This window comes from Schistocerca piceifrons, chromosome 5, assembly GCF_021461385.2.
Source record: "Schistocerca piceifrons isolate TAMUIC-IGC-003096 chromosome 5, iqSchPice1.1, whole genome shotgun sequence".
In the NCBI taxonomy this organism is placed as follows: Eukaryota; Metazoa; Arthropoda; class Insecta; order Orthoptera; family Acrididae; genus Schistocerca; species Schistocerca piceifrons.
Genome location: NC_060142.1, coordinates 92901462 through 92973550, shown reverse-complemented (window position 1 = coordinate 92973550; position 72089 = coordinate 92901462).

Genomic DNA, 72089 nt, shown 5'->3' with positions numbered 1-72089 from the left:
CAGCGCGCAGGCGAGCGTTACCGAACAGGGCTACGGAGTCAAGTACAAAAGGATCAACTTCGTCAAAACGTTCGACAATAGCAGCAGGAAACAGCTGTGGTTAGTAATGAGAAATGAATATCCTGACACGAAGACAAAAGCCATAGAAAGGAAGTGCAAAGACACAGAGATCAATATAAACTCAGGAAGACCAAAGACTGATTAAATTTTAATAAATAAAACTTTATGGTCATAATGCCCAATACCACTCACACTTAGGTTCTCAAGTTTCAGAGAAAAAGTTTTGAGTATGATGTCTTAATACTTGGTTTGTAGCGTGAAGTTTATTGTTTAATATCCACCTTCTTGGCGACACCCTACCACGTGTAACACTCGTGGCCACCTGGCGTCCAAAGTAGGTGATTGCAGGGATCTCACCCTCACGTATATTTTCTCGTTTATAGGACCAAATACACAAATCCGAGGAACCAAGTACACTCAGTAAGAGCTCATGCCGGTGCACGCTCATCGACTATTAATTAAATAAATTCTCTGCACGGCCTTCCAAAATATTCGTATCGACCGCTTAGAAAGATCTATCGGTCCAAAGATACATGGAGTAACTTCCATCGAACAAGCAACATTCAGACCTAACAGAAGCTGGACAGACTAAATGCTTAGCTTGATGACAAACATAGAAGCTGGGCTTCGACAATGTCTTAAAACGTCAGCAGCTTTGGTTGACCTTACAGCTGTCTACGACACTGTGTGAAAACAAGGGCTCCATTAAAAACTCACAGGTGTTGTAGAGTGACAAACTGTAATTAGAAACATAAACAACAAGTTTTTTTATACATACTGCCAAGTAATCCTCAGGAATCGGTTAAGCAGACAGAAGTAACTTAATAACGGTCTTCCCCCAGGATTCAGTTTTGGCACCAGCTCTGCTCAAGTTGCATACATCTGATCCCCATGAAATCGACTCGAGGAAGTTCATTTACGCAGACGATCTGACTTTCGGCCACTCACCAGAGAAGTCTTGAGGATGATGAAGACAGACTCTATGGTTCAAATGGCTCTGAGCACTATGTGACTTAACACCAGTCCCCTAGAACTTAGAACTACTTAAACCTAAGTAACCTAAGGACATCACACACATCCATGTCCGAGGCAGGATTCGAACCTGCGACCGTAGCAGTCCCGCGGTTCCGGACTGCAGCGCCTAGAACCGCACGGCCACCAAGGCCGGCAAGACAGACACTCTGCAGATCTAAGTACAACACACGAATGCCACCAAATCCAACGAAGACCGACGTTAACTGCTCTTTTCTCATCAGTAGTATGTCCAGTGCAAAGGTTCATGTCACCTTACCTTTAACCGTCATTTCCTCCAGCACCAAGGTTTCCCAAAATATCTAGGAGTAACTCTTGAAAGAAACTAACCCTACAAGAAACAAATAGAGAGAACAGCGCAGCAAAGCTGAGATTGCGCGATAACATTGTGCAGAATCTGTGTAGTTTCTCAAGGGATGCAAGAGCTATAACACTACGATATTCTTCCTTAGGACACGTCTACTTTCCTGGCGAATATTGTGCTCCATTGTGGTTCAATAATTCACATGTGAGAAAAATCTGTGTTCAGCTAAATGCAGCAATGAGGTCAGTAACATGTTGCATCAGATATAACCCTCTTAAGTGGTTACCACCTCAGAGCTACACTGCCCCACCAGATCTTCGATGACTGAACGCCCTTTTCAAAGAATATGAAGAATTAATTGAAATTCCTCAGCTCCCAATCCATTTTGACTTGCCAGCATTAAAAATGGGGCGATTAAAATCCAGGCAGTCACTTATCATGTTGGCAAAATCGCTACAAGCTGTGGATTTATGCATCAGCAGATGGTGGGCGAAAAAGTGGAATAATATTACCCCTTAGGAATATCAGACCGTAAGACCTGGCAGAGACTAGCCGGCATGGAATTATCTCGACGTGCTTGGAAAACAATTAATAGCATTCTTACAGGCCATGGCTTCTGTGGAGAAAGGCTCCACGGATGGGGAAAGACTTCTCGTCTTGAATGTGACTGTGTCAACGAACATCGGACCACCAAACACACTGCAAAAAACTGTAGGAGGCGAGCTTATCCTGGAAATCTAGAACCTTTCATTGAAGTGACAGAGGCAACCCTTGAATGTATTGCAAGATAGCAGGCTCTCTGGCCTCATCATACACTTATTAAGGGCCAGCAAACCAGCCTATCTTGCACTTCTAAAAATCTGAATTTGCATACGTGCAAATAAATGCCGGTCTGTGTGGCCGAGAGGTTCTAGGCGCTTCAGTCTGGAACCGCGCGACCGCTACGGTCGCAGGTTCGAATCTTGCCTCGGGCATGGATGTGTGTGATGTCCTTAGGTTAGTTAGGTTTAAGTAGTTCTAAGTTCTAGGGGACTGATGACCTCAGATGTTAAGTCCCATAGTGCTCAGCTTTTTTTTGGAAATAAATGTCATTTTTCTACCGTATTACGGTGTCATACAAAGCAGGTAATCGGATGCTGTGTACCGGCGTCGGGAGTAAGACGCATGTTTATTGTAATTCCGTTCACTTCACATAGGAGACGAGTTGGAACTTTCGGGCTGTGAGGGAGCCAACCACTCACAATAGCAAGAGGTAGGTGGGATATCGGGTCACTAGGAATTGCGGATGGAGTCCCGACTCTTAGCTGGTGGCTTTCTCTTTTGATGCCGGATTTCAGGGGCCAGAGCGACGGTTGCTCGCTAGTTTTACAACGGCTGGGGGAAGTTTTCTCGCGAAAGTCTCATGTTTTGGGTAGGATGGTGCCTGCTTGTGCCACCGCTATGCTATTGTTTGGGACGTTTTGGAGAAATGGACACTGAGCTCCACGGGACAGCCGACAGAACGGCGCCACCCCGCCCCTCCCAACAATTCGGGAATTATTGTCCTGTACTCTTGGCGCCCGTCGTTAGAAAACGTCCCGTACAAAGTACTGATAGGCGCCTCGTCTGTTACTTCAGCACACCTTTGCAGTCACCGTCGAGAAGTGGTAGGATTGAATGGTATGGCCCAGGCTAACGGAGCACGGTAGTGGGAGTCTAGACGACTTTGTTTTAAGGTCACAGTTGGAGAAAGCTTTGTTTATCGGCGACGATAGGCCGCATTCTAGCACAAGTGGATCGATTGTTCTCTGGGCGCGGGGCGGATTTTGAGTGGGGTTGGTTCCTGGCTGCCGCAGGACTCTGTCGTGTTCTTTGCAGCCCTTCATTCACAGTTTCACTTGTCCAGACAGCCGGACGAACAGTGTTTTCACGCTCGAGCTTCAATCGGTCTCCAAGGCGGAGCCCATTTCCGTACAGCGGCTGACCATGAGTAGCAGCCGTCACCAGCATGCCGCCTTTCGCCGTACCGTCGGTAACATACGCAGCTTCGTCCTGTACAGCTTCAGTTGATTTTTCAGTTGTCCAAAATTCGAATTGAGGTTTGTCAGCAGTGGCATCTGCAGAACTACTTTGTCTCTTTAGGCGATATCGTGGTACTGCATCCGATTACCCACTTGTTTATCGATACTTTCCATTTCACCAGTTATCTTTGCTGCCCCTTCTCGCAGTAGAGAAGCACACTAGATTTCATTCTGTGTCGTTTGTGCCAGGTTCTTGCGAACAAGCCGGCCGGGGTGGCCGAGCGGTTCTAGGCGCTACAGTCTGGAATCTCGCGACCGCTACGGTCGCAGGTTCGAATCCTGCCTCGGGCATGGATGTGCATGATGTCCTTAGGTTAGTTAGGTTTGAGTAGTTCTAAGTTCTAGGGGACTGATGACCTCAGATGTTAAGTCCCATAGTGCTCAGAGCCCTTTGAACCATTTTTTCTTGCGAACATCTCTATCAGATGAGGATCATTTACATGTTTGGTTTACGTTAATATACGTGATTGTTCCTTGTACGGATTCATGATCAATTTTGCGTTCCATTTAAAGAAAATAAATTTAATTATAAATTTTTAGGACGGCATTTATATTTTAAACAGTCACACTTACCAGAACCCTTTCCCATTATTATTTTTGGAGGGGAACTTATATGAGAGACTAGCCACTCCACGTAGGATTTATATCAGGGCCATTATAAGATTGCGTTACACACATTGTGCAGGTTCAATATAAAACCACTTGCGTGTGATTTGCATAACATCGTGATTCTGTCCCATAACTTACATATCACGTAAGAGTCCCACGTTAGCAAACACGTACTATCGTGAAATCTGCCACAGATCGCGACTTCTTATGTTTTACAGAGCAGACAGGCCGCCAACCTCCACGTGCGTAAGATATTGAAAACACTAATCACTTGTGCGTGATTTCATCGTCGACCAGCCACTTTCCACAGCCGCTCACGAGAGCAGCCCGCGAACAGTCAACCAGCTTCGCCGTTTCTGCGATGCTCGTTCCCAGATGCAATGTTATAACAATCTGCACTTTTACAAATGAAAATGACACAATTTCAGAGACTTTACAGGTCTCATACATACGCGATTTTATTTATATAGACTGAAGCGCCAATGTGTTTATTTGTATGAAGGCTGGGAATCGATCCCCGGTTTCGTGCTTATTAGGCAGGGGCGTTTGCCACTAAGCCACCTTGGCGCGGCGGTTCACACAGCTGCTCGGAGTCGTTCAAGGGTAATCTGTGCAGTCGTGTGAATCACTGTGCCAAGGTGCCTTAGTGACCGACGCACCTGACGTGTAAGTAAGTAGTTAGAAGGCCCGGGTTCGATTTCCGACCTTGGTACAAATTCTCACTCGCCACTTCAGTGTGTATACATAAAATCATACGAGAATAGTAAAGTCTCTGAAATTGTGTCATTTCATTGGTATTAAGTACCTGTACCTGAGTTTCAGGCTGGGTCCCCCATTTATGTACGATGCTGAGGTGCTAGTCCAGTGTTGCTATTCAGGAAACTTTCAATGCTTAGGAAGTCAGATCGTAGGTGTCCAGTGGCGCTCCCAGGAATCACACTGTGTATTATGCCTGGGATGGTTATTTGTAAGGTCCTATGTGGCCACCCCCATGGGAAAAGATGATATGCGTGTTATTTGAAAACAAACGCGTCGCTGTAGTCTTTTGGTGTCCATTTTCCTCTCAGGCGTTTGTGGCGTGGAAATGGTGAGGCCAGCATGCTTGCCAACATCGTAATCTGTAAAAGACGAAGCTGGACTGCCGACGCAGGCAGATACGCGGCTCATCCAGTGCTCCAGTTGTGGTCAAACTGTGTTGTGCAGTATCCAACCTTCATTGCGAACTACCCTCGCTATCCACTAGTTTCTTACCATTTCCGTGTCATAGAAACATTTTCTCTAAGAATTGATGTGTCTTAGTACGAAAAACTTATTTCAAATAGACCAGTGCTTCCTGGTCTGAGGGTAATAAATCTCTTGAGGGTAAATAAAATTTACTGAGAGCTGAGAACAAAAAAGGGTCTGGTTTGGTCGTGTATCTAAATTATTTGAAAATACTAAACAAATAAATAAAATTATCTCCACTATCACGATTTTGTTAGGCTTAAATATTTATGGTCGCTTCATCGTTGTCATAATTATAATTACGCTCTTGATATCCAGCACTACATACACTGAAGAGCCAAAGAAACTGGTACACCTGCGTAATATCGTGTAGGGCCCCCGCGAGCACGCAGAAGTGCTGCAACACGACGTAACATGCACTCGACTAATGTCTGAAGTAGTGCTGGAGGGAACCGGCACCATGAATCCTGCAGGGCTGTCCATATATCCGAAAGAGTACGATGGGGTGGAGATCTCTCTGAACAGCACGTTTCAAGGCATCCCAGATATGCCGAATAATGCGCATGTCTGGGCAGTTTGGTGGCCAACGGAAGTTTTTAAATACAGAAGAGTGCTCCTGGAGCGACTTTGTAGCAATTCTGGACTTATGGGCGGTCGCACTGACCAGCTGGAATTGTCCAAGTTCGTCGGAATGCACAATGGACGTGAATGGACGCAGGTGATCAAGTGGCTCTGAGCACTATGGTGGGACTTAACATCTGAGGTCATCAGTCCCCTAGAATTTAGAACTAGTTAAACCTAACTAACCTAAGGACATCACACACATCCATGCCCGAGGCAGGATTCGGACCTACGACTGTAGCGGTCGCGTGGTTCCAGACTGAAGCGCCTAGAACCGCTCGGCCACACCGGCCGGCGGACGCAGGTGATCAGACAGGATGCTTACGTATGTGTCACCTGTGAAAGTCGTATCTACACCTATCAGAGGTCCCTTATCACTCCAACCGCACACGCCCCACACCATTACAGAGCCTCTACCAGCTTGAATACTCCCCTGCTGGAAGGGAATGCAAAAAATAGTTCAAGTGGCTCTAAGCACTATGGGACGTAACATCTGAGGTCATCAATCCCTAGACTAAGAACTACTTAAACCTAACTAACCTAAGAACATCACACGTATCCATGCCCGAGGCAGGATTCGAACCTGCGACCGTAGCAGCAGCGCGGTTCCGGACTGAAGCGCCTAGAACCGCTCGGCCACAGCGGCCGGCGCAAGGGGATGCAAGGTCCATGCATTCATGAGGTTGGTTCGATATCCGCACACTTCCATCTGCTCGATACAATCTGAAACGAGACTAGGCAACATGTTTCCCGTCATCAGCAGTCAAATGTCGGTGTTGACGGGTCCAGGCGAGGCGTAAAGCTTTGTGTCGTGCAGTCATCAACCGACTACGAAAGCCCATATCGATGATGTTTCGTTTAAAGGTTCGCATGCTGACACCAGTGGGTGGCCCAGCACTGAAATCTGCAGCAATTTGCGGAGGGGTTCAACTTGTGTCACGTTGAACCATTGTCTTCAGTCGTCGTTGGTCCCATTCTTGCAGGATCTTTTTCCGGCCGTAACGATGTCGGAGATTTGATGTTTTACGGGATTGCAGATATTCACTGTGCACACGTGAAATAGTTGTACGGGAAAATCCCCACTTCATGGCTACCTCGGAGATGCTGCGTCCCTTCACTCGTGCGCCGACTGTAACACCACGTTCAAACTCACTTAAAACTTGATAAGCTGCCGTTGTAGCAGCAGTAACCGATCTAACAACTGCGTCTGACACTTGTCTTATGTAGGCGTTGCCGACCGCAGCGCCGTCTTCAACCTGTTTACGTATCTCTGTATTTGAATAAGCATGCCTGTTCCAGTTTCTTTGGGGCTTCAGTGTAAATGTCTCTTTTTAACTTCTCCGTACACTGTAGTTTTCAGTCGTATCCACTCATGCTGTTCCTGCATGTTTTATGACATCAACCCACCTTCTATTAAGTCACTTCAGTCGTTTCTCTTCTCTAACCAAAGACATCCCTTCTCTAGCAAAGAAATCCATTGCTCCATCTGCTATCCATTCGTCTGGCCATCTTCATTTCATTTTCATTCCGACAGGAAGGATGTTGAAACGGCGTTCATCAACGCTCCTGACAACAAGTAAAAACAAAGTTAAAGAGAACCGGCAATCTTGTATCAGAAGCCCGAAAAAAAAAATCTCGCTCTCAACGAAGTCTTCAGATAAACATACCTAAGACACACCTGTCAATTTGACATTTAAACTGTTTCATTATCTTGGACAGTTTTTCTGCACCATTTGTCCAAAATCCCAGCATTCTTTTTTGAACATCCTGTGTATAAAGATATAATCACCAGCGCTATTAGTGAGCAGCTGTCATCATTGGCCCCAGCCTCAGGAATCTGGAGTTCAGAGTTTTTATTCACTATGTAATTCTTATCCATATCTACAAATGATTCCGCTAAATCTCCCATTTAGCCAATTGTGGCATTACGTGGCAGTAAGACAGTACTATGGCTTTAGAAATATGTGTATAATTCATGTCTGACCAAATTATTTATATAAAAAATAGCAATTTGAGAGTCTTGCCCACCCCCGCTTTCCGCTTCCGTTGTAGGTGCTGTGTAATCAATACTGCTACCGTTTACGCAACTCCTAAAATGTGCAGTCTCGTCACAATACCCATTTGTTGAGGTAAAACATTGCCAGTGGTAGTGTTTTCCCGTCAATTTATTGCTTGCAATGAGAATATGATGTCTGTATGCATGTTAACCAGAAATTTCTGCTTTGGCACTTCCGCTGTAAATGAAAAGAAAAAGAAAGTGAAAATGGGAAGCCGTAAACAGCAAACATCGAAACGGAGGCTGACAATCAAGGCTACATACTACGGTAATATTTTTGGGACGGCCAGTAACAGGGACTACAGCGTAAGGGAGCTAGGGGAGGTACTGTTTTGCCACTCCCCACCTCAGTACTGGCAGGGTTGGGTTGTCTGGAGGAAGAGACCAAACTGCGGGGTCATCGGTCTCATTGGATTAGGGAAGGACGGGGAAGGAAGTCGGCTGTGCCCTTTCAAAGGCCCTGGAGCGATTTAGGGAAATCACGGAAAACCTAAATCAGGATGGCCGGACGCGGGTTTGAACCGTCGTCCTCCCGAATGCGAGTCCAGTGGGCTAACCACTGCGCCACCTCGCTCGGTAGTACTGGCAGGCAATTCTTGTGAGTTGCCTTCTGTGGTTATCACTCTTACGACGTTTATGAAAGACGCTGAAAATTACCTCTGACATGAAGCGGCAGGTCCATTACACTTATTACACAGCAGAACGTCAGTGTTTTTCAGAAAATAAAAACTACCTGAAGGGTTTGGGGGTGTTGTAATATGTATTTCGACGTAAAACAAATCTAATGCCTTATAGTCAAATCTTACGAAAAATTTGTCGAGTATGACATGAAATTAGACTGTCTTAACGTTGGTTAATTGGTGAGGCTGTTCACCGTTCGTTATGACGAAGTTGTTGTCAAATGGAGCGCTCTAATTAATAAGCCAGTTGAACCGGCAGCACGTGGCGCCCACTTCCGCGCCCCGGCGTGCGTTTTGCCTGCGGCTTCCCCCGGCTCCCCCCACGGCGCCCGCCGCCCCTGGGATGTAACCGAGTCGTTCATTAACTGTAGCCGTGGGCGCGCGCTGACTCACACACACAATAGCCCGCCTGCCGCAGCTAGTCTCTGAATTGTCAGTGAATGAGCGAAATCCGAAAATGGAGGGGGAGCGGAGTTGTGCTCCGGGCTTCGAAGCCCTCGCGTCACTGTTTTCGTGCCGTCATTGTCGCTTGAGAGCAAGTGACTGGGTTGATGCCTCGGCTGACGCACCCTGCTGTGGTTCCTACAGATCGTTATAATGCGCTGTGCCGGGGCAGAGGCAGTGTGACTTCTCTCAGGCTCGGTTCAACCGCAGTGAATAAAATAGGGCTGCTGACAAAATATCGATATATCAACACGTTTCCCAGAAAATGTCGATATGTATCGGCGATATCGCAATATCGGGTCTTTTGAGGATAATGGAATTTAGTCGAATTAAATGGGGTGATGCTGGGAGAATTAGATTAGGAAATGAGACACTTAAAGTAGTAAAGGAGTTTTGCTATTTGGCGAGCAAAATAACTGATGGTGGTCGAAGTAGAGAGGATATAAAATGTAGACTATCAATGGCAAGGAAAGCGTTTCTGAAGAAGAGAAATTTGTTAACATCGAGTATAGATTTAACTGTCAGGAAGTCGTTTCTGTAAGTATTTGTATGGATTGTAGCCATGTTTGGAAGTGAAACATGGACGGTAAATAGTTTGGACAAGAAGAGAATAGAAGCTTTCGAAATGTGGTGCTACAGAAGAATGCTGAAAATTAGATGGGTATATCACATAACTAATGAAGAGTTATTGAATAGAATTGGGGAGAAGAGGAGTTTGTGACACAACTTGACTAGAAGAAGGGATTGGTTGGTAGGACATGTTCTGAGGCATCAAGGGATTGGTTGGTAGGACGTGTTCTGAGGCATCAAGGGATCACCAATTTGGTATTGGAGGGCAGCGTGGAGGGTAAAAATCGTAGAGGGAGACCTAGAGATCAATACACTAAGCAGATTCAGAAGGATGTAGGCTGCAGTACGTACTGGGCGATGGTGCAGCTTGCACAGGATAGAATAGCATGGAGAGCTGCATCAAACCAGTCTCAGGACTGAAGACCACAACAACAACAACATTTTTTATTTTTTTTATTTTTTGCAGTTTTCGGTAAATATTTGAAATTAATCTTTGAAATTGTAGCAGAACATAATTTTACTTTCATTGTGTGAAGGAATCTTACTGCTTTTTGAGCTTCCATTACGTCGAGTCTTTCTCTTTGACTGTGTGAAGCAAATACAGGTGTACAAAAGAAGCCCAGTTGCCCTGAAGGGAGGTTTGCAATGTGAATGGAATAACAAGATTTCCGATGTCAAGAAATAGCATACAAGTTGCGTTAAAAAACAATTTTTAACGCAGCTAGTGTGCTGTTTCTTCACATCGGCGCTCTTGAAAAACATTGCTGAAAATAATGAACAAAAATCTGAATGACAAGATTGGTCTTTGCAGTGGGCGGAGACGTGTGAGGGGAAATGCTGACGTAATCGACGCCGGCGCTATCAACAGGAACTGCAAAGTTTAACTTCACCATGGAATGAAAAACGGGGCAGTCGACATGAGGTGTTATGGTCAAATCCGATATGTGACGAAACCGAACGACTGACCCTCTGGACATCTTTTATTGTGCCACTTACATACAGTTACCATTGTTAGCAAAGTGGTTATCGCCAAGCGTGGAAGTGCATCGTTTTCCTTTCAATTCTTGCTCTAATGGGGATAAGGAGGCTGCTAGCTTATTGATGCACAGAATATCAAATAATAAATTATTACTTAAATAAATGATAATTTATTAAAACCTTCAGCTGCCGAGAGGTGTTGTTGACATACCTCCATTGGGACAGCTGAAAATGTGTGCCTCCACCCGGGACTCGAACCCGGGATCTCCTGCTTACATGGCAGACGCTCTATCCATTTTTTTAATCTCATTTTGTTCGCTTTTGTTCGGTGAATCCGCTCGGGGCGGACGTCGTAAGACACCCGTTTAAGTTCGTTGTTGATCGATGAACTCAGTTTTTTCCAAAGAGGGCAGCTAACCCTGTGACCGAACACGCTGAGCTACCGTGACGGCGTCCATCTGAGCCACCGAGGACACACATGAATAGCGCGACTGCAGGAACTTATCCCTTGCACGCTTCCCGTGAGACCCACATTCCCAACTGTCCACAATTCTACATATGTAATGTACCTAATAGATATTTGCCCATCCACTCATTACTCGCGCACACTTTGGCCATTCCCGTAAGAGTCGGCAGCTGAGGATTTCAATTAATTATTTATTGTAGAGAAAGCTGCACGGTCATCAATAGTATTTGTTCTTTCTAGAACATTTACTGTCATTACTTAAATATTTAGCTCTAAGACCGGCAGTACGTTTGCAACGTACAGCCGATATTTTTAGAGGCCGGTACGTCGATACTTTTACCGTTGATGTAATGATACTTTTTATCTATATATCGGAATCCCGATATTTTTATTATCAACAGCCCTAGTCCAAAGTGCACGAGACAGTACGATTATCGTGAGCAACTCATCTAAATTTCACACAGATTCTCCGTGAAATTCTGGTGGTATATGGACCAAATGCAGTGTCGCGTCCAGCCGTGGTGAAATGATATCAACAATCCGACCCTGGTCGCACCGGCATTGATGATGCTGATCGGGAAGGCAGGCCACCGACATCGAGAGCAGACAGTCATATGGGAAACTGATTCGCAGTAATCGCAGAGTAACTATCGAGAATGTTGCTCAGCAGAAGCTTATCACAATAGGTAGTGCTCATTCCATTGTACGAAATCATCTGTAGCATCGCTGATTGTGCTCAAGCTGTGTTATACAGTCACGGCCACCTGCACACAAAGGCGCGGGGTACATGGCGCCTCTGGAATCCCTCGAGCCTTATGCGGTGGGATGGAATGGTTTCCTAAGCCGCATAATTATTGGCTATGAGACACGAGTCTATCATTTTACACCTGCAACAAGACACGCGCCTCTTCATCTCCGCAGAAGGAATGCAAAGTTGCACCATCAGCAGGGAAGGTCAAGGCCACCGTTTCCTTCGACTGTGAAGGATTGGGTACAGACACTTTATGGCAATGAGCACCACCATTAGTGCCGGTTCGTGCAGCACCACACTGACGTCACTGCTTAACGCCATAAAGAAAAAAGGGCGCAGAAAATCAAGCAAAGTCATTTTTGCTGCACGACTGTGCAAACCCTACACGGCGCGCACAGCACAAGGTTCCTTCAGAGTTCTCGATGGGACTTTGGGAAGCATCCGCCGTAAGTCCAGATCTTGCACCATATGATTTCCAGACCTTGGCAGACTGAAAGAACACCTGGGGGGGGGGGGGAGGGGGGCGGTGGAGAGAGAGGATTTCCAGCGCTGAGGACGTTCGCACAACGTATTTCGAACGGCTGCACATGGCGAAGGACAGGATTTCTATCGTCAAGGAACTGAAAGATTTGTAGAACGTTCCGACCGTTGTTTAAAGAGGCTTGGTGACTATCTTGAGAAAAGCTCTCATGTATCTGTGTCACGCAGCATCCGGTAAAAGTTACTTCGCTGCATTATACGTTGAGGATACAAAAGTCATGGGCTAGAGATATACACATATGCAGATGGCGGTAGTATCGCGTACACATGCTATAAAAGCGGAGTTCATTGGCAGAGCTGTTACGTGCACTTAGGTGATTCTTGTGAAAAGGGTTCCATCGTGATCGTGCCCGCAAGACGGAAATTAACAGGCTTCGGACGCGCAATGGAAGTTGGAGCTAGACGTGTGGGACATTCCATTTCGAAAATCATTAGGGAGTAAAATATTCGAGGGATACAATGTCAAGAGAGCGCCGAGAACACCAAATGTCAGGTGTTACCTCGGCCTTCACGGAACGACCGAGAGCAGCGACGTTTGCGTAGAGTTGTTCGTGTTAACTGACAAGCAACACTGAGTGAAATAACCGCATAAACCAGTGTGGGATGTACGACGAACGAAATTTGGGTTACGGCAGGAGACGGCCGACGCGAGTGTCTGTGCTAACAGCAAGGCACCGCCAGCAGTGTCTTTCCTGCGGTTGTGACCATATCGGTTGGATCCTGGACTATTGGCAAACAGTGGACAGTCATACGAATCCCGGTTTCAGCTGGTAAGAGTTCGAGTGTGGCGCAGACCACCTGAAACCATGGATCCAAGTTGTCAACAACGAACTATGCGAGCTGGTAGTGGCTCCATAACTGTGTCGGCGTTACATGGAATGGACTGGGTCCTTTGGTCCAGCTGTAACCGTCTTTGAGTGGAAATGGTTGTGTTCGGCTACTTGGAGAACATTTTCAGCCATTCATGTACTTCGTGTTCCCAAACAACAATGGAACTTTTGTGGATGACAATGCGTCATGTCACCGGGCCATAATTGTTCGCGACTGGTTTGAGGAACATTCTGAACAATTTGACTGAATGATTTCGCCACCCATCGAACAGTTGCGGGAGATAATCGAGAGGTCAGATTGTGCACAAAATCCTGCACCGGCAACAGTTCCACAAGTACAGGCGGCTATAGAGGCAACCTGGCTCCGTATTTCGGCAAGGGACTTCCAACAGCTTGTTAAGTCCATGCCACGTCGAGTTGCTGCGCTAAGCTGGACTGAAGGAAGGCTGAGACGATGTTAGGAGGTAGCCCACGACTTTTGGCACCTCAGTATAATGTGAAAGATGGGTCTAGACTAAGATTGATCGGGAGAATCTTCAGGAAGTATAGTCCACCCACGAACCAAGAAGCTTACAAAAGCCTCGTTCGACCGATACTTCAGGATTGCTACCGAGCGAGGTGGCGCAATGGTTATCACACTGGACTCGCATTCGGGGGAACGACGGTTCAATCCCGCGTCCGGCCTTCCTGATTTAGGTTTTCTGTGATTTCCCTAAATCATGCCAGGCAAATGCCGGGATGGTTCCTTTGAAATGGCACGGCCGACTTCCGTCCCCATCATTCCCTAATCCAATGAGGCCGATAACCTCGCTGTTTGGTTTCCTCCCCCAAACAACCCAACCCAACGCCCAGGATAGCTCGTCAGTGATCCTTACTGGATAGGACCGTCCTCCCCGACAGCTGAGTGCTCAGCGTGACGGGTTGCCGTCCTACGGACCCGGGTTCGATTCCCGGCTGGGTCGGGGATTTCCCCCGCTCAGAGACTGGGTGTTGTGGTGTCTTCATCATCATTTCCTCTCCATACGGCGCGCAGGTTGCCCAGTGTGGCGCTAATGTAATAAGACCTGCACCAAGGCGGCCGGACCTGTCCCGTAAAGGGCCTCCAGGCCCATGACGCCAAACGCTCATTTCCATTTTACCAGATAGGACTGCGTTAACAAAGAGAAAATCCAAATAAGAGCAGCGCATGTGAGCACAAGTTCATTTAGTAAGCGAAGAAGCGTCGAGATCATGCCCACCCAACTCCAAGACGATACAAGAGAGGCGTTGTGCAACACGGCATACTGCCCTGTTAGACTTTCGAGAGCTTACGCTCCCAGAAGAGTCAGCTAATACACTGAGTCCTCCTTCGTACATCTCGTAGAAAGACCACGACGGTAAATTTAGAGAGATCCGAGCTCACACTCAATCGTTCTTCCCACGCACCATTCCCTGCTGGAAGACGAGACGGGGAAGCGATAGCGGTACACGAAATACCCGCCACCACATACGGAGCGGATGAGGAATATAGATGCAGATGAAGGAGGTGGTGTTACTTCTGCTCGTGTTTTCTCGTTCGGAAATTTGACCATTGGGAGCCCGTAACGTCATTCGAGTATTTCTGCAACAAACTTTTAAGTTTCGTAATTTGCTCGTGCTGGACAGTTGCCGATCCGGTTAATGCATTGACACTGTAACTCCACCCATGTGAATAGCGACAACGGTCTCCGTTAATGGCTTGCAGTATAGTGTTGCTTCGTTGTTAGACGCCAAAACGCTCATAATAACCACTTTTTATATCGAAGACTCAGATGAAAAATGAATAACTTGAAACAGTAATATAATCTATGGATGAAAGTTTACAGCCATACTATATACTCTGTATTATAACTCTGATTGTGAGTCCACATGCTGATTTGACGAAGCACCATGCTAGTCTGTGCTGTGCAAACCTCTTCATTTACGCATAACTACTGTGACCTACTTACGCTTGACCCTGCCTAATGTATTCAAGTCTATGTCTGTCTCTATAACTTTTCCCCAAATTTCTCTCCATTATTAAATTAACTATTCCTTGATACCCTGGGGTGTATACTGCCAGCCTATTTCTCCCATTTCTCAATTCGTGGCACAAAACTTTTTCTCCACAATTCGATTAAAAAGCTATGTCTTTTGGCTTCTTTGTTGGACAGTGTTCACTCCCATGTTGACGACTTCGGATTTGTTTCCACTTTGATCAGCTTCCATTTGGGCGAACTGTATACTACCTGTCGATGGGTTGGCTCAACTGAAATTCCAAGTTCTGTATACTACACCTCATAAGCGTCTGTTGCTCGTGAAACACAGGGTACGTCAGCCACTACACAAAAGTCCTTTGTATAACACTTCTGTGCACCACACTGGAATACTGCTTAATAAGTTAGTGGTAGCCATACTAGCAGATCGAATGACAGCAGGATTGTGTATCTCGGTAGGAAGAATATTCCTGGGGCTGCTCAAGCAATTGATTTCAGCTGCTTTTGCTCTTCGTGTAGTGGCTAGTGTTGGAAAGAAACTAGTCAATCTCCTGACATATTTTGCATATTTCCATTCGGAATAATTTTCTGGAATAACGCATAACTTACAAAGAAAGTGTTAATTGCACAAAAGCGAGCAGTAAGAATAATATGTGGAGTTCATCTACGGTCATCATGTAGGTAGCTTTTCAAGGAGTTGGGAATTTTATCCGTACAATCGCCGGCCGGTGTGGCGGTGCGGTTCTAGGCGCTACAGTCTGGAACCGCGCGACCCCTACGGTGGCAGGTTCGAATCCTGCCTCGGGCATGGATGTGTGTGATGTTCTTAGGTTAGTTAGGTTTAAGTAGTTCTAAGTTCTAGGGGACTGATGACATCAGATGTTAAGTCCCATAGTGCTCAGAGCCATTTGAACCATTTTTTTCTGTACAATCCCAATGCACATATTCGCTAAGGAAGTCCGTCATAAATAATCCATCCAGAATGGTGATGTCCATACTTACAACACTAGAAAAAGTTACCTTCTTTACCCATTATTAAAGCTGCCAGTTACTCAAAAAGAAGTTAAATATGCAGTAACAAAACTTTTTGGTCTTTAGCCCCATGACATTAAACGCCTTGCTGGTAGCAAAGCATGTTTTAACTGTAACCTAAAATTATTTCTCCTTGTCAATCGCTTCTATTCCGTAGATGAATTTTTATTTCGAAACTGGTAGCTTGTAAGAAAGCCATCGCTATGTTCAGTAATGGTAACACTTAGCATGTATGCATGTTGTTGTGTACGGTAAGAAGAAATGGCTTATGGAGTGGTACAGCAACTGTCGTCATAGGAAAGCTGGACAGGAGCAGAAATGATCAGCGAACAAGTTAACGCATTAAGCAGAAGACTTACTTAATTTGTATTTCGCCAAAGCTTACGAAGACTCAATACAAATAATTCAGCAAGAAACAGAATCTAGCTCTTACAGCAGCAACAACGATGATGACGGAGTCGCGAGTAGGTAGGGTCTGCATTGCCTTATGTAGCGTTTTGGCTCCAGGCGCGCGTGGTCTGTCTGGCTGCCGGCGGCCGCACTGTATGGCGGTGGCAGAGGGCGCTCGTAGTATACAGTCAGTGGAGATGCGGCTCTGCAGGCGTGCTGCATTGGGTCTGCCAGATCCCACGCGACCGCTGTCGGCAATGGACGGAAACTTTTAACTGTATTGCCAACTGTGATATCGCACATTTCTTGTAAACTAGCTCATTCCACATCTTTTCGATAAAATAACCCTTGAAATGATATATGGAATATCTAACTGACTATCCAACTACACTGCGCCGGGTGATACGCCAGTATGGCGATGACGAATACACGCTTCCAATGTGCGTTCACCGCGATGTCGCCAAACACGGATGCGACCGTTATGATGCTGTAAACAGAACCTGAATTCATCCGCAACAATGACGCTTTCCCAATCGTGTACCCAGGTTCGTCGTTGAGTACACCATCGCAGGCGCTCCTGTCTGTGATGCAGCGTCAAGGGTAACCGCAGCCATGGTCTCTGAGCTGATAGTCCATGCTGCTGCAAACGTCGTCGAACTGTTCGTGCAGATGGTTGTTGTCTTGGAAACATCTCCATATGTTGACTCAGGGATCGAGACGTGCCTGCACGATCCGTTACAGCCGTGCGGATAAGATGCCTGTCATCTCGACTGCTAGTGATACCAGGCCGTTGGTAACGATCACGGCGTTCCGTATTACCCCCCTGAACCCACCGATTCCATATTCTGCTAACAGTCATTGGATCTGGACCAACGCGAACAGCAATGTCGCGATACGATAAACCGCATCCTTATGTCAGCATGTTGTCGGTGTCGCCACCGACGCCAGCCTTGTGTGAGTGCTCTGAAAAGCTAATCATTTACATATCACAGCATCTTCTTCCTGTCGGTTAAATTTCGCGTCTGTAGCACGTCATCTTCGTGGTGTTGCAATTCTAATGGCCAGTAGTGTAACTCACAGATAAACTCGCCTAGTAGGTGTAAAAACTTACTTATTTAAAAAAACTGCAGGAACTAACATTATAGATGACAGTTACAATGTTTTAAATCCTATATGTACGATTCGACGTGGAACAATGAAAATAATTTCTTGTTTTTCCTTGATTGCGCAACTTCAAAGACTTTCTGAATGTTTATCTCAAGGGGAAAAGCAGTGCTCCTTGCTCTGCATCGTCTGGATCGATATTGTCTCTCTTGAAGCTCTTCCCATATTTCGGAAATCACACTGACAGGAAGAAAATCGCAGCACCAAGATGGAGTTATGCTACATAAACAAAAATTGGTAGCCGTGTTTCTACAACTGAAAGATGGTGACTATTCATATTTGGTTTCAGTCGCATAAGGGTGGTGCAAATCAGATTTGCTTTAAATACACGCTGTACCGATCCTGAGCGTTAATTAACTTCGAGACCGGATGTGGGTGTGAGTTGATGTTAGTCAAGAATGGCTTTAAGGCGACAAAGACGCCAGTATCAGCACGAGGTCCTGTATTAGGATGATCACGAGAATTTACGGTCGCAAGAAGACCTGGCTGCTGATGGCAGCGTGGCACTATCGAGAGGGAAGACTACGGTGTTCGGTGTATGGTTCTGGCGCATTTTGGCACCACAGTGGCGCAACGGATTGTTACAAATCGTTTACTTCAGGACCAGCTCCAAGCCAGACAACCTGTAGCGTGCATTCCACCGATCCCAAACCAGCGCCATTATCCCAAACCAGCGCCATTTGCGACTTCAATGCCGTCAAGCGATAACACATTGGAAGGCAGGTTGGAGGTACGTTGTGTTTTCTGATGAAATCCGGTTCTGCCTCGGTGTCAGTGATGGTGGTGTGTTGGTTAGGAGGAGCCCAGTTGAGGACCTGCAGCAAACCTGTCTGTGTGCTAGACATGCTAGACAAACGCCTGGAGTTGTGGTCTGAGGTGCGATTTCGTATGACAGCAATAACACTCTTGTGGCTATCCCACGCACCCTGGCAGCCAATTTGTACATGAATCTGGTGATTCGAACTGTCGTGCTGCCATTCATGAGCAGCATTCCAGATGGTCTTCTCCAACAGGATAGCGCTCGCCACCCTACCGCTGTTGCAACCCAATATGCCCTACAGAGTATCGACATGATGGCTTGGCCTGCTTAATCAGCACATCTGTCTCCAGTCGCGCATATGAAGATTCGAGCGTCATCCACAATCAACATCAACCGTTCCTGTACTGACCGACCGAGTGCAAAAGGCATAGAAGTGCATCCCACAAACTGAAATGCGTCACATTTACAACGCAATCCACGCACGCTTGCATGCTGACGTTCAACATTCTGGCAGTTAACCTGGTTGTTAATGTATCAGCATTTCACATTCGCAATTCCTTATCTTGCACTTACATTAACCTATATCTTGCAATGTTAATCACTTAAACATGTTATCTGGACAATGCATTCCCGAAATTTCATTACTCTAGTTAGCTAGTTTTTGGTGTTGCGATGTGTCTCCGTCAGTGTATTCTAAAAGCTCGGTTATAACTGACTAGTGGTGGGCAGGAAATCGCGTATGTTAGAAATCACAGTGATTGAGAAGTCACAGATATCACAATAACAACTTTACAGAATCTAACTGCGATTTCAGTCACAGTTAGCAGTAGCAAGTAGCATTTCACATTCAACACCGTGAGCCATCTGTTCGCCGAATTTTAGTACTGCTTTCTGCAATTTCTGTGACAAGTCGCGGCTAGACATCGCTACTAAAAAGCGCTGTTAACAGTGCCATCCGTTAGCCAAAGTTTATACTACGCTCCTTCCCTGCGATTTGCTATCGAGTCCAACTGCGATTTCTGTGACAAGTCGCGACTAAAAGTCGCAAGTAGCAACTAAAAGGCGCAGTTATTAGTGCCATCTGTTGGCCAAAGTTCGTACTACGTTCTTTCTCTGCGATTCGCTCTGGAGTCCAACTCCAATTTCTGTGACAAATCGCAACTAGTAGTCGCATGTAGCAACTAAAAAGAGCAGTTAACATTCCTTTCCTAGTGTCATCTGTTGACCGACGTTCATACTTCGTCATAAGAACCTTGTGCCTCACGAGATCAAAAAATGGTTCAAATGGTTCTGAGCACTATGAAACTTAACATCTGAGGTCATCAGTCCCCTAGAACTTAGAACTACTTAAACCTAATTAACCTAAGGACATCACACACACATCCATGCCCGAGGCAGGATTCGAACCTGCGACCGTAGCAGTCGCGCGGTTCCGGACTGAAGCGCCTAGAACCGCTCGGCCACCGCGGCCGGCCTCCCGAGATCGATGTACCTTTTGTGCATATTATATGACGAACTGCACATTCAGCACCAGTTATGGTTGGTCAAACACAGCTGTGACTCTGAATGTATTATGTCAATGAGAAGCAACATTGCCTTTTCTCCTGAAAGTTTCATTTAGAGACAGTAACCTAAAAATGTATTTGATTCTGCTTCCAATATGAGAGTTGTAGTTGATACTCCACATGCCTACAGGACTTTGCAATGTTAACAAAGCAGAACTCAAGACATCTGTATCAGTGAAATGAAATGAAAACAGTAGTATTGAATCATATGAATGCCTCACTTTTGTTCCGACACAGTTCAAGACTGGAGAAAAATTTTACACCTGGTCTTCTACGTGTCAACTGCACACACATGCTTTTTGCCGACACTACAACCACTTACATAAGTAAGCTTTTCCTGGGTTACCTTCAAGAATTGCACTTAAACTGTTCCTGATTTAACTGGAAGATCTGTACTTCCCACTCTCATATCAACAGCCTCAAGATGCGTATTCTAGACCTCGGGCTATGTTACAGGTCAGTGTCACACCAAGATTGTGGGGAAAGAGGCGGGGGGGGGGGGGGCATGTCACTCTCCAACAAGTGTTTACCAATAATTAAATGGCCGAAAATTTACGGCTATAGGACGGCTTAACATGTGGAAAATGAGATTGTCATTATTCACTTACTGTATTTAACATTTATCATTCCTTCAAAATCGCATAACAACTTCAATTAAAAATAGTTCAATCACTCATTCTGTACACTTATTTCATAATTATGGCACTTTTAAACTGCAAATCCTCTAAGAGCTGTCTTGAATCTTCAAGATTCTCTCTCAAGAGCCTTGATGTGGATAGATACGTACAGCAACCAGTAATCATAGTTGGAACTACGTCTGAAAAATCACGAGGATTATCAAACATTTTTGCTGTCAGTAATTACAAGCAATGTAATTGGCGGAGTAGTATTGCTAATTGTGGTGTCACCGCCAGACACCACACTTGCTAGGTGGTAGCCTTTAAATCGGCCGCGGTCCGTAGTATACGTCGGACCCGCATGTCGCCACTATCAGTGATCGCAGACCGAGCGCCGCCACACGGCAGGGCTAGAGCGACTTCCTAGCATTCGCCCCAGTTGTACAGCCTACTTTGCTAGCGATGGTTCACTGACAAATTACGCTCTCATTTGCCGAGACGATAGTTAGCATAGCCTTCAGCTACGTCATTTGCTACGACCTAGCAAGGCGCCATTACCAGTTACTATTGGTGCTGTAAACCATGTACCGTGAAGAGCGATGTTCACCAATTATGGATTAAAGTTAAGTATTCCACCAGCTACGTACGTTTTTTGTTAGTCTCATTTCCTTCACCTTCCAGACCTCACGCCAGCCTGCGTGAGCTTAAACGCGTGCCTTTCGGCTTCCTCTCATAGTGGGTTGGCTGTCTTGCCAATCCACAACACTAATGTTTCCTGTAATGAAAGCCACTCAATGGGGGATATTTCACATATGCAAAAACGAGCTCACTTAAGTAATTAAGTTCATCGAAATACTTAGAAACTAACCTCTCGTCTGACGAAGACATTCTAAAGACGCAGTGGCTATTTCTCCATATCTCTTGACAATGGCCGGCCGCGGTGGTCTCGCGGTTCTAGGCGCGCAGTCCGGAACCGCGCGACTGCTACGGTCGCAGGTTCGAATCCTGCCTCGGGCATGGGTGTGTGTGATGTCCTTAGGTTAGTTAGGTTTAAGTAGTTCTAAGTTCTAGGGGACTGATGACCACAGCTGTTAAGTCCCATAGTGCTCAGAGCCATTTTTTTTCTTGACAATGATATCTTGAATGATCGCTTTACTGAGTGACTGAAATGTAGTTCGGGTACCTGTGAACATAACAATATGTCAGAATTCATTTTCTAAACACGAGCTATTACGGTACTGTATGGCTACTTACATATTAATTACACTATTAATATTTTCACAATTGTTTCTTTAATACAAAATTAAAGCCAACGGAAGAACAAATGTAAAACATACTTATTAATGACAGCTTGGTTGAGATGCAATTTTCTGTGTGGACAGTTGTAACTTTTTCATACGGTGGTAAGTCGTAGAAATCGCAGGAGTCACAAAAATCGCAGTAGTAGCAGAAGTCGCAGAAATAGCAGAAGTAGCAGTGGTAGAGTGCGGAGGGATACAAGACCTGGATTAATTAAGTGCGATTCTTAACTGCGACAAATCACAGTTAAGAATAACAGATACTGAAAAGTAGCATTCACAGAAGTCACTGATATCGCAAAAATCGCAGTTCAGCACATCACTGTAACTGACGAATTAACGAACCGGGCGAGAGAAGCTGCGGCGGGTTTTCGAATAGCTGTGGCGTCCCTTGTTATGTAGTGCTAGGCCGCGGGCTGGTAAGTGGTCATTGGCACAGCGAGGGAGACAGAGCAGCATGTGTGCACGCCTGCCCTAGGAGGGGCCGAGTAATCCCCCGTGATAAATGTGGTGGGGGCGGAGGCGGGGGCGGCGAGGGTGGCTACGCCGGCTGCGTCTAGCGCTCACCTGGCGCTGGGGTGAGCGCCGTCTGTCTATTGTTCCCGCCTCATCTGCCGTGTACCCACAGCGGACGGCTGCTGGCGGAAATCAGTTTGCGTCGCCGGAGTTTGTTTACTACGTGGGCCCAGCTACCTGTGTGCTGCTGTTGTAGTGCCCAGTCGCCTGCCACTCTAGTTTATGCAGTAGAGGTCTGTTCATCCCTGTTTTACAACTACAGTCTACGGAGGTTGGGAAAAATACGGAAACACGAAAAACAGAACACATCGCCATGCGTAATATGGTGTAGGAAAACCGTTGACATTCAAAACAGCTTCCAGTCGTCTCGGAATGGATAAATACAGGTCCTGTATTTTAAGGGAGGGAACTTAATGTCATTCTTTCGGCAGCACAGGAGCAAATTCACATGAGAAGCATGGAGGTGGACAGCGATCATGCACTGTTCTCTCCAAAGTAGACCACTAAAGACTGAATAATACAGAGATCTGGTAACACTGGTGGTCAGGGAAGATGCGAAGTCCATCCTCCTGCTCACTAAACCATTCCTGGACGATACGAGCTATGTGAACAGGGGCCCTATCGTCTCGGAACACAGCATCACCATTGGGGAACAAACATTTTATCGTGGGATAGACCTGATCAGCCAAAATCCTCACAATCTTAGGCAGTAATGCGACCTTGCTGAGTCACCATGGAGCACATGGAATACCACGATGTGGCTCCCCGAATCATCACCAATCACCCATCATGTTTCATTTTTGGGACACGGACTCGGCCAGACGTTGGAAATAGTGTAAAACAAGACTCATCGGAGAAAATTACTTTCTTCCATTTCTCAATAGCCCAGGATTTTTGGCTTCGGCACCACGTTTTCCTTTTACGGGCGTTTGTGTCACTGATGAGTGGTTTCGGAATTCCTGTTGGCCATGCAATTCCCGCTCTTCGTATGGAGCTCCCTTCGCGTTGTTTTGGTGCTGACAAGCTTCGTGAGTGCGACATTTAGTTCTGCAGTGACTTTTGCAGCTGTCGCCCACTTTTTTTTCTTCACAACCCTCTTCAGTGACCGTCCCCGGTAACTGAAACACGCTCTCGTCCGCGTTATGGCTTTGCGGATGGGACTTTTCCGCTTTCGTGTGTGCGATATAAATATCCGAAACGGTGCCTCTTGAATCATCAAACTACTTCGTTCAGCTAGCACTCACCATAAGAGCACCAACAATTTGCGTAAGTCCAGATTCACTTAGCTCTGACATAATACACCCATAACTACAGAGAATACTGTTCTGACCCAGTCAGAGGTTCGAGTCCTACCTCGGGCATGGGTGTGTGTCTTCTCCTTAGCGTTAGTTTAAGTTACATTAAGTAGTGTGTAAGCTTAGGGACCGATTACCTCAGCAGTTTGGTCCCATAGGAAGTTACACCACCACCACCACCACTGTTCTGAAAATGGTTCAAATGGCTCTAAGCACTATGGAACTTAACCTCTGAGGTCATCAGCCCCCTAGACTTAGAACTACGTAAACCTAACTAACCTAAGGACGTCACACACATCCATGCCCGAGGCAGGATTCGAACCTGCGACCGTAGCGGTCGCGCGGTTCCAGACTGAAGCGCCTAGAACCGCTCGGCCACAGCAGCCGGCCCACTGTTCTGTCCACGACTCACACTTGCAACGTAATGGGGATACTGAATAGATGCCGCTCGTGGTCTAATACAACAGCGTAACGTCCAGACTTGGCTAGCATGTGACTTTGTGTTCGAGTATGCATATCTCGCACTGTTTCCATATTTTTGTCCAACTCCTGTCTGTACAATTGAACCTCCTTACTGTTTCCAAGCAGTATTAGCGAGGTTGCGCCATTGAACTCCTTTTTTTCTTCCCGAATGGATTCAGCATCTCTTCACTACTTATCCGACCTTCCTATTTAATGTTCAGCATCTTTCCGCCAAGCACCTTTAGCAGATGACTTCAGCCATTTCAGTTGGTCAAATCGTGCTCCAAGTCACAGATCTATTTTGTAGAGTGCTGCTTCGTGCCACAAGGTTCAGACGGGCGCTGGACGTCTGCCGTCATAGAAATGTCATTCGTTTTCGTAGGACTTGACGGCCACCCATTTAGAAAGATTGTGGAGTGACCAGGCTGAGCAAATGTCTTCATGCCCCAGATAACGGAAATCGGCTCCAGCATCCACACTAGCGATCAGGAGAAGCACACAGGCACGGCCAAAATGCGATATGTTACAACACAGAAAAACTCTTCTACTACTTTTAGTCTCGCATTTCTTAAAACCATTCCCTCAGAAATCCTTGTCGCAGTCGACTATACTCCATTACCATTGTTTCATTTTTATGTGAGTTGGACGAAAGTTTGGAAACGCCACGAGAAATGCATGCTTTAATGTAAATGAAGATGCTAGCCAATTCTGCAGGTTGCGCTGCACTATTGGAGAACAAATGGCACTTGCGCTGTTTCCTCAATACGTTCCAAGTGTGAGTCGTCACGGGACAGCATTCTGTGTAAATGTGAATGCATTATGCCGGAGATAGTGAATTCGAACGTGGGCAGATTGTTGGTGCTCTACGGTAGGTGCTTCCGTAACTAATGGAGCCGAAGTGTCTGTTCTTTCAAGAGGCACCAAATCGAAGATTTACACCGAGTACAGGGAAAGCGCTAAGTCACAACTCGGACGAAACCGCGTCATGTTTCTGCTTCACTACGAAGTGTACTGCGGCATTCAATAAAATTTACTTGGTCTGCTGTAATAATGTGTAACACTTTTTGAAGTCACCTCGTATTTACATGTATTATATTAAATTACATCTATCCATTCACTACAAATTCTCACGGTAAGAGTTCCAAGATACGAAACCCTAATATTAGTAGAGTTTCATCGAGACTTTGACATTCAATTGATCTGTGGAAGAAGCGCCGCTCCTCTGATTGGGAGGATACACGATTTTAGTGTTATAAATACAGATAGTTTGACCTGGCTATAAATGGAGACAGTTGTAGATAAACAGAAAAAATTAGACAGCTGGAGCAGACAAATCGATTATAGACATAATTGGAAGCACTAGGAGGAATTATTTATGAAGAACTGAATAATGTACTAAGCAGAGTGTGCGAAGAAAGTACTGTACATAACGCTAGAACCAGATTTAATGCTTACATGACTTGGTGCGTGTTGTTACTACTCTGATTTTATCTTCACAGCCTCAAGGATAGTGATGCGTAGTGGGCAAAAGAGTATTCACTTATTCTATCTGTCAAATCAGTTATTGGTACTCTTGAAATGTGAAAATTTTCCAGGGATACTTATTTCTGCGACTGTCTGCCTGTCAAATTTTTCTGAGTCTCTCTATTACGTTCTCCCGCTAAAATACAACCTTCTTCCTCATATGCGCTCCTTTTATTCGTACGGACTGCGGGAGCTCAGGAGGTAATAAAACACTTTTTTTCTCAGCCAGTTTCGGTGGAAAAACACGTAATTTGTTGTGGTACATCGTGAATATTCCCGCTTCAGCCCCTATAGTTTCATGAAAGATACTTTCCTAGCAGAGAGCTGCCATTGAGTTTCCTTTGGCGGAAATCCAGAGCATTGCAGATATTCACAGGCACTTACAGAATGTCTACGGAGACCTCGCAGTGAACAAAAGCTTGGTGAACAAGGCGTTTCATCATCGCGAAAAGGACGTGCAAACTGTTCGATCTCCCCCGTGCCAGCCGGCCGCGAACAGCTGTGGCTCGTGCTGTGTTGACACGTGCGGACACTCATTTGACGTGATCGACGCATCACATTCAAGCACTTCACTGCTCAACTGGACGTCTCTGTTGGTAGTGCTGACACATTAATTGGGTACACAAAGGTGTTTTCTTCGTCTTCATCCTACACCCCGGATCTTGCACTTTCCGACTTGCATCTGTTTGGCTCAACAAAGAATGCACTCAGCGGGAAGCAGTACGTGGATGATGGGGAGTTATTGACGCAGCAAGTCGTTGGCTCCGACGCATACCAGTAGAGTGGTACTGTGTGGGCGTACAGTAACTTGGCGTAAGGCCATCGTACTGAAGGGAGGTTATGTTGAAAACTAGAGTTTTGTTGCCAAAAAAGCGAGAATAATATTGTTCATTGGAATCTCGAATAAAACCAACCCGCTTTCAGAAAAGAAGTGTTGGCTCACTAATTAAAGCCCCTCGTTCATTTTCGATGCTGCCTGTTGGATCAGTAAGATTACGCAAAGGGTTTCACATTCAAATATCGCAGTTGAGTGTTGGTTACTTGTGAGAATATTGTGTAATACCGCGTATAAGAACGAGAAATAGAATTCGACAGCGGCAGCATCGTGGCCTATCAATAGTGTTGTTTATTATCCCACAAGACGTCTGCTCGTCTTGGTCTAAAGCGCATGCGCCTATGGAACCGATGCCATCTGGAGAGCCACATTCAACGTCACTCAGGATTTTATTAGTCCCACTCGACTCACACCCGAGGAGACAGACATAGTAGTCGCTCAGCTGTGCAAGGTGATCAGCCAAGTCAGGTCCTGAGTCAGGAAAATGGAATGTTTACAGCAAAACAAGTATCCACACAGACAATGCGACGACGTCTGAAATATCATTTATTTTATTTGCTGTCATTTACAAATGACCTGACACGTAGTTACTAACACAGGTCGTGTTTTCGCAATATGGAACTGTAAATACACAGTGTATTGAGCTTATTCAGTTTTTTTCTTATTTTAAGAAGGTTTAACAATCTTGCAGTTTGAAATTCAAAGGTTGTTCAAAAAGTAATGAAACACTTTTTTTCTAAAAGCAAGTCGATTTTATTCAGAATTACAATACACCATATTATCCCCCAGAAGTTTGTCTACAAAACTGTGTTTTTTTTCCATTTATTTATTGAATTTCAATTCCCCCCGAAGGGGGCGGGCTGGCAAAACTGTGTTCTTCGACTCATCTCTGTACCTGTCGATGTCTATCCAACCTCTCGGCCCATCAATAAACTACCCAAAATCCACGTACTGTTTCCCGTGATGTGCGTCCTTGTTTTGGGACATACAGATGGAAGTCGGAAGGTAGGGGAAGGGCTCTAGGATGGATGGGGAAGAACGGTCCAATGAGGTTTTGTGAGCTTCTCTCGTATGCACAGACTTGATGAGGCTTGCGTTGTCATGGAGAGGCAAGTTCGTTTTCATTTTTGTGGCGAGGAACACGCTGAAGTCGTTTCTTCAGTTTCCTGAGGGTAATAGTACACTTCAGAGTCGATCGTTGCACCATGATGGAGGACATCGAACAGAATAACAGCTTCAGAGACCTGAAGACCGTCGCCATGACTTTGCTGGCTGAGGTTGCGGCTTTCAACTTTTTCTACGGAGGAGAGGTGGTGTAGCGCCTCCACATGGATTGCCGTTCTGTTTCCGGCTCGAAATGATGATCCCTATGTTTCATCGCCTGTGACGATGCTCGACAGAAAATTGTCACGATCAGCCTCGTAATGCACAACACCTGCGCACAGACTACCCTTCGTTGCCCTTTACACAGCGAGCATAAACCTTCGAGTACCCCAACAGGCGGGCGAATCTGTCACCACCACCAACAGCAACACCCAGTCGTGCAGCGAAGTGTGTGACTGATCTGCTGATCACTTCGAATGACGATGTCATCGTCCGCACGCTCCAACGTTGCAGCACATCGGACAGGGTTGTTCGTTCTTGTTGCGATGATGACAGACGCCTGGCCCAACGGCTCCCCGTGCTTTTGTTCACTGCCACAATCTTTGAATATCTGCGAGGCTCTGGTTTTCCTCCAAAAGAAACTCAGTGACAGCTCTCTGCTTGGAACGCACCTCCGTTACAGACGCCATTTAGGAGGCTACGTATAGCGTCGCCACCTATCGGAGCTTCATGAAACTACAGGGGCTGAAGCGCGACCCACAGCAAATTCCGTATTTTATCAACCGAAACTGACCGAGAGGAAAGTATGTTACATTACTTATTGAACACCCCTCGTAATTGTAAACTTAAAAGCAAATAGGAAACGGAAGCACTTAAAATTAACAACTATGCATGAAGAAGATAGAAAATTAAGATTACAGAACGGCACCACCGATGTTATCCAGGAGGGCGTGCTACAGAGAGACACTGAGCCTCTCGCTCCCAGAGTGGCCGAGCGCTAGTCAGGAACCGCACGACCGATACGGTCGCAGGTTCGAATCCTGCCTCGGGCATGGATGTGTGTGATGTCCTTAGGTTAGTTAGGTTTAACTAGTTCTAAGTTCTAGGGGACTGATGACCTCAAAAGTTAAGTCCCATAGTGCTCAGAGCCATTTGAACCATTTCTTGAACCTCTCGCTCCCAGGTAGCCTCCACCCCACCTACCACTCGCCATCCGAGGAACGGCGCTTCAGCAGAGCTTCCATCCTCTCGCCCTCAGATGGCGTGATTCTACACCTACGTTGCGTTACTTTTCGTAGCAGTATGTGCCACTCCTCTATTGGAACACCAAGCACTGTGACACTCGGCGATCAGCGTTACGGCTACCAGTGGGATCGCATTCGGGAGGACAACAGTTGAAATCTGTAGGCGTTTTCAATGATTACCCTGAATCGTTGCAGGAAATGCCGAGATGATTCCTCTGAAAGGGCACAGCTGATTTCCTTCTCCATCCTTCAGTCATCCCGCGTTTCCGGTCCGTCTCTAATGATCTCGATGTGGGCGGGACGTTAAGCTTTAATTTTCCATCCTTTCTTTCTCTTCGCAAAGTATATATCCCCAGTTACCAACAAATCAAATCATATTTTCATTCTACTATTCTTCATAAAAACTAGAAGTACAATTTCGTTATTTCGAACCTTCCTGGCGTTGCAGCTTTAATGACCAGCTGTGTACATTATTTTTTAAACCGCCTAAATTCCTTCCGTGAAAACATGCAATTAACCACAAAATTCGGAAAAGAGGCCTGACTTCCTTGAGTGCCTTGGTGCGTCGTACCGTCGCCCCGACGATGAAAGTATTTTTGAAAAAAAAAAAAAAAATGCACAAATACACTCCACAACAAATTCACAAGGTACTACAGATCAAACATAACGTGGAACTACAGAAGCAGGAATGTGAAGCAGAGTGATTAAAATCAATGGCTTTCCTGCAATACATAGAACATCTTTCCTGAAAGATGGCCAGATTGTCGAAAAGAACTGAGAGTCATAGGAAGACTCGTAAGGAAATGTAACTCTTCGACGCAGGAAGTGGCTTATGAAGCGTTTGTTCGACACATTCTTGATATTGTTCATCAATCCGGGATACTTAACAGGGAGGACTGTTAAAAGAGATAGACAAGATCCATCGCAGAGCGGCGCGTTTCGTCATGGAATCGTGTAGTTTTAGTCGACGTGAGAATGTTGCTAAGACGCTCGAACTCCATTGCGTTGTGCACCACGAAGAGGTTTACAATTGAAATTTCGAGAGCTCACTTTCCAGGAAGACTCGGACAGCCCACATTTTGCGAAAAGATCAGGACGAAAAAATTCGGGAAATTAGAGCTAATACAAAGGCTTAAGACAATCATTCTTTCCACACGCCATTCGCAAGTGGAACATGGTGGGGGTGGGGGTTCAGTTACTGATACCAGAAGTACCCTCCGCCACATACCATTAGGTGGGTTGCAGAGTATGTAGATGAAGGTGATCTTTTCCTCTCCGCTGAAGACGGCAGCGTTCCTTGATTCTGTAAAGGATGATCAAGTGCTCCGCAATACTAGGGTTTGCAAGATCCCCTCCGAAAGTATCTTTTGTAAAATCGGGTAGACGACGCTTACAATTTCTGAGAGATGCACGGTACATCGACGATAGACGCGGCTCTGAACAGCCAGTGAGACTCTAGAATAGAACTCTGGAGTGCAGTGATTCAAATCCTTGTCTGGCCGCCCAGATGAAAGTTTTCCGTGGTTTCCTTAAATCCCTTTAGACGAACTCCAGGACGTTTCATTTCAGACGGCATGGTCGATCCCTGTCTCCACTTGTCTTTCGCCTCCAATGGCCTCGTCATTGTTAAGAGAGTAAACCCCCAAGGTTCCTTCTTTTTTCGATTAAAACGTTCTGAAAACTGTGAATGAGATTAACGATGGTGAGCTTAGTCCGCCATTACTGAAGGAATCCTTCGACAACAGTTAAAGGACTTATTAAAGGATCATAGAGCTCCAAGAACTGATAACGTACACGATGAAGTGCTGCAGTCACTCGAAAGTATCTCTTTTCCCCATGAAACATGTGGACTTTCAGCATTACATGTCTTGCTTCCAGAATATTGTACCAAGGAAGAGTCTGTATGGAAATACATAAGATTGCATGCTTGTGTACAGAAATCTGTGTCTTTAATGCAGTGTTTCTGTTGGTTCGACTATTCCACTAGTATTGTACTGTCTGTAAGAGCAATATTGACCCGGAGAACAAAAGTTTAGCTTGGACCTATAACAATTTAGCAGAACGAAAGGATCCCTTTGCCTTAAGTCTACGGCTGGCATAGCGGGGTACGTACTGTATCTTACAAAATTCTTGCAGTAGATTTAATATAAATTCTGTCTTTAGTGTCTACCGAACATTCCTTTCACACATGCCATTTCTTATACATGAATTTACTACGAGTGTACAGAACTTGGGCTAGAATTTCCCGACAGAATGTTTAGATAATGGCGACTGTCGTCGAGCACGTGGCATTAAATAACATACAAAAACCAGTGAGTTAGGCTAAACGATGACACGCCATGAATAGGGATTTTTTGTGATTCCTGAAGCTGGGGAAGAGTATAGGGGGTCCGAAACAGACGGCGACACATTTGAAAGTTTTATTAGGGGCAGGGCTGCCACGACGCCGAAACCGGACACCCCATTGTGACGGTACGCTATTCATTCTGCTGGCACTGTAGGAGAATGTAGGCCGCACATCAAAAAGAGAATTACAAGGTATTACAGACCTATTTACCCCTTCATTCGACAATCCTACAAGAGATAAATAAACCAAAATGAAAATCGAGCATTCAGCAGCTAACGCAATTCATACGCAAATTCAATTTGCATTTCAGTAAGATTCTTCTGGAAATAACACCGCGTCGCGTATACACGTTGTAAGTGCTCCATCGCGTATATCTGTCTCTGTGTGTAGGCGGATCTCAAGAGCTAATGTCGGAATTTTGATACGGTTTCCACTGCTAGATGGGCTCATTCGCGAGGAAAGTACAATATGTGATCAAAAGTATCCGGACACCCCCAAAAACATAAGCTTCTCATATTAGGTGCATTTTTCTGCCACCTACTGCCAGCTACTCCATACCAGCGACCTCAGTAGTCATTAGACATCCTGAGAGAGCAGAATGGGACGCTCCGCGGAACTCGCGGTCTTCGAACGTGGTCAGGTGATTGGGTATCACTTATGCCATACGTCTGTAGGCGAGATTTCCTCACTCCTAAACATCCCTAGATCCACTGTTTCCGAAGTGATAGTAAAGTGGAAACGTAGAGGGACACGTACAGCACAAAAGCGTACAGGCCGACCTCGTCTGTTGACTCACAGAGACCGCCGACAGTTGAAGAGGGTCGTAATGTGTAATAGGTAGACATCTGTCCATACCATAACACAGGAATTGCAAACTATGTCACGATCCACTCACGTACTAGGACAGTTAGGCGGGAGGTGAGAAAACTTGGATTTCATGGTCGAGCTATTGCTCACATGCCACACATCACGCCGGTAAATGCCAAACGACGCCTCGCTTGGTGTAAGGAGCGTAAACATTGGACGATTTAACAGTGGATAAACGTTGTGTGGAGTGACGAATCACGGTACACAATGTGGCGATCCGATTGCAGGGTGAGGATATGGCAAATGCCCGGTGAACGTCGTCTGCCAGTGTGTGTAGTGCCACAGTAAAAGTCGGAGGCGGAGGTGTTATGGTGCGGTCGCGTTTTTCATTAAGGGGGCTTGCACCACTTGTTGTTATGCGTGGCACTATCACAGCACGGGCATACATTGATGTTTTAAGCACCTTCTTGCTTCCCACTGTTAAAGAGCAATTCGGGGATGGTGTTTGCATCTTTCAACACGATCGAGCTCCTGTTCATAACGCACGGCCTGTGGCGGAGTGGTTACACGACAATAACATCCCTGTAATGGACTGGCCTGAACAGAGTACTGAACTGAATCCTATAGAACACCTTTGGGATGTTTTGGAACGCCGACTTCGTGCCAGGTCTCACCGACCGACATCGATACCTCTCCTCAGCGCAGTACTCCGTGAAGAATGGGCTGCCATTCCCCAAGAAACCTTCCAGCACCTGATTGAAAGTATGCCTGCGAGAGTGGAAGCTGTCATTAAGGCTAAGAGTGGGCCAACACCATATTGAATTCCAGCATTACCGTTGGAGGGCGCCACGAAGTTGCAAGTCATTTCCAGCCAGGTGTACGAATACTTTTGATCACATAGTGTATCTGCATATAATTTTTTACCGCTACGCCAGACTAGTGGTCCGACTGTAAATACTTAGTACTACCCGCACGTAGCCGAGGCGGGAGCTTAGTATGTGATTAAAACTAACGGCTGCAAAGATCGTTAGTCAATTTCGACAATTATGTCCCTCCCAGTAGCCCTACCAGTTTAGCCGCTGGCGGCCTCTGCGTATGGTAGGAATGTACATCTCCTCAGGTCTCCTACTAGAAGAGTCAGGGCAGAAATTATGTGGGCTGTTGAGAATGACACACTGTCAAAACCAGTTTAGTCAACAAACAGTGTATGTGAGCACTGACTGATAATCTCTGTAGTTCACTTATGCTCCGTGCCAACACCACGTACAATATGAATAAAATTGCCGGTGTTTCGGCTACTATTGTAGGGAGGCTTCACGCGGATGACTTTGAATTTGCGTTAATGTGGAAGATAACACTAATAGAAACGTAAATTCTGTAGAGGTAACGTAAATGCTATTGTGTTAAACATTCGATCAATAATATCTACTTCCATAGTTCCTCATACACGGAGTATTCTTTACAGCAGAAGGTGATGTTACAGTGACTTAAATTACATCTGCAAGACCATGATGTATTGCGCAGCTTGGACGATCTAAGTTGTTGTGAAATACGTACGAACGTTTTATGAATATGTGGAACGTTATTTTCTCCTATACAACGCATAAACTAGTCAAGAAAAAAAACCTATACATGTAGCAAACACTGATAAAATCTTCCGGAGGTAACGAAAAGTACTGTGATGAATCAAAGGGTTTTCCGTCGTTGCCTTAGTCATTCGAGGTAAATGACTATAGGTATATCTCCTTACTGTGTTTTGTCCTAACTCTAAGAAGAAAGCCAGGAATATAGATGTCATAGTGGACTTACGCGCCCAGGTAGCCAGCAGAGCATACCTGCCGACCAGGTTTCAGGTTTATGTCGTTTACTGTTTGTATCAGAAGAACTGATAGCCAAGTGATATAGACTTCCCTTTTCCTTTATTTTCATGCTGGTCACAAATCTGCTTTCTGTGCCACGTAACTGTATTCACTCAGCCTTGAAAATGTGGCATAGAATTGCACTTAAAAGGTAAGAAACGTAAAGAGGAATTTTATCTCTACGGTGTGACTTATGGATTGTATAGTTTCAAGTAAATTTGACGATATATATGCTCGAATTTCTGATTATTGAAGGAAAGAGATCACTCGAAATTCATCCAGGATACGGTTCAGATGTAGTTTTTGTGTTAGGAAAGCCAATCGACAGATCGTAGGCTGTATTGGAATGGAACCTTGAAGTCTAATCTTCGAAGCATAGGTGACATTCACGAAGTGCGTGCGGCTTGACGCACAAATGATTTTATGAATCGTACGATACACATTAATGGTTTTTACTTGGCTGCTCTTCTGTTTCCGTGGTCGTGTCATCAAGAAGCGGTTACTGCACTTATCACACTAAGGAACGTGGCGATCTTGAAGGTTACAATATTTCTGGCTTTACAGCCATCATATTTAGGTACAAGAAGCTCTTCATATAGCAGTTGAGAAGACTGAAGTGGGAAGAAGACGTAATGTAGTGTGACGTACCGATTTCAGGTGGTTTCTTTGGTAAGGGCATCGTGAAAAAGACCGTCTAAATTGTGGTACTTCTCCGCGATTGGCTGCTGCGTTTGGACGTTGCGCGCCAAAATGATGATTTTCTGTTCTTAATATTAGAAAAATTAAACAGCGTATTCTCTTGCATTTCTTTAAAGCATCTTTCAATAGCGTGCTACCATTCTATTATTTCACAAGTATTAATAAACAGCAGAATAATAAACAACTGCTAAACGACAGAATAATAAACAACTGCTAAACGAAAAAGCAGACGAACCACTTCGAAGATATTACTATGGTGCCTAACTTGGATGGCGAATGAAGTGGTTCAGCTGTAATATCAGAGTCTGTGTGGCATCTCGGAGGACAGACATGTTGTCTGCCGTGTTCGGTGTCCGTCTCTTTTTCAACTTGGCGTACGGTACTAGAGCAAACGGGTCAAGTGTTGTTTTAAGCCATTCGATGTATCGACTTAATAGGCGAACCAGTACATTCCACTTAGGACGCATTCCTTCCAGTATAAGGAAGGAGATGGTGTTCTGTTACGTACGAGATAATAAGGAAATTCGAGGCAACGAACTATTATATGTAGCAGGCAAGAAGGCTAGCACAATATTCTTGCATCAGTGACCTCGCTATTGAGACGTTAAGGCAACTGGGGGAAGGAAGCCTGCGCCGTGTAAACCAACCATCTGGACGTGCTGTGTACTACCGTGATGTGTTCCCGTTGTGGTACAAAAGGTAACACTGATAATACTGTCATGAGCCAAGACATTTGACCACTGTCTGCCGCCAGATGGTATGCCGCCTGGTGGCGTTACGGGCATGTGCTGTGGCAACGGAAGTATATAGGAGGTGCAGAAACGAATAAGCAAGCATTCTAGCGACGATACGGGCCACAAATGAGGAAATCTGCTAACATAAGCTATTTTGACAAAAGATCAGATTCTTATGGTCTGGCGCCCGCGACCGGACACCTCAGAAACGGTGAAGCTGCTCAGCTGTTGGCGTGCTGCCATCTTGACCATCTGTGAAAAATTGCTTGAAGGACAGTGAAATCACGAGTGGGCGTCAAAGCGTCGGATGTCCACGCACCATCACAGAACGTGGAGATCGGAAGCTTGATCGCTCTTTAAACACGATAGGCGGCGGTCTGTGGCAGATCTCGTGCAAGCGCAAGTGTTTCGGAGCACACAGTTCGACGTTCCGCAGCAAACAACCTCTGTTCCCACATTGACCCAATGACTTCATCAGTTACCATTGGGGTGGGCACAGGGTCATCGAGAAAGGACCATGGATCAAAGTAAACGCGTTGCGTGGTTCGATGAATCACGTCTCCTGGCACGCTAACGAGCGCCAACTCCGTGTGTAAAAACCATGGAACCATCATTTACGAGAATTGCGTGACTTTACCACAGTGATATGATACTATATTTCTCTGGAAGCCTATTAAAGTGTTGTCGAATCCATGTATCGCAGAGTCGATGCTTTATTTCCTTCCAAAGGTTGAGAACCACGCTATTAATCAGATGCTCATGATGTTACGGCTTACCGGTGTACATGAAAATTATTCATTTTTACACTCGAGTATTTCCCATCAGAGCGAAACAGTCACTCTCCAAAGTTAGCATGAGTGAAGAATTCGGCGCTTTGTTTTACTTATAAAATCGAAACGAGAATTACATTGAAAAACAGGAAACATTAGGGACACAATACAAAACACGGAGTTCGGGTTTACGGTCAATTGCGATAAATGAATGACGTGGGCGACAAGCGTCATCGACTCGAAGCAGAAAACCTTGATACCGTAGTATATGATCGTTAACAAAGAACTAGAGGAAATAGGTATACGAAGGCATAGAAAACGACATATCTTCAGAACAACCCTAGTGACGTCTGGAACATCCCGAAACGAAAAACAGACAATCTGTGTTAAATGGCTAGATGAATTCCATGAGAGACATACGGCAGTCACGAAAAACATTTAACTTACAGTAAACACGAAACTCTTGTATTTAGTAAAAGTAGGCCTAATATAAAATAAGTATGGCGGAACATTTATTAAAAGTAGTACAAAATAGATCTTATAATCTATTTTGTACTACTTTTACTAAATGTTCCGCCATACTTATTTTATATTACTTTTACTAAATATAAAGAATTTCGTGTTTACTGTAAGTTAAATGTTTTTAGTCATTCAGTTTATACTGTACTTTTATACACACATAAAATCCTCTATTCAGTTTATGTCGTCTCGACATCACTCGGTTTAAATAGTACCATCATATTCTTATCGTAGCACAAAATAGGTATGACAAAAGAGATATTGAAATTTTTAATGGCGTTAACGAAATAACTCACGAAAATAGGCAGTAGAAGTCTCTATCACCTACCTCTTTAATTTCTATGTTGACTATGTAAATAAATGGCAAAAATTACTACCAAAACACTTAAAAAAATATAAACCTACTGTAGACGTAATGCTCCTTTTAGGCTGCGAATATTGCAGCTGCAACGGCAGATTTATCTACAATACTGGGTCTGCTTGCTTGTGAAAGCAGCAAATGAGTATAATTTACACGTAGTCATATAGAAAACGGAAGTGATGACATTTAGAGGACGTGAATCAGGTAGGGCCAAAACAGTCGTTATTAACTAAAAAATACAGCAAATTAACAAAGTCATTTATCCTTGATGGTATATTACTTACATATCAAATGATGATGAGGGTAGTAAGGTACAGAAATTTCAGTATCTATGTACCACAATCAACGGCATTTCAACCAGATACTTTGTTTAAACCATACAAAATAATGGCTGTACCAACGTTGCTGTATGGATGTGAATGTGGGACAGTTACTAAACAATACATCAAAAGGACAGGGACTGCAGAGACGGTATGTCTGAGAACAGTATCTGGCCTAAACTTTATGGGATAGGAATGTAAATGAAGGTATCAGGAAAAAATTAAACATATTTGACCTGAATGGCGAAATAATGGAGTACAGTCACAAATGGAAAATGCGTACAATAAGACTGCAGTAACTCAGCTATAATCCTGTTGTATTCTCTTTAGCCGCTTTTATGTCGTCTCGGGGTTCCTGTAGAGCTGTACCATGGGAAGCAAGGAGAGGGTTGTTGGCCAATATCCTCGTTCTACAGGGTGTTACAAAAAGGTACGGCCAAACTTTCAGGAAACATTCCTCACACACAAATAAAGAAATGATGTTATGTGGACATGTGTCCGGAAACGCTTAATTTCCATGTTAGAGCTCATTTTAGTTTCGTCAGTATGTACTGTACTTCCTCGATTCACCGCCAGTTGGCCCAATTGAAGGAAAGATGTTATGTGGACATGTGTCCGGAAACGCTTAATTTCCATGTTAGAGCTTGTGGTGTCACCGCCAGACACCACACTTGCTAGGTGGTAGCCTTTAAATCGGCCGCGGTCCGTTAGTATACGTCGGACCCGCGTGTCGCCACTATCAGTGATTGCAGACCGAGCGCCGCCACACGACAGGTCTAGAGAGACTGCCTAGCACTCGCCCCAGTTGTACAGCCGACTTTGCTAGCGATGGTTCACTGACAAATTACGCTCTCATTTGCCGAGACGATAGTTAGCATAGCCTTCAGCTACGTCATTTGCTACGACCTAGCAAGGCGCCATTACCAGTCACTATTGATGCTGTAACACATGTACTGTCAAGAGCGATGTTCACCAATTACGGATTAAAGTTAAGTATTCCAGCAGCTACATACGTTTTTGGCTATTCTCATTTCCGTGTCCTGTTCCAGACCTCACGCCAGCCTGCGTGAGCTTAAACGCGTGCCTTTCGGCTTCCTCCTAGTGGATTGGCTGTCTTGCCAATCCACAACAGAGCTCATTTTAGTTTCGTCAGTATGTACTGTACTTCCTCAATTCACCGCCAGTTGGCCCAATTGAAGGAAGGTAATGTTGACTTCGGTGCTTGTGTTGACATGCGACTCATTGCTCTACAGTACTAGCATCAAGCACATCGGTACGTAGCATCAACAGGTTAGTGTTCATCACGAACGTGGTTTTGCAGTCAGTGCAATGTTTACAAATGCGGAGTTGGCAGATGCCCATTTGATGTATGGATTAGCACGGGGCAATAGCCGTGGCGCGGTACGTTTGTATCAAGACAGATTTCCAGAACGAAGGTGTCCCGGCAGGAAAACGTTCGAAGCAATTGATCGGCGTCTTAGGGAGCAAGGAACATTCCAGCCTATGACTCGCGACTGGGGAAGACCTAGAACGACGAGGACATCTGCAATGGACGAGGCAATTCTTCGTGCAGTTGACGATAACCCTAATGTGAGCGTCAGAGAAGTTGCTGCTGTACAAGGTAACGTTGACCACGCCACTGTATGGAGAGTGCTACTGGAGAACCAGTTGTTTCCGTACCATGTACAGCTTGTGCAGGCACTATCAGCAGCTGATTGGCCTCCACGGGTACACTTCTGCGAATGGTTCATCCTACAATGTGTTCTCTTTACGGATGTGTTCTCTTTACGGATGAGGCTTCATTCCAACGTGATCAAATTGTAAATTTTCACAATCAACATGTGTGGGCTGACGAGAATCCGCACGCAATTGTGCAGTCACGTCATCAACACAGATTTTTTGTGAACGTTTGGGCAAGCATTGTTGGTGATGTCTTGATTGGGCCCCATGTTCTTCCACCTACGCTCAGTGGAGCACGTTATCATGATTTCATGCGGGATACTCTACCTGTGCTGCTAGAACATGTGCCTTTACAAGTACGACACAACATGAAGGTTGGTAGAGGCGGACCAATTCCAAGCCGGCCGAAGTGACCGAGCGGTTCTAGGCGCTACAGTCTGGAACCGCGCGACTGCTACGGTCGCAGGTTTGAATCCTGCCTCGGGCATGGATGTGTGTGATGTCCTTAGGTTAGTTAGGTTTAAGTAGTTCTAAGTTCTAGGGTTCAGAATCATTTGAACCAATCAATTCCATGGCCTCCACGCTCTCCTGACCTCAACCCTCTTGACTTTCATTTATGGGAGAATTTGAAAGCTCTTGTCTACGCTACCCCGGTACCAAATGTAGAGGCTCTTCGTGCTCGTATTGTGGACGGCTGTGATAGAATACGCCATTCTCCAGGGCTGCATCAGCGCATCAGGGATTCCATGCGACGGAGGACATTTTGAACATTTCCTGTAACAAAGCGTTTGAAGTCACGCTGGTACGTTCTGTTGCCGTGTGTTTCCATTCCATGATTAATGTGATTTGAAGAGAAGTAATTACATGAGCCCTAACATGGAAAGTAAGCGTTTCCGGACACATGTCCACATAACATATTTTCTTTCTTTGTGTGTGCGGAATGTTTCCTGAAAGTTCGGCCGTACCTTTTTGTAACACCCTGTATAACACAAACTGCACGCAATTAATGACTGGGTTCTTTATTCATAAACAAAAAGCTACTTAACTTTTAAGTTTCCATGTGCTGTGGTACAAGCTCTCTTTTGTACAGTGCACGTAGTCTCAATGCTGTTGAAGTAGAAGTGCGCTATGTTCAGTATAAGGTTACTATGTGCTGCCTGTCTCTGTGCTGGAGGCTAAGTCTGCGGCTCCGTCTCGATGACACGCTGAAACTCCACGGCATATGGACCCGAACTAACTGGAACTAACTAATCGGCTAAGGTGGCCCTCCGGTCCGCGTCGGCGATCCTAAATACTGGCGGCTGAGAGGGCGTTGGCTGCGCGTTTCCCGCGAGTCTTGTCGTTGTCCTCCATCGATACTCTCTTAACCTCTACGCCGCATGGTGTGCTAGCGCCAGGTACGCCAGCTCAAATTCGAAGCAGGGAGGATCGAATATCGTTCGGCCAAAGAAAAGATGGACGGAGCAGATACTTGAGACAGTGAAGAAACCAGGGAAAGTTCACCTTCTGATGATGATGAGTCGGCCGCGGTGGCCGAGCGGTTTTAGGCGCTTCAGTCCTGCTACAGTCGCAGGTTCTAATCCTGCCTCGGGCATGGATGTGTGTGATGTCCTTAGGTTAGTTAGGTTTAAGTAGTTCTACGTCCTAGGGAACTGATGACCTCAGATGTTTAAGTCCCATAGTGCTCAGAGCCATTTGAGCCATTTTTTTGAAGATGATGATTTTTGCCCAGATGTCGGCGACTGCTGAAACAGACTCCACTGACCTGAGGAAGAATCTGTGAGAAGCGCTTTGTTAGAGCAGAAGCCGAGAGGGGGCAGCACCTACGCGAGAGCGTCCGCAGTAGAAGAGTCAAGGCGATAGTTGGTCGGTGCATGGTGCGTGCATCGGTGTACGCGCCGCTTTTGCTGATAGCGTCCGCCCACCGGCGGTACCATCCGGACTCATCTCCCAGCTCGCAGCTGACGTTGTAATTATTTCCAGGCCAGACTACACTCCAGCGGGCCCTCTAATAGCCACGTCCGTTACACGGGCGTACTCAGTCGCCCGCATCGCTCCATTCACGTCCGTGTGCGGGCCCGCTTGTTGCCGGGTACCGACGAGGAATTTCATCCTTATCGCACCAATAACGCCGACACGTGCATCTCCGGCGCTAGTCGGCTGACCAGCACGGGCAGCGTTCGGCGTTGTTAGGCGAGACCCTGAGGGAGATAAGTTTTCTCATCAGCGTTTCCGTGCGTCGTGTGTGGGTGCTGTGAGCTCGACGTAGCTGGAGGAATCTGAACTCGCACGCAACCGACACAAGTAACTAATTTCTCCAGACCAGTGTTTACAAATAGGTTTTGTTGGTCTTTCTTAACCAACAATCAATTTTCTCTCCGAAAAAATAGGTGATCCGAAAACAGGTGACATCAGGCGCGGGGTAGGCGCGTGGTCCAAGGCGTCTTGCCACAGTTCCTCGGGCATGTGTGTGTGTGTGTGTGTGTGTGTGTGTGTGTGTGTGTGTGTTGTTCCTACCGTAAGTTATTTTCAGTTAGAGTAACTAGTGTGCAAGGCTAGGGACCGATGACCTCAGCAGTTTGGTCCCATAGAACTTACCAAAAATTTTTCAAACAGGTGACATCTACATCTACATGGATACTCTGCAAATCACACTTAAATGCCTAGTTACATCGCACCATTTTCACAACTATTCTCTATTATTCCAACCTCGAACAGGTCCCGGAAAAAAACGAACATAAATGGTTCAAATGGCTCTAAGCACTATGGGACTTAGCATCTGAGGCCATCAGTCCCCTAGACTTAGAACTACTTAAATCTAACGAACCAAAAGACATCACACACATCCATGCCCGAGGCAGGATTCGAACCTGCGACCGTAGCTGTGGCTCGGTTCCAGACTGTAGCGCCCAGAACCGCACGGCCACTCCGGCCGGCGAACAAAATGGTTCAAATGGCTCTAAGCACTATGGGACTTAACATCTAAGGTCATCAGTCCCCTAGAACTTAGAACTACTTAAACCTAACTAACCTAAGGACATCACACACATCCATGCCCGAGGCAGGATTCGAACCTGCGACCGTAGCAGTCGCGCGGTTCCGGACTGAGCGCCTAGAACCGCTAGACCACCGCGGCCGGCGGTAGTTGTCAAATAAATATTTTCGCATTCGGAGGAAGACGTTGGTGACTAGAATTTCGTGGGAACATCCTGCCGCAACGGAAAGCGTCTTTGTTTCAATAATGTCCATCCCAAAACCTGTATCATGTCCGTGATACTCTTTCCCCTTTTTCTCGATACTACAAAACATGCTGCTCTTCTTTGAATTCCACGATGCACTCCGTTAATCCTATCTGGTAAAAATCCCTAACCGCGCAGCAGTACTCCAATGACCAGGGACAACCGTAGTGTACGCAGTCCCTTTAGTAGAGCTGGTACATTTTCTAACCGTTCTGCCAATAAAACGCAGTCTTTGGTTTGCCATCCCCACAACATTTTCTTTGTGTTCTTTCCAATTGAAATTGTTCGTTATTGTAATTCCTAGGTATTTAGTTGGAATTTACGGCATTTAGATTTGACTGATTTATCGTGTAACCGAAGTTTAACGGATTCCCTTTAGCACTAATGTGGATGATCCCGCACTTTTCATTATTTAGGGTCAATTGCCAATTTTTGCACCATTCAGATATCTTTTGTAAATCGTTTTGCAGTTTTTTTTTATCTTCTGATTACTTTACTGAACGAGAGGCAGAATGCGAACCTGCGACCGCAGCAGCACCGCGGTTCCGGACGGAAGCGCCTAGAACCGCTCGGCCACAGGGGCCGACAACATTTTATCAGTGCACGTTACGTCAGATGCGCGGTTGGAGATGCATATTAACATTTAAACAGTAAATATAAATGATGAAAGTTATGCTCGTTACCTCCAAACCGTGCGGGTGAATCCCTGCTACCTGTATGGGCTCCAACACGATACGGCTCTTACTTACACCATCGTTCTCCACCTGTAACGTGGCGTTGCATATACTCTTCTCGCTACCTTACAGCCATGTGAATATTTCTATACTTTATATTACGACGTAACAACAAACTGTAATGAAATATAGGCGGTTATGTGGCATAAACGCTACGTAACGTGTGGATTGACCACCGCCGAAAAAGATGAAGGCCCAGTGATCGTAGAGAAAATTACGTTGAGCGTTTCCTAGGAGTGCCATAGTTTGGTGCTGAAAGGTTATACTAACAAGGGACAATCCGTTACTGGAGCGTACTACCGAAATTCCATGACGAGGAGGTGGGAGGCTGTCAAGAGCAAGCGTCGACGGAAGCTGTCCAAGGGGGTAATCATGTTCCACGACAAAGCTCCAAGTCATTCTGCTTAACACGTGTGCTGCTTCTCTAGGCTATCAAATTTTATCTCGTCCCCCCTGTTGTCCTGACATGGCACTCCTGTTTACTCGCATCAGCAAACCATTGCGTGACAAACATTTCCAGAATGAAGACGAGGTGATTTTCTAGGTGGAGCAGTTTTTTGCGCAGCCAAAATGGAGTCTCATCCACCCAAGGGCTCCTCCAAGACATCCATAGTTGGTAAACATGTGTCGCTCTGAAGCGTGAATACGTGGAGAGCGACTAACACCATAACCATATCGATTTTTCGAGGTAATCACCAAAACTTTGTGATTACTCGTCATACGTGCATAGCGAGCAGGTAGCTTCACGGTATGTGCGTAGACCCAGAACCAGCTATGTACCATATCGACCCTGAAGACGATGGTCCCATTATCCGAGGAAAGACAAAAATTTCGTTTTTTAAAAAATCGATTGCCTTGGTCTACAAGTGTGATCAGAATGCTGTCTGGGAAGGCTAAGAGTATTAGTCTGCTAGAATGTTCACAGCAGCACAGACTGAAAGGTTCATTGTGGAAACTGGTGCACAAGGTGTGTGTCATACATTAATAATACAATAAAAACTTTATTCTGCAACAATTTCTCTCCGAAATAGCTTGTTTTGTAATCTGACCTTTGACATACATGTTTATGCTGCATGTAGATGACGAACACGAAAAATTCAGAAAAACACCACTTCAGTTTCGCTCTCGTGATAGACGCTCGAAGTACAGGGTTGTTATAATTAAACTGCCACTACTTGAGAGGGTCTCCATGAAAAACGAGTGATCGTAGGGCAATAAAACTTTGTGGAAACATCTGTAAGGACATGCGGAAGAGCAATAATGAATAAATCAATGAAAGAAACACATTTTACTTTCTACATGACAGGGTAACATTCGTTAACTGCCTAACATGTTTACATTCCTAATTACAGACGTTGATCAATGTGACGACCATTGCATCCAGGAAAGCCTGGAACCGTGCTAGAGATTGCTCTACTGTCGCCCGACATATCGCAGGTGGGATGTTGGCTACCTCCCTCACTATACGTGATGACTGGGTGTTGTGTGATGTCCTTAGGTTAGTTAGGTTTAAGTAGTTCTAAGTTCTAGGGGACTGATGACCATAGATGTTAAGTCCCGTAGTGCTCAGAGCCATTTGAACCCTCACTATACTCATTTTCAACTTCCAACGTGTGTCAGTGTCCCGTTGATAAACCCTGTCGTTCAGGTAACGCCACAGCCAGAAACCATACGGGCTTAAATCTAGTGATCTTGGTAGCCACGCAATTTGGAACGATCGGACAATGATTCGGTTTTTTCTTCAGATGTGTTACGGAATAACCGACTCACTTCACGAGCAACGTCAAGTGGAGCTCCGTCGGGCATCAAAAAAGTTGAGTCCAAAGCACCTCTCTCGCGTCGAGCAGGGAATCGCATGTTGGCGAACCAGATCGCAGTAACGCTGCCATGTTCTTGGTCCTTGAGGTCCGAGTTCGTCCTACCTCGCCGTACCAGTACCTTCGCCTAACGGCAAGTCATGGCACTGAAACGGGACATCCTCCTCTAGCATCACTTTTCCTCAACAATAGTTGTCGATACCAGTATTATTTTTCGAATTTTGAGCAAGTTAATATCATCTCACTTGCTTTTCTGAAAACTTCCATATAGTTTTATACACAGTATGTTGTATTTCCATCTAAACTTTATGAAAAGGAATTACTTTATGAAATATTTTAGTTTCGATGTTATAATCGATAAGTACTAGTTCTGAACGTAAAGTTACAATTATTTTTTCTAGAAATATTTACACACTTAAAATGTCTATTATTAATTACTTAATCCTGTACAGTTTACTATGTTTATTTATGGATTCATTTATTAAATAATAATCGAAATTAATAATGTAACGAGAGCTAGTAGGAATTCATTTGTTAAGAAAAACTGTAAACCCTTTGGAATATTGTTTTTTTCCGCAGAGTGTGAGTCGTAAGCTTGCTTCTGACGTGATCCGACGTATTTTTGGATAATAGAGGCGAAAAATGCAATTTCGGCTTTGTTAACGTGAATAATCAAAATACTGAAATGTAAGAAAATATATTTACGTAAAAAAAATCAGTAACAACAATCTTCATATTTATTTAGTTCAAACTAACCGTAGCCGGCCGGAGTGGCCGAGCGGTTCTAGGCACTTCAGTCTGGAACCGCGCGACCGCTGCGGTCGCAGGTTCGAATCCTGCCTCGGGCAGGGATGTGTGTGGTGTCCTTAGGTTAGTTAGGTTTAAGTAGTTCTAAGTTCTGTGGGACTGATGACCTCAGCTGTTAAGTCCCATATAGTGCTCAGAGACATTTGAACCAAACTAACTGTGAGGACCTGATGTGAGATTTTCAGCTGAAAGCCATCTCAACATGACAAGCCAAGTAAACTTGAAAGTTTATTGTAATCTTCGCTCCTCTCAAAATCCTCATAAAGACTTTGCTTATTAATTACTTGGACTGGGCATTGTTTAATGTGGACAATAGCTGGAAGAAGGAAGGAGTGGGAGATTACAACAGTAACACTACTAACAGTGCAAATCTTGCAGCGCGCAGCCTGAACATCATTCACATAAAGTCTGGTAGCCATATGGTACCCATACGGTAAATAGTTTCCCTTCTACACTAGCTCAAGTAATGAAAATCTGATTATAGCCACACTGTACACATTGAAAGAGTATACGAGGCGTGTTTTTTAAGTAAGTACCATTTTGAAATTAAAAAAAGATCTGCTAAGATATCTCAATAATTTTATTTTTACACGAAAGCCTGTACCTTAATCTACGCACTGACGCCATTACAGTCTGATTCTTCCTTGTTTACGTTGTATACTGAGTGTTTAAGATGCCTCCGATAATCGTTGAGTCCCGCCGACTGTGAAGTACGGGCTGTTATAGCATTTCTTAGTGCTAAAGGCCTAAAAGCGATCGATATTAATAGTGAGATCTGTGCAGTTTATGGAGAAAACATTATGAGTGATGGAATGGTAAGAAAGTGGATGAGAGTATTTAAAGATGGCCGCACAAATGTGCATGATGAACAACGGAGTGGGCGTCCTTCGGTCGTTAATGAAAGTTTGGTGCAGGAAGTGGACAATACGGTGAGAGAAAACAGACGCTTTACGATTTCCTCCTTGCGGGATGACTTTCCTAATGTTTCTCGTAGTGTTTTGTATGGCATTGTGACCGAGCACTTGAATTACCGAAAATTGTGCGCACGTTGGGTACCGAAAATGTTGACGGATGCGCACAAAACCAAACGTTTAGACAGTGCATTGACTTTCCTTGAGCGGGACCACAACGACGGTGATGATTTCTTAAGCCTTATTGTTACGAACGATGAAACATGGGTGGCTACGTCACACCAGAATCAAACCAACAGTCCATGGAAGTTGAGCAAGGGCATCGTTTCGCCGCAAGACAATGCCCGTCCGCATGTGGCGAATCAGACCAAAGATTTCATCACATCTTTTCGATGGGAAACTCTAGATCATCCTCCGTACAGCGTCGATCTTGCGCCCAGTGACTACCATCTGTTCCTGCACTTGAAGAAACACCTGGGCGGTCAGCGTCTTCAAGACGATGGCGAAGTCAAAACAGTGGTGATGCAGTGGTTAACAAGTCAGGCAGCAGACTTCTATGAGGAGGATATTTAAAAACTGGTACAACGTTATGACAAGTGCCTCAATACTGACGGAAAATATGTAGAAAAGTAGATTAAGGTACAGGCTTTCATGTAAAAATAAAATTATTGATATACCTTGGCACGTCTTTTTTAAATTTCAAAACGGTACTTGCTTAAAAAAACACGCCTCGTATCTGATTCGCATGTACGTTCTCTGCGCGCTCTGCCCAGCTTACGGCTGAACCTCGCAGCTCAGTCCGTGCAGGGGACTCTTACTGGATGGGGGAAGGGCTCAGGGCGCTGAGGGATGTGGCCATTACAGCGTACAACATTCGTTTCGCCGAATTCGGGGAAAATGCACAGTGCTCTGGGGAGAAGAATGCGTGCTGCGGTGAGCGAGGCCGCAAATGAGCAATACATCTTGCTTCGTGAGCAACCGCCGGACACATCAATTATGTTCGTAATTGGAAGATTGCTGCCTTCGGTTCCGGCGCGTGCACAAAAACGTGTGCCACTCGGTGACGTCATCACAGCGGCCGCTTGCACCACACCGTCACCGATATAGGTTTCCACAGTCTGTCTTCAGCAGATGGCGCGAATGAGGTTACCATATTTTGTGAGAGATTTCACTAATGGTAACGATAATTTTTTACCTAAAAATGGAGTGCTGACTGTTCTCTTCTACACAGACGATTGTATATCACTAATCAGTGACCAGCCCATTTGTTAGTATTTTGTTTAAGGAAGTCAAGTAGGTGATATGCACTGATAAAAAAAAAAACAAAAAACAATAGTAATAATCTCGGATAGGGGTGCAGTTGCGAAGTTAACCAATTTAGCTGCAGATATAACTAACTATATGTCAGAGCCGGTAATCGACAGAGACTGTAACTCACCACTGGTTTTCTTACTATTCATTGAGTGGCAGCCTGTGGATGGTTACTTACTTTCACTAACAGGAGCTTCTTTTGATTATTATTTCTTTTGTTCCAGCCTGTTATGATGGCATACCCTGCCCACATTCGCTCTTATTTTTCTTTGGCGACGTAACCTTTTCTGAATAGTTTTGCCCGTTATTTGAAATAGATTTAGGCCCATCTAAATTTTAGGAACAATTCCTTCACTAATTGAATTTATTAAAGTCGCAACGGATAACGCAAGGGTATTCTATGGGGCAGTCAGAGAAAGCTACGTACCGTTTGCTAAACTTCAGCCAAGCACTTTGGATTTTAGAGGCGTAATCATCAATGCTACACTATTTTCAAATGTATTGAAAATAAATTAACGATCACGAAATAGCTTCAGATGATAAAATATTTATTTTTTACTAATATTTCGCATGTTAACAGTAATCTTTTTGTATTTAATAGATGGACAAAACATTCATGGTACATTTATATACGATCTTATGGCTTTCTCATACGAGAATAACAAGCCACGTTGGCCTTAATCTGTAGAGTCGTGTGGGGTGGGAAAATCTGGGAAGCACGTGGTCACTGCTCAAGCTTGTAACACAGACATTCACATGCACTAATTCACACGGCACACAAAATGTCGACAGCAGTTATTAGTGGGAAGAATTGTATGCACCACGGGGTTGCCATCGAGCAGGATTTTGGTGGCTGCATATCTTTGCGTTAAGCGCTTGGAATCAAATCGATTCATCTTGCCGAATATACGCTCGGTACAGTTTCATTGATATTTTAAAATGTCCCGCACAAATAAAATAAAATGGCAGGCAGTAACCTTTTAGGCTTGGGCTGCGCTTTGAATCTATAGACCGCGTGGTCGCGCCTAACGGAAATCACACTATTATGACACTGATTAATTGAACTAAAAATTGTAACCAGAACCTAAATGGTAATTAAAAAATGGCTAGGAGAAGAAATTGTTGACATTAACAAATTATTATTAACAGACTCAAATACCTTTTGTCCCTTGTTCGACACAGACTTTCTGAGGAAACGTCTGGTCGCTTACCTGTCTTCAGAACAACTCAACCTGTAACCGTCGCGCGGAGCTCTCTCCGAACCGCCCGAGGTGGTGGGGGAAACCCTTGACCAACCTCTGCTAGGAAAACGTTTTGCTTTACTCATCTTTGGCTAAGCCCTCCTGTTCCTGCTCTCTGCCTTCCACCGACACCGTTTAGGATGCTAGAAGATTAAGAAACCCATCACTTCTCTGGTTCGTCTCTGCTACTGCATTCAAATCATTCACACTTGACCACACACTTTCAGGAAGCGTGAAAAATGGAAATCAGGACACAGGACTTGCACATAAGAATGAAAAAAAGAAATGTGTAGACCCATATTGCTTCTACAGGCATGCGGTTGTTGGCGATGAGATTAATTAGTTGCATTACCCATTTTTTAATCGTGTAATGACACCTATTGTGACGTTACAAGACCAGTGCCTTAACAGTACATGACCTAGTTGGGGAATAGATAAAACGAAGCTGCTTTAGTTTGATAGTATCATAGAGACACGATTCTGATGATGAAGTCTCTGACACAAGTTTATGAGATGGCTTTCGATACGTGGGTAGCTGGGTAGCCGCTTCGAATAGTAGTGGTGGAAACCAGTAATTGGTAATTTAATGGAGCAGGCGTGGTGGAGTACTGTTCCTGATCCCTGGAACTCGCACTAATGTCCTACATTCAATTGCAAATACTTTCCAGAGTGCAGTGATGCAGTTGTGGAGGTGGGAGTTATTTGACGTATCCCACCCGTCAGATGAGAACATTAAGGTTGGGAGTCCCATAAGAGGTATTAGAAAAGAGGGGCAGGATGTCGCGACTGGGTTTCACTCTCTCTTTGCCCTTTCATGTTCGATATCATCATCGTCAACAACAAAATCAAGACACTGCATGTTAGGAAGCGGTCCTCATCTCATCACGTAGTATTCGATGTACGCTGCTCCAGTCAGCGTGTACTCACCAATTTCGGCGACCTCCTTCTATGACTTTGATTGGTGGCAGTCACGGTGTATCTATCCTTATGCTAATATCTGTGTCCTGTACGGTTATGGGGGTAAAACTGTGGGACGTTGGTTTCAGCACCACATGGCGAGGAGACCGTTGTGCGTGGTATGGCTGGTCACCGGTGATTGTCATTTGGTTCTGAACCGTGGGGTTGAATGGTGCAATATGACCACTCTTTCTCTCTCCCACGATGGCTGATAGCGTACCTTGTATCGATGCTGCATTGCTCATGGAAGTTGGTTCAGGTGATGTCGGTTTCTGCCTAATTACGGCGAATAAAGGAAACTGTAGCACTGCAAGCGAATTTCGCAGAGCTTGGCGGAAGTTGCTGAAGATGACTGACACTAGCTCGCCTAATGACACAGCCTTTTGTACCGCTTGCATAGCCTCGCGGAAAACACAAAGATGTGCAAATGTCGCGAGGGTGCTGTGTGCGCAGACATGATGTTCTTCTGTAGGCTTCGCGCTGCGTTGCGATGTAGCTGGCTGTCATTTTTCCTTAGCAACGTGGAAGGGGTCCTGTGCGTGTTAGGTTGCATTCGCCAAGAGTACGCCCGCTTGAAAGCGCACTACGTACTTATACAAAAGTCCCTCGTGATGTGGTTTATTTCAAAAATTCAATTCTCTGTCATAAGTATTGTCCAACCTAGTGGCACATAACATCAAAGCGTTATTACAGCTTTATCATAAGTGACACATACTGTAGTTATAGCCGGCCGGAGTGGCCTAGCGGTTCTACGCGCTACAGTTTGGAACCGCGAGACGGCTACGGTCGCAGGTTCGAATCCTGCCTCGGGCATGGATGTGTGTGATGTCCTTGGGTTAGTTAGGTTTAAGTAGTGCGAAGTTCTAGGAGACTGAAGCCGGCCGCGGTGGTCTCGCGGTTCTAGGCGCTCAGTCCGGAACCGCGCGACTGCTACGGTCGCAGGTTCGAATCCTGCCTCGGGCATGGATGTGTGTGCTGTCCTTAGGTTAGTTAGGTTTAAGTAGTTCTGAGTTCTAGGGGACTAATGACCACAGATGTTAAGTCCCATAGTGCTCAGAGCCATTTGAACCATCGAGGGGACTGATGACCTCAGAAGTTGAGTCCTAGTGGGCTCAGAGCCATGTTGAGCCTGTAGTTATGACGTCAGCTTTAGCCTTGTGATATTCGGCAGCAGAATATGCTTCATCTGTGTGTTGTACAAATCTTTCTATTTCAGACAGAGCAGATATTGCTCTTCACCAAACTTCCCGCCAGCTGACGCGATGCTTCACACCAACTGTAGTTGAGAAGACCGAGCGAAAAGGTGCTGTGGTCAGCACACTGAACTCGGATTTCGGGAGGACGACGGTTCAGTTCCCCGTCGGGCCATCCAGATTTAGGTTTTCCGTGGTTTCCCTAAATCGTTCGTGGCAGATACCTGGATGGTTCGTTTCAAAAGGGCTCTGCCGATTTCTTTCGCCATCCTTGCGTAATCCAACCTTGGCCTTCGTCATTAAACTCCGGATTGTCGACTGGACGTTAAATTCTAATATCCCTTGTTTCCTTCAAATTGAGAAGATGCAGGCTCTAGCCGGAATAGCACAGCCCGACATCAGTCTGATAATAAAAGCCAAATCGGAGAGCAAAAGTCAACAGTGATGATGGACAATCGCTTCATGGGCATAACCCTTGCAAGAACCCCTCCCCTCCCCCCCCCCCCCCCCCCCCATTACAGAAATATATTAGTTTAGCCAGTGAGTCCGTAGAGCACGGTAATGAGACGTTCAGTACGACTGATCACGCTTTTCGATCCGAGTTTAACGGAACATAAAACAATCCGTCTTTGGACTACCTTAGAGTGTTGTCATGGAGGATTGTTTCTGCCTGTTTTGCCCAGAAGCTCTGTTTCTCGCAGAAGCAGTATAGCGCCGTCGGGTTCTCTGTTAAGTGCAAATCTACTGCCTGTGATTCTAGATCATGAAGTGGAAAGCTATAGTATTCGGAATAACGTTCAAAAGGGATGCAGTTATGATATATTTCTTTACTAAACACCACAAACTGATTATGTTGACACAGTTAGTAATGATTGACCGAAAACTAACAATTTCTTGAGAGCATGGCTTTACGACAAAATTAGATCGGAAGGCATCCCATCGGCGACTATGGGGCGCAGCCTGTAACTCGTACTTAAGCTCGTGATATTTCGTACGTTTTCGTTAGCTTAAACATTATTCATTTATTTATTAAGATGATCGATTTCGGGCTCTGTTAAATTGTAAGAAAGTACTTATAATGTGCAGTCTTATCCTAATATTTGTATTGGAATACGCTATTTTTATTAGCAAATATTTATTAAGCAAGATTACTTGCTTCGCGTCACACTTACTGTGCTTTCCCTACGTGCCTCGCTGCTGACGTAACGGGAACTCTCATGTCTAGCCACAGCGCTTCCACCACCTCCCATTGGCAACGCCAAATGGTCCACCGTCTCCTTCAGTCTGCGTGGAAACCGAAATATTATTCCCCAATGTGTGCGTTCTGAAGTACCGCTTTGCTCACTAAATGCTGCATGATATCTGCAAACGCGATACAAAATTGTAAAAGTGGAAAGTAAGGAAATGAAATGTGTCTTGAATATAAGGGGTACCTTACCAACCTGTTGCTCGATGTCTCTGCAGCAGGAAAAGCCTTATCTCAGGTACCGCTCCCCCAGTAAAGTCAAAGGCAGAAGAGAGACTTTAACGCTGGCGGGACAGAGCCAAACGTGATTGGGTATCACCAAAAGAGGATCTATCCCCAGGAAACAGCATGCTTAGAGATCATGGAACGATCTTAATGTGGGAATTGACCGAAGTAAAACTGTCCTGTTAAAATGAAGACTCTACGATGACCAAGATGTGTCCTGTGCGTGCGGTGCTAAGCAGACGGTGAGACATTTCCTACACTTCCCCGTTCTCAGGCACCATGACGCAAAAGCATCTAGTACCCGCAAGCCCACCAGCAAAGCATCTGCGGGAACAACCACTTGCTGTCTCTCATCTGCAGCCCTGCCCGTGTCCCGTTCCATTAAGATTCCACAACTCAGGTCCCAGCTGAATATTACTTGCACTAAAATATGATCGAAATGCATATAGCGTCCGTCGCTTTGGACGGGAACCATCCCACTTTGACATGATGACACGTGAATAGCGCAGTGCCTTGTCAGCTGCAGCTCGGAGATGAGGCGGCTCGAGATTCGGGCACACAACGTGAGGGACTGATCCAACGTGCAGATGTCGCGCGCCTGATGTGTGATGCTCTCGTCTTTTGTACAGGGTCTGTGATTTTAGACGTTCCTGTCACGTGACAGCTTTGAAATGTTCTCACTTATTTAGCCTTTTGGTCGGACGACGCCACGCGGCTGAATAACTGAGAGCATTTCAAAAGTACAAGGGCTGATGACGTTAAGTCACGTGACATGCTAAAGTGCTTCCACTCGCGAAGGACTACAGAAGCTATCTCTCCCTCTATTCCTTTCTCTCTCTCTCTCTCTCTCTCTCTCTCTCTCTCTCTCTCTCTCTCTCTGCAGCAAAGCGGCTCACTCTAATTAGATTTCTCACAAAGGCAAAAAGAGTTCGGGTTTCCCATATGGCTGACACACGATTCAAGCCTGAAGGAAAATTCAAATAGGTCTTTTGTCATGACTGTATGTAGCTTTTAAGTGTACCATTCCTACAGGCGCCAAGTTATTTGGGAGTTTTACGATTCGAGCGTGATTGCAAGTGTGGTGTCACCGCCAGACACCACACTTGCTAGGTGGTAGCCTTTAAATCGGCCGCGGTCCATTAGTATACGTCGGACCCGCGTGTCGCCACTGTCAGTGATCGCAGACCGAGCGCCACCACACGGCAGGTCTAGAGAGACGTACTAGCACTCGCCCCAGTTGTACAGCCGACGTTCATAGCAATGGTTCACTGACAACTACGCTCTCATTTGCCGAGACGATAGTTAGCATAGCCTTCAGCTACGTCATTTGCTACGACCTAGCAAGGCGCCGTATTCAATTGATATTTATTATGTGAAGCATGTATCATCAAGAGAGATGTTCTACAATTGTGGATTAAAGTTAAGTATTACATCATCTACGTACTTTATTTGCAATTCTCAAGATATTGTCCTGTTCCAGACCTCACGCCATTCAGCGTGTAATTAAACGCGTGCATTTCGGCCTCCTCTAGAAACACAGTGTTGACTCTTCTGCCAACACTACAGCAAGTATCAAAATTCGTGGCATATCTTTTGATTGCGTTGACTTAGAACCTTCAATTTTTACACCGTCAAGAAACCGGAGATGTGAGTCTGACATAAATTTCAACTTGGTACATCTACCGGTTCCTGAGAAAATGTGTTTTTAACAATAGGACAGACAGACAGATGGATAACAATGTGAGCCGGTAAGGGTTCTGTTTTTACCGAATGAAATACAGAACCCTAAAGCACCAGATTATATTGAATTAATATAAAATCCAATGACGGATTCATATAGGACAAGAATTTACAAATAAGATGATCGTAATTACAGGTCAATTGCGTGCAATTTAATTAAGTCGGGAAACGTCATTTGCAAATTTCGACTACAGAATCAGTTTTGCTCGGTATTTTGGACCGCCATTGTTGCTGAAGCACAGGCCCATGATAAGATAAAAATATTTTTAATACCTGCCAGAAGTACTATTAAGACCTACGGTGGTGCGGATCGTTGAAGAAACGAGCTGTTTAGTTCATACTGGCTTCACGGCCAAGCCGATTAGTGGAGACTGGCCAACTTTAGAGCCAGGAGAACGCCCCCAACCCACTGTCTAAAAAGCAGTAGGAAAGGTCAGCGCAGGTTCCCCACTAAAGCGGGATGCATGAACTACACCGACACACCACCAACGCAACAAAACTAACGGAGACACGCTCTCCAGCCGCACTCTGACGAAAGCCTCTCGTCGAAGCCATTAGTTTCTAAGATCGCTCTTAATAACTGGCGCGGGAGTTCGGCACCCATCTTTGCTGAACGTGTGCTGGCCGCCATTACTGTGGAGTCAGTTGTGTTTCGGACCATAACGGTAAGAATCCGATCGCGTCGCGAGAGGATGCACACGACTACCGCGATCGCCAAAATCATACAAGCACGCCGTCTGCTCTGCGAGTCGACTGGACAATGCACGCCACGCGCCGATCGTACCTGCGTAAGAGTTGCCGTTCCTCGCATTAAAATCTCTTTTCTCTCGTGGTTAACAATATTTCTCAACATACTCTCACGATTTTTGCCATTTAGAGCTTTCTAGGGGCTGGACGAACATTTTATTATCTTTAATAACGATATGCATCACGCCACACAGCGCCAACAACACTAGATGTGCTTAAACGTCTTCGATGGAAGGTTCGGAAGCAACCGCCATACAGTCCAGATCTTACACCATGCGATTTACATTTTTCCGTGAAGTTGATAGAACATCTGGCGGGAAAGAGATTTTTCCAGCTGTGAGGACGTCCACACAGCGGTTCGTCGAGCGGCTCCTCAAGCAAGGGGCGGATTTCTCTCGTCAAGGAAAGGAGCGACTGTTAGAGTGTTCCTACCGTTGTTTACAGGGACTTGTCGAAATATAGTGTCGTGTAGCTTTAAACCGTAGCGCCGCGTTCAAGCAAAGTTGCTTGGCCTTTCATAATAATGCGTAACTTACCTTTTGATGTCCACTAGTATATTTATGAGGTGGCAAATGTAGGAGTGAAGAGATTTCATATGCAAGTGATTGTACGAGGGTCGTTCCGAAAGTAATGCCTCCTATTTTTATTCATGGGAACTACAAGAGATACATAAATCACAACAGCACATCTAAATAGAGCTATATTTCAGCTAAAGACTGTCATTTTTCCACAAATTCACCACCATTAGTTAAGCACTTTTGCCAACGATGAAACAGAGCCTGCATGCTGCGCTTTTAAAATTCGAAACCAGCTGAGGCTAAAACCACTTCCTTATAGCATTGACAACAGCATTGGAGCACTGAAAATGTTCCCTACGTAGTCCATCTTTCAGGAGCCCATAGAGATGGAAGTCTGAAGGCGCTAAATTGGGACTGTACGGCGGATGTGGTAAACCAGTCCAGCCGAACTTTGCAATGAGTTGCGTGGTCGCAAAACTGGTGTGGATCCTGGCATTATCATGTATCAGGTAAAAGTTGGTCTTTTTCTCTGGCCTTACCCTGGAAATTCGAGGTTTCAGCTTAGTCAGTGTCGTCTTGTAGCGTGCTGAATGGACAGTTTCTCCAGGCTCCAGGACATCCAGAAGAACCACACCCTGGGTACCCCAGAAGACTGTGCACATCACTTTGCCTGCAGACGGCTGGGTCTTGAATTTTTTCGTTGACAGAGAATTCGCATGTCGCTATTCCATGGACTGTCTATTGGATTCCGGCTCGTAGTGGTACACCACGTCTCATCTCCGGTGACGACGCTATTCAGAAAATTGTCACATTTAGCTTCATATTCGTCCAGCAGGTCCTGACAGATTCCCCTCGATGAATTTTTTTGTGCCTCTGTAAGCATCCTCAGGATCCACCTCGCACAGACTTTGCGATAACCGAGATGTTCCAACATTGTTTCCAAGGCATTACAGCCAATATTCGGCTTTGCACACAATTCTCCGGTCGTTATTCTCCGATAAGCACGGATGAGTTGATCAAGACGCTCTTCATTGCGAGGGTTGACATCTGTGCAGGGTCAACCGGGTCGTGGCTTCTCACGCACGACCTTTTCACCACCGTGAAAATGCTGTTCCCATCGCCCATCGCCTCACACTGCTCCCGTCTGTTGTATTGTCTCCACATACCTTTAGCAAGTGTCGATGTATTTTAGTCGGCGCAATGTATTCAGCAGTGAGGAATTCGATCACACATCGGTTTTTTTCAATGAAGAGACAAAGAAACTGGTACACCGGTCTATATCGTGTAGGGAACCCGCGTGCACGCAGAAATGTAGCAACACGACGTGGCACGGACTCGACTAATGTCTGAAGTTGTGCTGGAGGGAATTGACACCATGAGTCCTGCAGGGCTATCCATAAATCTGTAAGAGAACGAGGGGATGTAGATCTCTTCTGAAGAGCACGTCGCAAGGCATCGCAGATATACTCAATAATCATAACATGTAAGCTTTCACGGCCGGCGTCTTCATTAATTAAAACTTCCGGGCTGGATTGCTGTGGTCCAAATATAAAACTGCTTCTCCTTCCCGACGTTTCGTTGCCTACTGCGGGCAACATCTTCTGAGGTGAGTCGGCGACTGGCTGCTAGGCGCTGGAGGTCCCGCTTATATAGAGCGCTTAGATGGCGCCACCACTCATCACTTGCTTTCGACTTTAAAACTATCTCTGGCTAGTGTCAACTCTCTCGATTATAGGTAATCGATAGTCACTTCGTTGGGACAGAGTCGACCGCCATATCTTGTCTAGTTTTAATCCTTCTTCTTTTTTATTAAAATTATTTTCGTGTTTGTAGATCTCTATAGCTTCTCTATACATGCGGGTCTAATAATGTGAGGTCCTAGCTATCACGTTTGTGTCACTAAATTTTATTTCGTGACCACGGTCTTTGAAAACGTGTTCCGCTACAGCTGATTTGTCAATTTGTCCCAATCTACAGTTCCTTTTGTGTTCCGTTAGGCGGGTATTAACACTCCTTTTAGTTGTTCCATTATAAACCATGCCACAGCTACACGGAATTTTATACAGACCTCGGTAGCTAAGGGGTGTCGTGCGTCTTTCCCCGATCTTAAACTTTCACTATATTTCTTGGTAGGTCGAAAGATTGTCTCCACTTGAAACTTGGCCAAAACTTTTCCAGCCGACGGTTGTTGTTGTTGTCGTGTATTTTCGGACACTTTTCTTCTAGGGTGGAGTGCTCGATCTATTTCGTTGTCAGTGTACCCATTTGCCGTTTGCAAATGGCTTAATTCATCTTGCTCACAGATGTTATTAGCCCTGTCCACTAAAGCTTTTATAACTCCTCTTTTCTGCCTAGGATGATGATTTGAACCCTTATGTAGGTAGCGATCGGTGTGTGTGTCTTTCCTATACACCTTGTGTCCTAAAGTCCCATCTGCCCGTTTAATAACCAATACATCCAAAAAATTTAGTTGTCCATTACTCTCTTTCACCATGGTGAATTGTATCTTTGGATTGCAATTGTTTATGTGCACCAAAAAATCGCTCAATTCCTCCTAAGCATGATTTAATTAATGATGCTCAATAATGTTCATGTCTGGGGAGCTTGGTGGTCAATGGAAGTGTTTAAACTCAGAAGAATGTTTCTGGAGCGACTCTGTAGCAATTGTGGACGTCGCACTGTCTGCTGTAATTGCCCTAGTCCGTGAATGCACAATGGACATGAATGGATGCAAGTGAGCAGACAGGATGCTTACGTACGTGTCACCTGTCAAAATCGTGTCTAGGCTGTCAGGGATCACATATCACTCCAGTTGCACACGCCCCACACCATTACAGAGCCTCCACCCTGCTCACATGCAGGGTTCATGGGTTCATGAGGTTGTCTCCGTAGCTGTACTCGTCCATCCCCACGATACAATTTGAAACGAGAGTCGTCCGACCAGGCAACATGTTTCCAGTCATCAACAGTCCACTGCAGGTGTTGATGGGTCCAGGCGAGGCGTAAAGCTTTGTGTCATCCATTCATCAAGGGCGAGTGGGCCTTCGGCTCCGATAAGCGTTACCCATGATCTTTCATTGAATGGTTCGCACGCCTGACACTTGTTGATCGCCCAGCATAGAAATCAGCAGCAATTTGCGGCTGTCACTTTGAACGATTCTCTTCAGTCGTCGTTGGGCCCGTTCTTGCAGGATCTTTTACCGGCCGCATCGATGTTGGAGATTTGATGCTTTACAGGATTCCTTATATTCACGGTACACTCGTCTAATGGTCGTACGGGAAAATCCTCACTTCATCGCTACCTCGGAGACGCTGTGTCTCATCGCTCATGCGGCGACTGTAACACCAAGTTGAAACTCAGCCATTGTAGCAGCTGTAACCGATCTAACAACTGTGCCAAACACTTGTTCTGTTATATAGGCGTTGCCGACCGCAGGGCCGTATTCTCCCTGTTTACATGTCTCTATATTTGAATACGCTTGCCTATACCAGTTTCTTTGGCGCTTCAGTGTATGTGGCGCATCCATACATCAGATTCCATTTTGAAACACTCCTCTGCTGGCGCCAATTACCGCAGAGTAACTGAACCATCTGTAAATCAGAGAGGAAGGTTCAAGCATTAACAGTACACTATCGACATCTGGAGCGGTCATCCAAAGTTACCACAAAAAAATAGGAGGCATTACTTTCGGAATGACCTACGTCGGGACAGTGTATACTGTTCAGTTAACAACTATAGTTGGTTTGAGAGGAAGGCATGCCACCACCACAAGCGGTCTTCCTGAGAACATCTCATCAGCTGTTTCTCGACAAATGGCTTGCTAGACCTCCCTAAGCTATTAAAACCTAGGCCGTACACTTGGACCTGGGAAACGTTTCGACACTGAAGAACGACTGCAACAGAGTGGACAACTATACCAAAGGCTCCGATGGGAAACAGCGAACAGATGGGAACATGGCTGCTGTAGAATGCATTTTCCAATGGTCATAAATAGTTGGCAGGCAAACTTGGAAACTCTGATCGCAACGTATTTTTATGGTGATTTGTTTGACAGATGCACAGTGTGGCACCAAGAAGACATAGTGCGGGCTACGTATTTGCAACTTTGCTCCCCACTGGCTGGAGAACGTACAACGGACAAAACAACGACACAAATCCGTGGAACAGGAAGAGTAAGAAGAGGAGACAATTTGACGGGAAGTTCGGTTTTTTATTTAGCCTTGTTCCGCCGAAGATATAAACTTGTAATCCTACATAACCCTGAAGCCATGCGACACTCTTGCTCTTTGAACAACCGGTCCGTGTTTTTAATGTCACATATTCATTCGAATATAAAAATTTTGGTTTCGTTATTTTTGTTAATTTCAGTTTTCTAGTACATGTATATGGTGACAATTATTGAACTATACGAAAAAAACGTAAACTAGTTATAAACTACGGCGTGAATACACTATTCGGAATTTAGGTTATGACATATTCGATATGCTTGCCATCATTGGCGATGATGTAGCGCAAACGAATAGCGAAATTGTGCATGACCCGGTGAAGTGTCGGACCATCGATGCTGTTGATGACCTCCTAAATGGCTGTTTTCAACTCAGTAATGGTTTTGGGATTATTGCTGTACATCTTGTCTTTACTATAGCCCCACAAAAAGGAGTCGTATGCGTTAGATCCGGATAATATGGCGATCAATCGAGGCTCATGTCAGTGGCATCTGTGTACCCTTGAGCCAGAATGCGGTCCCCAAAGTGCTCCTCCAGGACATCAATCATTCTCCTCCTTCGATGGGGTCGACCTCTGTCTTGCATGAACATTGGATAATGGGGATGAAATCATCTTCCAAACCCTTCAGCAGCCATGGTGCCATCAAAGAATGTCGCTCCGATTATTCCGTGACTGGACATTGCACACCATACGGCCACCCGTTGCGGTTGAGGAGACATCTCGATCGCAAAATGGAGATTCTCAGTCCCCCAAATGTGCAAAATTTGCTTATCGACGAACCCATCCAAATGAAAGTGGGCTTCGTCGCTAAACCAAGCCATACCAATTCCCGTAATGCTGCGCGGCCAACCGTGCAGTTTGAACGTCCTAACGCAAACCGTTCAGAAGTTATGTCGAATTTATTTAATATAGTTCACTCTGTCACCTTGTACTTATTAACGTTAATGTCACATTGTGTGATGACCCACATTTCTGTGTTGTTTTCCTTTCAGGTTTGTATGGAGACTGTAGCATATTTTAACTGGCTTTTTGCAACCAGCCTTGCACCCACGTTGACTTTTTAACTGAACCATTTCAGCATAAAATGACTCCCTGCAACTTAATTATTGTAAGATTTAGTCTTTATGAATGAAACTAGCGACAGTGTACTAACTACTCAGCATCAGACACTAAAGTTCCATGCTCTTTTTAAATCGACAATACATCTCAACCCCAATCTACATCTACATGGATACTCTGCAAATCAATTTAAGTGCGTGGCAGAGGGTTCATCGAACCACCTTCACAATTCTCTATTATTCCAATCTCGTATGGCGCGCGGAAATTATCAGTTGTCTCTGAACCCTACAATTTCATTTAACAGACTAGTTCCTGTAAGTCTACTATCTTAATTATACATATTATGTTTATTATCTTTGGGCAACACGATGACTTACTTGCATTTTTGTTTAATTTCACGTTTCAGACTAATGACATGAAAATAGTATTATTAACACTTTCGACTTATTACCAGTCATCTTCAAAAATATCTGTTAAATAAGTGTGTTATTAGGAAACTAGCACGCATAGGCGAACATAGAACTTAGTTAGATTTGCAATTTAGTTTCGTAGTTTTTTACTATCCCCCTTTTCAAACAGTTCATTTGACGATGACTTCGCAATAAGACCACACCGGTAATGATATCATTTGTGTGACCTGAAGCTGAAATACTTCATTAAAAAAGACTACGGTTTTCCATAGAATTACGGGGTCTCTGTTATTGGTTGAGCAGTATACTTCCTTTGTTTAATTGTCAATGAGTTAGATGTAACGAAATTTAATTTAGTAGCAAATCCGTTGGCGAGTAATAGAGTAATTGAGATTTTGATAGCATACGAACGCGCAGCGTGTAACGTTTGCACTCGTCTCATATTGCCACGAGCTTCCTTCTTGTGTTATCTGGGCTCGTACGCATAACGATTACGACTGGTCATACCGGGTTTAATCTGCCATTATTCGCCACCGAAATGGTGCCTCAGAGATAAAACGAAACTGCTGACGTAATAGTAAGAAGTCTCCAGGAGAGCATTTCCTACACACAAACCTAAGCTAACAGTCGTCTTCATCGTAAACTGGCGAATGGAGTCTTGGACGCTGCGTGCTTGCGCCAGGAGGAAATTGCGAAATGGTAAAACGGTTTTTATTACATTTTGAAAGCAAAAAGGGGAGTACAGTTACATTCGCGCTTACTATGGAAGGAGTCTGACTCCCGAGGGATTCCAAAATTTAAGAAAGGAAATTTTGTACTTTATGCTATGCTTAGTATGTTTAATAGGATAGATATAAACAAGGTTTGACTGGTTGCACCCCATCAGTCCTCGCGCGTTTCACCTCCCCTTCGCAAGCAGTACTAAAATATTACGGGCGCATTAAGGCGGAAGATGACGGAGCCGACTTCGCTTGCTCGGAGAATTAGTTCATCCCGCGAGGGTTGTGCAGAGCTGCCATCTTCGGTTTTAAAGGACCACCATTAAGGCGTTTTAGTACACTGAGCTTCACGTCACGGTTAAGCTTGTGATATTGCCTCTTAGCATCGTTGTTTTAGTACCAAGCCTCGCCGACTTTTTTTTTAAGAGAGAGAGAGTTTCCCAACCTTCAGACAGCAATTGTAAGCAGTTGTTCGAGTGAAGGGAAGATGCGAGGGAGGAGGAAGATAGGATGTGCAGCAGTTTTATTGAAGCCAGGGCTTTATCACAGCGAAAACTGCCATCTGGGGGCTAAATGCGGTTGTAAAGGCGCTACCATTAAGAAATTAAGACGCTGCGTTTCACTGTCAAGGCAAGCTATTGCGCTTACCGAAATGGAAAGAGTTACACGATGAACAACTTGGCCAAACGCTACCAAAACAAGACTCCAGTATTTCCATGCCTGTGGGATATGTTGATTAAATTTCATACTTATGCGAGCTTATTTTTCAGTACAGAGGAAAGTCATACCTACAGATACAAAATAGTGTGCATACACACAGGGTGTGTCCAACGTTATTAGAACTTTTCAGGTGGGAATTACGTCACACCATGTCTACATGACCTGCACGTGAAGCTTATTGCCATCTTTCGGAGTTCGAGGAAGGCTGAATCACTGGTATAAGGGTTATGTGAGCATCTTACCAACATATCAGGTAGACAGCTGGCTATAGTACAACGAGTGCAGAACGAGTGGTGACGAGATGGACTTAGGACAAATTGGCTCTGAGCACTATGGGACTTAACATCTGTGGTCATCAGTCCCCTACAACTTAGAACTACTTAAACCGAACTAACCTAAGGACATCACACACATCCATGCCTGAGGCAGGATTCGAGCCTGCGACCGTAGCGGTCACGCGGTTCCAGACTGAAGCGCCTAGAAGCGCACGGCCACACCGGCCGGCAGACTTAGGACAACGTTGTGCCTGAAAGAGTAGGCACGAGTGCTTCTAGGACTACTACGCCACGAGAAGATCGCAAGATCGTTCGATTACCTCTGACGAAGAGACGGATGAAAAAGCTGAAATCCGTGTCGAGAGGTTACAGGCAGGGTGCTACCAGAAACTATAGTGAACAAATAACTGGAAGCTGTGTTGAGACCTCGAGTCGCAATGCGTCGTTTACCGCCTGCATCATACTAGAGCCAGTGCAGATTTACGTGATGTAGAACGAGAATCAACTTAGACATTGAGTTGCAGTATGTGGTGCTCAGCAATGAGTGTTGCTTCTGTTTATTGAGATCAGGGGAAGCAGCGTTCCTCCAGACCTAAACCCCTGTAACACATGGAATAAGAGTATGGGAAGCTACTAATAATGAAAGAGCACCGATTTGAGAATTGCTGGAGGGAGGCTGGATGCTCGCCAGTACGTGGCAAGGATGGTAAACATCGTTGCCATACTCTTCATAACAAGGATACGAAGTGGAATAATCCAAAAGGATAATGCGAGACCCCATACGCACCGAGGAATATACGGATATTCGACAGCCCTGATCTGTCCCCTGAGTTATCAATCATACAGCATGCCTGGGGGATGCCATGGGAAGACTCAGACGTTCATCCTAGTCTTCACTCAGTAATCTTCATGAACTAGCATGCCGTTTATTTCTGGCACATCGAGAAATTACTTAGGTTATTTGGTTCCGTGACACAACGAATAAAAGTGTGTATTCGTGCCGTTGGGGTCTCACATTGATGATGTTGATGATAATGATGTTGATGAAGATGCACATCACATCCGAGTGGTATGAAAGTTCATTATTTAATACTCCTTATGTATTGAACGTCTCATCATAGTTGGATAAATGTCGGAGTGGTATTTCCATTTTAATAAGTATACAGTATCCCAATAGTAACATGAGCAACCGCCGTTCGTAGCACATGCAGCAGCTACGTACATGTGCTACGAGTTTTCCATAGCCCACTACTGCTACACCGCTGATGTTGGTAGCAATCGCAAACCGAACACAGTCGACAGAATATGTGTTAGTTTGTGCCGACGTTACACAATTGGAGTACTAGCGGACAGTCGAAGTGCTTTCCATAATCAAGCTGTAAACAGAAAATCAACACCAAAAAGCTTCGAAACAAGATCAGGAAAAAAATTAAAATAATTGATCGTAAGGATAATCGATTAGCCTATGCCCTATGTAAAATTAATAGGCGCCAAAGAAATACCGGTCTATCCATAATGTATTACCAGAATAATTACGATAAATCGATTAATTGCAATTAATCGCCCTTCCCTACCCATAGGTTACTGTACCCGTTTGACTGCAATGTTTTCCGCTAAGATTGAGCTTCCCTGTTCTCTCATGAGATCCAGAAGACAGTAGACAACGGAGCTAACATTACTATCGTGTTTCTTGACTTCCAGAAGGCCTTCGATGCACCTTGGTACTGTTGCATAGCAAAAAAAAAAATTCTAGTTTAACACACACACAGCCCGAATTGTTTTTGCCACATATGAGACTGTGTATAATGAAGGCGGTATCACAGAAGAAATAGTGGCAAAGAATTTCAATATATGTACAGTAAAACATTTACGTTGCATAAACGCTTCATTACGTGTAATTTACATTGAATGAGCAGTGGTTTGAATTAAAATAAACAAATAAAGACAACGCTTTGTTATAAAATGTTACAGAAATAGATATTACGTAAATATTGCGATGTACAAATGGAACAAATTAAATGATAAGAAAGAATTTTATTAACATGTGATAGCTAGTATGAAAATAGTAAACTGGACTGTAGACTTAGTAGTAAAGGTAACTTACTAAGTCGTTCCTATCGGATAGGTGACGGCAGAAGCGAAGGTAGCGTCCGATATACGATGACAAGTAGATGATTACCATATGTGTGTGTATATGGCATGTAGCCATACGATAGTGTTACTTAAACATCGATAGTTGACACATGTGAAATCATCGGTAGTACATTTAGAGACTATCGGTACATCGATTATCTGTCGATTGGCTTGTGCAGGTATTTCAACTGAGAAATAGCTATCTAAGGACTTCTTTATTGTTTAAAATACAACAGTACGATATATGCAAATTTTTTATAAAAAGTAAGGTATTTAAACCTTGTCCTTTAGCCTGTTCTTTAAAATACAACACTACAAGATATGGAAATTTTGTTTTAAAGAAAGTAAGGTATTTAAATTCTTCTCCTTTAGGCTGTTGTTTTTTAGTAGTTATTTCTCCTGACTTCAAGAAAAACTTCTCTATCACTGGACAGCGCAAATATTTAGTGTCCATTACAGGCAACGTACTATTAGATTTTACCCAATATTTTAATACACAAGCATGCTATGCTTGTGTATTACAAGTTTTTCAAAATATTGACGTAGGTCAATTATGTAATCACTGACTGGTGTGACGATATCGACGTTACGCTGTTGCTAACTGGGCAAAAAAAGTAGATAATCCAATTTAAAGCTGCTAGACGTGTCAGTAGACGTATTACCACTGCTCATGGATGCTTCTGTTTCAGGTATTATTCTTAAAGTTAATGCGATAATAGCAGCATACTCTCTCTGAAGTAATTGTGAAGCGTTGTTTGCCACTGGAAATGACCTGAAACCAAGTTTTTTAAACCTAGGATATAATAATGTCTCAAGCACATTAACAGTCACTGTGTTTAATGATTTCATTCTTTCATTGATAGATTTAATCAAGGAACCTAGAAAACTTCGTGTTTCACTGATTGATAAAGTGCTTTCCAAGTCTGATAACTTTACAGGAATACTTCGTATAAGAGGTATAATTAAGGAAGCAGCGATGTATGACACTCCTGAGATTGTTGCTGTTGCTACTTCAAAAGGTTCAAGAAGACCTATTATCTCTTGTGTAGGTAGATAATTTTCTGCCGTGAGGGAAGGCCGTGCTTTTGAACTTTCATTGATCGCAATCGCAAGCTCACATCGTAATTCGAAAATTCGTTTGAGCATGTAGTATGAGCTGTTCCATCGAGTCGGCATCTCTTGTATCAATCGCATTGAGCAGTTTGTCACTGGGTAGTGTCGAGTTACGAACTTTGTTTTCGGTAAAATTTTGGAAAATATTTCTAATTTGAAACAATCTTGTACTGTTAAGTTGCTTCAGTGGGCAAAACGGGGTGAATGTGGAATCTTTAAGATTTCGGCAGAATTTTCATAACAGCAGCATTATATGTAATCACTACTACTGTCTTATCACGAATGCTGTATTCTACTAAGTTTTGGTTGTGGCCTGAAAAAAAAATTGTAGTGTTAAAATCACCTGCCAGTATGTCCGAAATTTTGCATAATATTCCTAAGAAAGTATTTTTCTCGACGTCTTGTTATCTGAAAAATTACTTTCATATACAAAAAACATAATTCTGATAAAAATTGTGGCAGTATATTATTACTTGTCGATGCTACGTTGTGCTTCAGCGTCTTAGAAGCACGGGGAAAGGAGGAGGGAGGAGGAGAAGAAGAAGAAGAAGAAGAAGAAGAAGAAGAAGAAGATCACCATAAGGAATAGGGATGCGAGATGGTAAATGTTTACTGGTCTGCCATGCGATGCTGCCGTCACGCACGCTTACTGCTGAACTGCAGCAATTACGGTATAAACTGCACTCGGGAATAGCATGATTTAGTGAAAGTGCGTCGAAGAGATCAGGGATGGCTTCGTCATTCATTATGTTTTTTCTCAGTTGAGTTGACACTCAGTTCAAAACAGAAGCTCCATCACTCTGCTGCTACGCTATGGCTGATACATCGCAGAGGTCGGCATCACTCGTGATCTTGACGTAGTCGATGTGAAGTGTATATCTTGTAAAAGTTTTCTTGGGAGTTCCGTTCGTAGGGGGAAGCGCGCGGAACGGTATAAAGAGCCCAGTTGTGTTATCAAGGCTAAGGAAAGGCGTGGCGAGAGACAGCTGAGCTGGCACCTTCACCCATCATACCATTGTATTCCTATGACATACCCGGGGTGCTCAAAGTTTGCACTTGACCAATCCTGATAGATAGCGTTTCGTCGGGTTCACTATGGGGACAATCAATTACAGATAGCGGAGAGTTTTGAATTACCATTATCAAGTTCCGATTCCGTTAATACGGCCTATATTTACAACTTGCTGTGGTTAGCCCTTCTTGGCAAAAGATATGTATTAATATTGACGCCATTTTACAAGCACCGAAAGTTTTAATTCTATTCCGATTCGCTAACACAATGGGAGTACTTCCGTATAAATCGCACACCAAATCACGTTGTTTGTACACGCGGAAGACAGCAACTCAGTAATTTAACGCCTCGACCAGCTGATTTCGCTATTCTGTATTAATTTTGGTTCAGAGGGTGTTGAGGTTCGCGTTCGTTTCTCGCTTGTTACTCTGCCGTCGTACAAACTCTCAAGTGTAAACTTTGGACGGTCTAATACAAATGGCGTGCGGAACTAACAATATTTTGAGAAAACTCAAGAGAGACACCCATGCTCAAATGTCTTGCTTATTCGTAGTAGCGAGTAAGAAAATAAATTAAGCCTGTTGTAACGCAATTATTCAAAATGGCTCAAATGGCTCTGAGCACTATGGGACTTAACATCTGTGGTCATCAATCCCCTAGAACTTAGAACTACTTAAACCTAACTAACCCAAGGACATCACACACATCCATGCCCGAGGCAGGATTCGAACCTGCGACCGTAGCAGTCGTGCGGTTCCGGACTGAGCGCCTAGAACCGCGAGACCAACGCGGCCGGCCGCAATTATTCAATCATTTGTTAAGGGTAGCAGTGTCCGTATACAAAATACAAATGACGCGACGGCTTCAGATTTCTATCAAGAGGGGAAGTGTGTGTGTGTGTGTGTGTGTGTGTGTGTGTGTGTGTGTGTGGAGGTGAAGCTGTCAATAAAAACGATTTGACTTGTACCAACTAGTACCGATCACAAGAATGAACCGAAACTCAGCATAGCATTGACAAGTCAAAGGCGGAAACATTTTTCAAAGTGGTTCAAATGGCTCTGAGTACTATGGGACTTAACATCTGTGGTCATCAGTCCCCTAGAACTTAGAACTACTTAAACCTAACTAACCTAGGAACATCGCACACATCCATGCTCGAGGCAGGATTCGAACCTGCGACCGTAGCGGTCACGCGGTTCCAGACTGAGGCGCCTAGAACCACTCGGCCACAACGGCCGGCGGAAACATTTTTAAAAATGTTGCATGTTCATACGTTCCTACATTGTGATGACCTGTATTTTTTGTCACTTTTAATATGGGTGAAACTAATTTTTCGTCCATTACAAAGAGGCAAGTCAGTGGCAGTATGCTTTCATTTGCGTTGGTTGTCCACATATACGTTGTAACACTAAAAAAATTACCTTTTATAAGGGATTTTTCTAATTTATTTTTTATCTCCTCATATAGTTTTGGGATCGGTGAAAATAGTGTGGTTTTATCTGGCAACTCGTATCTGCTGTTTAAGTCATGAATACATTTTGTCTCACATCCACTGAAACGTTCACATTTCGCCCGATTTGCTTCTGTATATCCTTTGCAGAACTGTGAAAGCGGATAGCATGTAAATACAGCTGTGTATTTAATGAATACAAATAAAAAAACTTGACACTCGACAGGTTGGTCTTACTATATTCAGTTTCACCGGAACTGGTGTGTCCTTGAAAAAACAAGCTCCGATAATCGAACACAATGCAGGCAACCAACGTATGAGCGATATTTGTGCTTCTACAGAAGCAGAAGTGACGCATGGCGTTAGGACCGCGTCAGTGTTTTGTGTTTTCGAATCACTTTATACATTAACACAAATGAGAACATTTGTAAGTACAATGAGGAGTCAGAAACAGAAGAGGGCAGTTCAAATGGTTCTGAGCACTATGGGACTCAACATCTTAGGTCATAAGTCCCCTAGAACTTAGAACTACTTAAACCGAACTAACCTAAGGACATCACACGCACCCATGCCCGAGGCAGGGTTCGAACCTGCGACCGTAGCAGTCCCGCGGTTCCGGACTGCAGCGCCAGAACCGCTAGACCACCGCGGCCGGCAAGAGGGCAGTAGCAAGTGTGTTTAATTAATAACGATAGTAAAAGTATATAATTTAAAATACAACCAATACAATCACAAACGCTTAACAAATCTTTAAAATGTAATTTTTCCATCTAGTAACTGTTTTGCACTACAAAAGCGTTATTTACATTTATATTCCTTGCTACAAGTAAGTATGCTCACAGAATTGAAGACGACAATCTGTATAATGCGCAGTCTTGAATCCACCTTATTTACGTGTATAGTTCTTACCACAAGCAACTGATCGAAACGAGATGCGTACGACCGTGAGTCGTCATCACTGGAAGACGAACAAGAAAATTCTCCCTCTCATGTCCGCTCCCCCCCCTCCCCCCCCCCTCCCATCGCAGCGACCAATCTATTAACAACAAACATATATAAACTGCACAGACTGGCCAAGGCGCCACCATATGCGATGTTGATTAAATACATGCTTATAATCTACTTTTCCTCTGCACTCCACACGCCATGTAAGTAATAGGATCCGACAATTTTTCGCGCGGCGATTAAAAATGAATTATATTATAAAGGATATGACTATCGATAGTTAAACCAGGCTAAAGATAGTGACGACAATCCATAAATTATCGATTAATCGATAGTACTTCGATGTTTAAAAAACACTACCGAATGGGCATGTTCGCAGATGACGCAGTTAGGTGCAGACAGGTGACGTCAGTAGTACGGCGAGGGTGGGGGCAACGCCACCTAGAGAGAAGGCCTGGGCGCTGAGCACCTCGCCTGCCCAGAGTAGTCATAAAAGTTCCTTCCATCCAAGGGCAGTTTCTACTGCAGGCACTTCTAGAAACGCTTTTCTCTGGCTACATATTATATTTCTGATGTCGTACATTTCGCTATTTCAACAAAATTTCTCTTACATTAATTATTTCACACGCTAATACATTAAAACTTACCTGTTTTTGCACTGCAAATTCAAAACTTCTAACGGGATTGATGGCTTCATTAGGCCTATACACATGTTTTTAACTACATACAAATTAGCATTTTTAATAATGAAACGATCAGGATCTTTCCATGTGAAATCCATCAATACAAAATTTGATTTATCATTGATGATTCGGAATTTTGCATATTTCATTTTATTCTATCAAAATGGTGAAAAATCCAAAATTGAATATTTTTATGCTTTTTATTTTAGAGTTCATAATTTTTAAAATGACCAAAATTCTGCCATTTTTGTCTTGCTTTGAAATCTTAAAAAGGCCACAATCCCAAAACCATTTGACTTACAGACATGAAATTTGTACCACTTTATTCAGTCTCTTCTAAGGTTTAAAGATGTGTTCTCTAAAACAAATAACAAAACAATCTCTTTAAACACATTAAGTGGAAAACGCCGAAGCACATAATGATTCGCTCTTGTTCCATATCAGGCTTCACTTTCATTGAAAGCAAACAGCTAAAATCGAACAGGAAATAAAAACAAGTAAGTAAATATTAGTGTTAGGCTCATAACCCAGCAGAAATTGGCGTTTAGTGTCCTGTAACTTCTGTGAATTCAGCGACAACATAGAAAATCTAAATTGCAATGGACACACTTTATGAATGGTGTTTAGCTTAATTTCCCCTTACGGAATTTAAGGTATGTTAGCGGCGTTAATAACAATAATAATACAATACCCTCAAAAGATTATCACAGTAAGTGCCAGGGGATGTGCAAATTTAAGGTTATGGCTCACATTGTTTATTTTATACTACAGTATAATCGTAAATGAACTTAAATGACTTAGCTTTGTTGTTTTGCTCATTGTTAAATTTTACCTTGGGATAGCCCGTTTCCATTTTTCAAATAATTTTTCTTCCTCTGGAAAGAAAAGAACTTGCACTTTCGGTCCCGTCGGGTAACTGCCTTTACACCCGGTCACACAACATCTGTACGGCATTTTGTCGCTTCCTTTTGTTATGACTCTTCTTGGATACCCATCATGCTGTTCGCAGGGAGCTCTCAGGCCTTCTCTCTAGGTGGCGTTGGTGTGGGGCGGTGGGTGGTCGAGAGTTAGTTGTTCTTCCACGGGTGTTGGAAAAAAGAGGAACGTTACGAAGAGGTCGACAGTGCGCTTCTTGGTCCGAGGGATGCCGCGCGTCGCGTTATGTCAGACGGAGGAGCGAGGTTGAGGCGGCCTCTTATGTGGATGCATCCAGCGTGTACAGGGGTCTAGGGAGGAGGGGGGCGGGATGGAAGGTGTCTTGTTGCAACGCTCTTCCCAGCGCACGCTTGTCGAACAACGTGCGCACACGAACGCACGGACACGAAGACGTATAAAGACTAGGATGCCGTGGAATGTAGAGGAGCGAGAGGGTATGAGTGGGTCGGTAAACACGGCCGCGCAAAGAGGAAAATGGACAGAAAAAAGGCTAGCAGTCATTGAAAAGTTGCCGAAGAAACAACACCGTGTGACTGATAGTTATGTTAAGCAGACTTACAGAAGTCATACATTAGGTATTGTTGGGCAAACAGCAAAAC